We start from the raw sequence: 69,335 nt of genomic DNA on the forward strand, positions 1-69,335 counted from the left end.
TCTCGCTTAAGTGCCAATACTGCGCAGTCAGATATAGCAGCCATTGGCTAAACGTGGCTACTTAATGTAAAGGAAAATTAAAACTCTAGTTCAATTGCACTAGCCACATTTCAGGTGCTTAATAGCCACGTATGGCTAGTGGCTACCTTATTGGATAGCGCAGACATAGAACATTCTCATCATAGAAAGTTTCACTGGACACCCTTCTCTGGTCTGGAACTTTTGTTAACCCCATTTTATAAATGAAACAATTGCAGGTCAGAGAGATCATGCCCAAGGTCACACAGCTAGAACTGGGATCCAAACCAGTCCTTGGCCACTAGAGACAAACAGCAGAGTAGGTGGGTCGGCCTATCCTCAGATCCAGGGAAGCTGCCATCTTTTTTTTTTTTTTTCAGTATTTTTTATTTGGCTCCGTCGGGTCTTAGTTGTGGTGTGCAGGTTCTTTGTTGCGGCACGCGGGCTCTCTAGTTGCGGCTCTCGGGCCCTAAAGCACGCGGGCTTAGTTGCCTTGCGGCATGTGGGATCTTAATTCCCTGACCAGGGATTGAACCCGCATCCCCTGCATTGGAAGGCAGATTCTTAACCACTGGACCACCAGGGAAGTCCCAAGCTGCCATCATTTTGTTTCAGAAGACACATGCGGTGAATATATACTGGTCGCACTGTGCTTAACCACTTAAGGACTGTGTGTGTACATGTGTATCTCTGTTTATTACACACCAGAGGCAGCCCGTATTCTAGTCTGAAAACCTGCATCACAAACACTTCCTCCATCTTTATTTTTATTCACAAGGGAAGTTTTGCTCATTAGCATAATGAATGGCAGAAACGTTTTATTGGTGAAATCGGGGCTTGTTAATTAGGCTGATAAAGGTTGGAAAAATGGGCTCCCAGGGGTGGAGTTAACAGTATTCAAATATGTGGATTGGTTAAAATACCTGAGACTCCCTAGCTCCCCGATCCTGTATGAACTCGTCGGAAAAACAGAGCTAAAATCCGAAGCTGGTCCTGTGTGAACTTGGAGGATTCAGCTTGCCTGAGATACATCGTAAGGTTCATGGGCTTTAGGATAGTCAAGTTTGTTTGTTTGTTTTGGTTTTGTTTTAATGCAGCGTGAGGGCTGCAACACTATCATGGCCAGAATTCATGGAACTTACAGATGTAAATTCTCTTGTGCTAATAAATCAAGTTTAATGTCTGCAGGGCAGAATTTGATCCAAGTGCTTTTATCATGACCTGGCAACCAGATGTTGGAGGCGGGGGTCAGTCAGGTTTCCAGGAATGACTTCGTGGTACCAGGAGAACCCGAGTTGCGTCAGATATGCTCCACGTGAGAGAAACAAGGCTTACCTGGGTCTGCTGGCCTCCAAAAACTGCATGGTCTGAACCTCCACTTTACAACCTGCAGCCCCTGTGCCTGGACCTGGCCCAGGCCAGGGGGCTGCCTCCCACCAAACTATCTGTACCCCCTTCAAGTTCTATCTGCTTGGGAAGGGGCAGGGACAGAGCCCGCTCATTTTCCCCACCCCTCCCCAGACAGATAGCGAGAGAGACACACACCTTGAGAAACAGGATGGGAAACGAAGCCACATCAGCCAGGAAGATCGGTGAAAGCCTCGGTTTAATTGGAGACAAGATCGAAGGATTGAGTATCGATCAGCAGACCGACTGACTGATCATCAAAGTGGACAACACTCGAGCAGCTCAAGGGGGTCCTGACTCCTCCTCCCCCGCCCCCCGGGGTCCCTGTCCCCAGTTGCCAATCACTCCTGGCCCTGGGGCCGGGGGAGGGGCAGGCTCTTTGCAGTCCTCCCTCACCCCCTCTGATGACATGACTCGCGGTTCAACAACAGCGCTGAGTCCACACTTCCGGGGTCTATGGTACAGTTTGTATAATACAGCAGGAATGGAGACTCCCATCGGGAGACCCCCAAACCCTCCTTCCCCTGAGTCAGCGGGGGAAGGGCAAGTTTATTTTCCCTTTTTGCCTCTGTAGAATAATTTACAAACCAACCTTACAGTATGTACAAAAAAAAAGAAAGAAAGAAAGAAAGAGAAGAAAAGAAACAAAGAAAGAAGGAAAACCAAAACAAAACAAAACAAAAGGCCCACTCCGGTGGCCGGCTGGGACTGAAACTACTTTTGCTACAAAAATGAACCCTGTACAGCATCATGGGGGTGGGAGCGGGTGGTACTCCCCACAGGGAAGGACAGACAGATGGAAGGCTGGGGGGAGCTGGGGGCTACAGTACCGTGTGCTCCGAACTGGAGGGGAGAGAGATGAGAGAGAGAGGCCGGTCCTGCCCAGCTGCAGAGCCAGGCTGAGGGGCAGAGCGGAAGGGGAAGAGGGGGTCTTTCTTTCCAAACAGCCCCCCATGGCTTGGAGAAAAATGGCCTTGCATCTGTCTGTCGTATTGCTTGGGGGAAGAGCTAGGGGTAGAGGGGGAGGCTTGGCAAGGTGCGGACAAAGGAGAGATTACCTTGGTTGCCAGGGTGGGAAGGGCTGCCCAGAAAGGGGACGTGGGTGTACACCGTTATTGCTTCCTCCTAGGGCAAAGAGTCGGGGAGGGGGTGCAGGAGGATGCTGGGGAGGGGGCTGTGCCCACGATGGGGGCTCCAGGCCTGGCCCTACTCCACCCAAGGTGCAGGTGGGAGCCACTGCAACCCCCCCTCCTATGGCCGTGGGAATCATTAAGGCAGAAACAAGAGGAGAAGCAGCTGGAAGGAGGGGTGCGGCTCCAAGCCATCCCCCGCCCCCGCAAACGGAGAAAATTCAAACGGAAACGATACTGGAAGGGAAAAGGGGTGGCCGGTGGAGGGGGGGGGGTGGATCACACCCTCCTCAAACCTCAGACCCCAGGTGGGTGGTGTGAATGTCCCTCCAACATCCTACCCCTGCCTCCTAAAGTCCCCCCATCTCCCCCCTGCCTGTCCCCCAAGTCAGTATTGCCAGGTTTGTGCAAAATGAGGCTGAAGACTTCTGGGGGGGGAGGGCAGAGAGCTCATGGGGCGCCCCCTCCCCGCCCCCAGAGGCCCCGCCCAGAATGGCTATTCCTGGCTGGGTTCTAGAGACCCTCCCAAATTCAGAAGAAAAGTCTGGAGGGAGACCCTACACCAGGTGAAGAGCCCGAAGAGGCCGGAAGACTGAGCCTGTAACCTGGGGCGGGGGTGGGAGGTGGGTGGGAGGGGGAAGCGGGGGTGGGTCAGAGGAGGGGGTTGGAGCTGGCTGAGGGGAGCTGGGTACAGGAGCATCTACAGTTGCTGTGTTTCATCCTGGGCTTTTTTGGGTTTTTTTTGTTTTTTTTTTCTAAAAATGTAACAATTAAAATTCCAAAAATAAAATCCCTTCCGGGACCTCAGCCCCTTGTTCCCCAGCCCCCACCTCCAAAAAGAGGCCCCATGGGAGGGGGTGGGGGGAAAGGGGAAAAAAAGAAAAGAGAAAAAACCCCACTTTTCTGTTTTCTTTTTTCTCAGGAGGCCCAAGAGTCTTTGAGGCAGTGGAGGAGGTGGGGGGGTGATGGTGGTGGCGGGAGGCAGGGAGGCCAACGGGGTGTAGAGGCTGAGGCTCAGGTAGGGCCTCCAGCTGACCCCCACCCTCCAGGAGCTGGGAGTGTGGATGGATCCTCGCCCGATGTTCCTGTGCAGGCGCAGCACGCCCTTCTGGCAGCCTGATCCTCTTTTTGGGCCCCCACCTCGGCCGCCATGGAGGGGAGGCCCAGAAGGCCCGGGTCCTCCTCTGGAGGGGGCGGGGTCCTCAAGACAGGCAGAGGGAGGCTCTCAGGAGACAGGGCAGGGGGGCTGCTGCAGCCTACAGATGCACCTGGGGGTGTGGTTTCCTCTACCTCCACCTCCGTAGACGGGTCCTGGCCATCGACCTCCAACGGTTCCTCAGCTGGGAACACGTCCTGGGCGGTGGACAATTCCTGCACTTCATTTGCACCTGGGGCAGTGGACACCTCCTCCTCTTCTTCCTCCTCCAGCGTCAGCTCAAACTGGAACTTATCCGGTGGAGGGGGGTGGCCTGGTCCCCCGGGCTCCTCCTCGGGTGGTGGCGATGGGCTCTGCCGAATGGCGCTGTAGTACCAGTCCCGGTTGTCCTCCAAAGTGTCCAGGATCTCCTGGGCATCTGGGTGAACCAAGTCGGCCCACGTCTCCCACAGCGGGTGTACAATGTAGTCGATGAAACCCACCTGAGGGAGGGAGAAGGAAGAATAAACCAGGGATCTGCTGGTGCAGATGGCACCGCCGTGCTGCGGGATCTAATACAAAATTTTTTTAAAGTCTTTATTGACTTTGTTACAATATTGCCTCTGTTCTATGTCTTGGTTCCTTGGCCACAAGGCCTGTGGGATCCTAGCTCCCCGACCAGGGATCGAACCCACACCAACCCCCGCATTGGAAGGTGAAGACCCAACCACTGGGCCCCAAAGATCCCGCATGCTGCATGGTGTGGCAACAAATTAAAAAAAATAAAAGATGTTGATACCCTTGGACCCAGCAATCTTGCTTCTCCAGAGCCACCCTAGAAAAACTCTTGCACAAGTAAGAAAAAAAGAAAAAAAACACGTATGAGATGCAAACAAAAAGTGGAAACACCTCCATATATACATCAGTTGGGCATTAGTTTATTTTTTTTAAGTTATTATTATTTTTTTTGGCCACACCATGCGGCATGTGGGATCTTAGTTCCCTGACATTCCAGGGAGGAATGGTTGGAGCTTCAAGAGCGTCTGTGACCACAAGAGACATCTCTGAGGAGAGAAGCCCCAAGCTTCGCATGATAGAAGAGAAACACTGAAAGTTCTGGGGTGCCTGCCAACTATGTGGAGCCAGAGAGAGCCAAATTCCCTTTCTCCAGACTTTCCTTACATAAGAGAAAAAAAACAAACACACCAATAAAGCTTTATCCTGTTTGAGTCACTGTGAATTCCTAACTACTAAACACTTATATGTCCACCAACAGAGCACTCACTACACAAACCATTATCCATCTGTCTCTGTGGGAATACTATACAGTCGTGAAAAAGGATAAGCTTAATCTATGTGTAATAATGTGGACAGATCTCCAAGTCATTTTTGGAAAGAAAAGGCAAGCTGTATAAAAATAGGTATACATTGGGATTCCCTGGCGGTCCAGTGGTTAGGACTCTGCACTTTCACTGCCAAGGGCACAGGTTCAATCCCTGGTCGGGGAACTAAGATCCTGCAAGCCATGCAGTGCCGCCCCCCCGCTAAAAAAGGTATATATTGATACAGTTTATGTTTTTTAAAAAAGCTAAACCCACAAACTATTGCTATTAAGTTGCTTGTGAACATAAATACATAATAAAACAAGCAAACCTGGGTTTCATCAGGGGTTTGGGGCTATGTGCATGCCCTGGGAACATTTGGAAGTGTTTGGAGACATTTTTGGTTGTTACCGCAGGAAGGGGAGGGTGTTCCTGGCATCTAGTGGGTGGAGGCCAGGGATGCTGCTCAACACCCTACAATGCACAGGACGGTCCCACCACAAAGAATGATCCAGCGCCAAATGCCAACAGTGTTGAGGCTGCATAAACCTGGATGGGAAAAGCATACACACCGAACCGGGAAGAGGAGGTCTCACCAGGGAGGAGGCTGGAAGCAGGGAGAGCGAGAAAGTCTCATATTCACACTTCAGTGCTGTCTTTTATGAGACTGTGTTTCTGTCCCTCTCGTTAAATTAAAAAGGCACGTGATGAAGAAGAGTCATTTAACTTCACTTCAAAATCCACCAAGGGACTTCCCTGGTGGTCCAGTGGTTAAGACTCCGCATTTCCACTGCAGGGGGGCACGGGTTCAATCCCTGGTCAGGGAACTAAGATCCCGCATGCCACGTGGCGTGGCCAAACAACAACAAACAACAAACTCCACCAAAACTCAGGCACAAAATGAGTGGCCAGGTTATAGGGAAACCGAGAGGCTGAAAGGACAGGAAGTCTGTAACTAAGGGCCGGATAAGTGTTATTACTGACGTTACAGCAGTTGCTACAAATGAGTTACAACTGTCTGGGTGCAAAACTACAACTTATGAGTCCAGAGGCTCAGTTCAATTGTTTTGTGGAGGAGAAAGTGTTGCCTATTTCCCATCAGGATAGAGAAGGAAAAAACAGACAAAGACAAACTTGACACTGTGTACGGGCAGGTTAGGACCTCTTGGGCCTTTGGAGCTCCAGGCCGGTGTGGGGTGAGGAGGCCCGCCCTGCTCTCTTCCAGTGGTGCCGAGACTGTACCTGAGACTTCTCCACCGAGGCCGTGTGCTTGTCGCACATGGGGCTGATCTCCATGCCACGCTCGCGTTCACGGTCGCCCTGCTGGAAGAACTCGGCCATGATGCGGTCGGTCCACTGGCGGTACAGCTCCAGCGGCTTGGTGGGGTTGCTGAGATCTGCACAGTGCACCATGTTCCGTAGGACCTGCATGGGGTGGGGGACCTTCAGAGGCCGTGTCCCCGTCCTAGTCTGAGGCCTCAGGCTTCCTTACTTCCCCTTTGGAAGGAGAGTAGGGGAGAATGGGTAGCGGGGAGATGGAGAAAGGTAGAATAGGTGAGGGAAGAGGGTCGATGAGTGGGGGAAAGAAGGGGAGAGATGAGACGAGGTTGATGAGCAAAGGGCAGAGGGAGGGAAGGGAAAAGAGGCGGTGGGGAGACAGGGGTGTGGGGGACATGGAAACGGGTTGATGAGCAAAGGGAAGAGCGAACTGGAGGAGATGGGGGGAGATGGGATGGAGAGGTGGGAGTTGGAAAGGGTTAGATGGAATAGAGAAAAAGAGACAGGAAGATGGGCAACCAGGGAGCTGGAGCAGAGGGAGGGGCAGCAACCCAGACCTCAGGGGGGAGGGGAGGGTCCAATCTCCCTATACGGTGTGGGGAGGGGGGCACCTGGATGCGGTCGGCATAGTTATCCAGCAAGAGGACCCCTGAGCTGGTCACTTTCTTGGTCTCCACCATGGTCTTCAGGTCAGCCAGGAGGGTCATGTGCTTGGACATGTCCGTGGCCAGCACCTGTGGGCAAGAAGTTGTCACAGGGGCCATCGAAGCCTGGCTGCCCGCTGTACTGACCTGGGCAGGACCTCTGAAGTTTTCACTCCGGACAATCAGCCGCCACGACCCACTCCCAAAGGACGCCTCCCCCACTAGGGGCCTTTCTGTCCCAGACTCAGACCTGGCCCTCCCCAATGCCCCCTTGCTCCAAAGGTGACCTTTCCCGCTCTGTCCCCGCCCCTCGCCCCGCCCACCATGTCGATGACCATCTTGCGCAGGCTTTGCCGCTGGCGCTTGCTGAGGTTCTGGAAAATGTCGCAGTTGTCTTCCTGCAGCAGCTTGAAGCCCACGGCCAGGTGGTGATTCTCCAGCACCGACTCGTCATTGTACATGAGCGCCAGTTCAGAATCTGTAGCCCAGGCAGGGTCGGGCAGTCAGGGGAGGGGAGGACACACCCAGGGCGCACCCCCGCTGGGAGGGGCCCCGCAGGCCCCGCCTCTAGCCCAGCAGGCCCCGCCCCCGTGGCGGGCCACTTACTGGTGTTGATGAGGAACTGGTTGGAGACCCCAGGGTGGTCCACATCATGGATGGAAGCTGCGAAGAGGGCGGCGAGAATCTCCAGGTCCGTGAATACGGCCTGGGGGCAGAGGGAGATGGGTTTGAAAGATGGCGAGTCAGAGAGACAGGATAAGAGAGAGATGGGGAGTCAAGAAAGATGGGGAGGGCTTCCCTGGTGGCGCAGTGGTTAAGAATCCGCCTGCTAATGCAGGGGCCACGGGTTTGATCCCTGGTCCGGGAAGATCCCACATGCCACTAAGCCCTTGCGCCACAACTACTGAGCCTGCTCTCTAGAGCCCGCAAGCCACAACTACTGAAGCCCGCACACCTAGAGCCCGTGCTCCACAACAAGAGAAGCCACCGCAATGAGAAGCCTGCGCACCGCAACGAAGGGTAGCCCCCGCTCGCCGCAACTAGAGAAAGCCCGCACGCAGCAACGAAGACCCAACGCAGCCAAATATAAATAAATAAATTTATAGAAAAAAAAAGAAAGATGGGGAGTCAGGAGAGAGAGGAACGGGGTCAGAGAGAGATGGATGTCAGAGACTCAGGGTCAGAGAGATAAACAGAAGATTGGAGATGGATAGTGTGGGGGGCAGCTGGGGAGACATGGGGGCCAGGCGATGCTCACATCCAGTGCAGGTGTGGCCAGCAGCACGTGGGTGGACTGCAGCACGTCAGCCGCGTGCAGGCTGTTGTGGTAGGCCACATCGGGGTGGTAGTGGTCCTCCAGGGTCAGCATGTATGTAACCATCGTGTCCACCGGGATGCGGAACTTCTTCAGCAGGTCCCGCTCCTGAGGGCAAGAGTAGGGGGCGGTGACCCCCACACCGGCCCTCTGATCCCCGCCCCGCCCCCTCCCTTGCATCCAGCCCCACTCAGCCCGCCCTACCTGGAATATCGTGTACATGATGCAGCTGAGGGAACGGCCCCCCGCATAATCCGACACGCAAAAGATGTTCAGGCCCCACTTGTTCAGATTTTCCAATTCCTGGTGGAGATGGAGGCCAGAGGTCAGGAGCCCCCAAGGCCCAGGGCCCTCTAGACTCTTTTCTAGGAGTTCAGAACCCTGGTCTGAATAGTGGCACCATTATCGGTCACCCAGTAGGTGGCATGCTCAGCAGTATAGAATTTACTGCCCAGGTCCTACTGGGCCAGAAAATAACAAAGCAACCCCAGAGTCTACTGGGTGTGTATTATCCACCAAGCACTGCACTAAGTGCTTGATTTCACATGGCAGGTGATGGAACCAAAACTCAGAGCAGCGACGTGACTTACCCGAGACCTTGCATCTCACAAGTGGCAAAGCTAGGATGTGAACCCAGCGTGGCTGACCCCAAAGCACAGCTCAGCCTCAGTTAAACTGCTCTTGAGCGCTGAGAGGAAAGGAACATGGGCTAATTTTCCATGTCTCCCCAGAATTCAGAACAGCACCAGCACATAGTAGGTGCTCAATAAACACTGAATGACTGAATATAGCCCTGGCCAATACTGGCACGCAGAGGGTTACAATACATGTCAGCTGAGGGAGCCACTGAGCTTGCATCAAGTCCACCGTACAAATCATCGTGGGAGCCCCTTGGCTTAAGATTTCGTGGAAAAGCCAGGAGGCGAATCCAGGTCTGGTCTGTAGTGGATGCTGTTTGGGTTCTGCCCAGATTCCCTTCACTGGTCTCAATGCACCCATCACCCAGCTGCTGGGGCTGTTGCTTACAAAGACTCACAGCTGCCCCTTGTCAAAAGTCTGCTCTTCCCTCACAGGAGCTATGTGGAGGGGGTGATGCCATCCACCCTGGGGACAGCCCCCAGCCAATGACTGACACAAGGGTATAAAATGTCAGCACACTTGCCTCAAGGTGGGCTCCACTCAGTGCTGTTGTTCACATTCCAGAGCCCCCTGTGGACACCAGCTGAGACCACTCCCTCTCTCCTGAGAGTCACATAAAGCAGGTACACCCAAATCCTCATCTCAGGCTGATCCAAAGCCCAGTCCTTCTTTGGGCCCCAGGAGAACCCTGCCCCTCTCCAGCCCAGCCCCCGCCCTGAGGCCCCACCCACTTGGGCCAGGAGTTCCTCTTGATCGGTCTTCACCCCAAAGCGGGGGATGCTGGAATCGTTCAGGCTGCTGCTATGCACCAGCTTCTTCACCCCGGTGATCTGAGACATGGGTTGGAACCGTGGCCCGGGGGGCGGAGGCTGCTGGGAAGGTCTCTGCCGTGGCACTTGCTGTTTTTCTCGATCCTTCATTGCGGGTGATGGGATCTCCACTTCATTCTGCTTGTCTGCAGAAGATAGAGGAGAAGCCGGCATGAGAACCTCACAGAGGCTCCCTCATCTGGCTCTCAGACACCCCCCCCCTCCACCAACCCCTCAAGCCCTGGGAAGTCTCACTCAGGAGGGCAGACCTATTCTGGGTGTCATGCTGTTGGTTACTTATGGACTGGAAACCAGAGAGGAGGTAGGAACTCTTCTGGGAGGTGGTGGGCTGGAGTGGGGACCCTGGGGCCAGCCCGGAGCTATGGGGTAGCCCCAGTCCAATCACCAAGTTTGGCATGGGGGTGGTGTGGGAAGTCAGGAAGCAGGGTGGGGATGCTAGAGAGAGCCACCGCCTGCCTGGAATAGGCAGGGAACCTTCTCCAGCAGGCAGGGAAGACACCCCCATGGTGACCCAGAGGGCGGGTGGAGGTGGACAGCGCTGGGAGGCGGGAGGGAAGGGTGGTCTCTGGCTCCATGGACCCCCACCCCCACCCCCTGGACACCAGGCTTTCTGGGGACCAGCCCCAGAAGCCCCTTTCCTGAGCTCTTTAGGGTTTCCAGAGCCCAGCCAGGGCCACCCATTATGACCTGGGGACCTCCAGTCAATGACAGGGCCTAAGAGGGCTCATTTGCATGCCGTGCTCTTATTGGCTGGATCTCAGGCACACCACACCCCCATTGGCGGGAGTGTTTGAAACTCTGAAACCTTCTTTCCAGCTTGGTGGGGGGGTACCCTGAATTCGGGGACCTTTGGTGATAAATTCTGAGGGTGAAATCATCCTGAGTTTGTGGGGGATATCCTCAGCTAGGTCTCTTGGGTTCAGGATGAGGTTAGGATGAGTTGGAGATCCCCATGAGCTTGAGGGTTCCAATGAATTTGGGGTATTCTACTGTCTTCAGGGTTCCACTGAGTTAGGAAATTCTCCTAAGTTTGGGGAATCACAGGTTCTTAAGCGGCAGAATCCTATTAAATTTGGGTATCTAAAGTTTGGGGGGTCTACTGAATTTGGGGGGTCATACCAAGTTTGGGGATTCTACTGAATTTGGGAGACTTTTCAGCTTGGTGGAAAGGTTTAGGGGTCTTTTATGGGCTCTTAAGGGCAGGGTTTCCCTTAAGTTTGAGAACCCTACTGAGTTTGGGCATCTCTCTTGAGTTTGAGGGGTCTTCTGAATTTGGAGGGGCCGAAATCCAAGTTTGGAGATTCTAGTGAATTTTGGGAGACTTTTCAGCCTGGAGGCATTTTAAAGTTTAGGAATTCTATTTGAGTTTGGGAGTTTCTTGGGGTCTTGAGTTTAAGAGTTCCAATGGGGTTCCCCTGAGTTTGGAGGAGCTTTGCAGCTTGGAGAGATTTTTAAATGTGGGTGTTCTATAGAAGTTGGGGTCCCACTAAATTTGGGGGCATCGCGATATAGTAGCTCTTGAGCGTGGTGACTTTGACCTTTGGGGAGTTGAGTCAGGGTTCCCTGGGCAAATGTGGGCAACAGGACCCAGGGTCTGCGGTGGCCCCCTGCAGTTCAGTTATGCAATGCCTCCCCCCACACACCCACCCACACACAAGTGCCACCCTTCACTCACCTAGGAATGTGGTGGAGATGTACTCAGAGACCTGGTTTCCTGACCTGCTCATCTCTGACAGGTGTGTGAGTTCACGGTTTAGCATCCTCTTGAACTAAGGTGAAGGAGGCAAGAAGGAAGGAATGATGGGGTCATGGCATGTGTGGGTGGGGGGGGTGAGGCCAGGCCCTCTCAAGAAACTTCTGAAGAACCCTTGAGTCCCTCTCACTTCTCTGCTCAGCCAACAGAGTCCTCAGCAGGCTGCTAGAGGGGAGGGGTCAGTCCTTCCTCTCCTTCCAGCTCTGGATGGGGGTCCCCAGGCTTGGGGAGTCAGGACTCAGCATACCCCTCCCTGTCTGAGGAGGCGGGGCTCCTCTCACCATACTCCCTCCTTCTCCCCCCCAAGGAGGAGCCAGAGGGGCACCTGTGGAAGGGAGGGGCTCCTACCTAACAGGGAGCCAATGGGGTGTCAGGAGAATCCCGTCACCATGGTGATGGGAGTCTCCTTAGCAACTCCCCCTCCAACCAGCTGCTGAGCTGGGGGAAGGGGGGGCAGCCGGCGGGCCCTTTAACCCCTGCCTTCCCAGAGCTACCCCTGGCCCAGGTCTTCCCAGACAGGGACCCCACTCCCTAGGGTCCCGGCCCCCAGCCCACAGCCTGGTTTGGAAGGAGGGAATGTAGTCCTGAAGTTCTGAGTGGAGAGGTTTGACCGGGGCAGGGAGAATAGTGAGCTGAGGAAACCCTAGTTCAGTCACCCAGGGGAGGGGGTTCCCATCATAGCCCCCTCTCCCCCAACCTCAGAGTGGTGGACAGATGCACAGATGGACGGAGTATACCCAGAACCAGGCTGGTCCCCCCACAGCACTTCACACAAGCATCTGCTGTGACATTGTGCGTGAGGAGAAAGGGCATCGGCTCCCCGCCCCCAAGCTCCACCAAAGCACCCCCAAAGCAGGAGCAGACTCTGTCCAGAGAGGCAAGAGGGACATTCAGCAGGAAGGGTGAGCCCGCACGGCCCACATCAGGACGAGCGCTCCCTCCTCCCACTGCTGCCAGAGGCCTGGGCACACATAGAGAGTCACACACACACACACACACACACACGATGGACCCACAAAGTCACACAACCGCACACAGACTCCCATATTACACAATGCTACACAGCCCCAGACACACAAACCAAGGAGCATACACAATAAGGCAGTCACTGACACTCGGGGTCACATGCCCCAGAAAATCACGCCGCTCTGGGCTCATAAACATGGCCCCAAACACAACACCACAATCAGAGCCACGTGATTTCAGCCAGGGCCACCCCCTGGTCCCTGACCCAGGCAAACAAGCATATAGTCAGGCAGCCCCCCACCACTGCAGACACACACGTGTGTGCACTGGTAGTCACACCCAGAGAAAGACTCACACCCCCAGCCACCCGCCATCCACGCCCAGCCCTGGGCCACACACAGAGAGACCCAGTCACAAGGCTTCACGTCCAGGCCGCACACGTGCACAGCCGCACACACAAGCCTAGACCGGGGGCTGGAGGGTCTGAGGTGGGAGGACCAGACCCGGGGCTCCTGCCCAACCTCCACCCCGAGTTCCCCTACCTGGTCCCACCAGCCCACCAGCCATGGCTTGGAGCAGGTCTCGCAGAAGAAATCCACCAAGGGCATCTTGGAGTCTTAGCCCTGCTCAGGGCTGCCGCACACAGAGGCTGGGCTTGGGGAGTCCTGGGATTAGCAGCTACTGTGCGGGAGGGCGGGGGGGCAGGGTGCTGGGCAGGTGGGCAGTGGAAGGGGGAGCCGCGGAGGGGCCCGGGCCGGCCCAGCAGGGCTGGGGGCTCCCTTCCCCTCCGCGCTCCCGGCAGCAGACCCGGTTACATGGTCCGCCAGCCCCTGGCCCCGATGGGCACTCGCGCGGCAGCGGCTGGAGGCGGCCAGGGACCCCTGCCCATGGGGGGGTGGCAGGGTAAGGGTCCCAGAAGGAGGCTTCGGAGGCTCTGGGCTCCGTGTGTTCGCCTGTGTGTGTGCGTGTGCGCGCTCACTGCAGCACTGGCAGGCTGCACTCGATGTCAGGTGGTGCTGGAGGTGGGGGGGGCGTTAAAGGGGCATTGGAGCCCACGGGCCTCAGGCAGGACCCAGCTGGGGCTGCTGGGGAGAGGCAGGGAGGCACGCACACCCTGGAGAGGACGTGCCCCCTCCGTGGACACACCCAGAGACAGACACACACCCACATGCTCCACACACAGACACACCCACACTCAGACACACCTTCCACACCAATACAGCCAGACACCTGACACACTCATGCACTTGAATACACTCCAACACCCAAATGCTCTCCGTCCTTTGCTGACCACACACACACACACACACAGAGTCACAACTCTGTTGTTCAACACATTTATAGGTATATAGTTGACCTCACAGAAATACAAATGCCTTCAGACACACCCCTTCCAAGAACGCAGACTCACACTCAGATGTGGAGACACACACTAAGGGATAAACACCCAGATACTGGACACACTTACAGACACACTCAACACACCCACAGACACACTTGTAAACAAACACAAATACCCATGTGTCCTTAGACACATATGTGCCCTGACAAATCCATAAAGGGATACTCACACTCACAGATACACACGCACACACCCCATCGTAGAAATACACCCACAGACCTACATTCAGAGACACAGTCATATTCTCGGATGCTCAACACACCCTCAGGGACACAAGCGCCCTCAGACTCACATGTTCCCAGACAAACCTCCACCCATGGGTGTATGCACCCCACAACACAGACACCTCTACCTGCACATTCATTTCCTGATAGGCATCCTCCCACAAGGGCTGCTACCATGCTGCACAACTCCAGGAGGTGTCATTCACATTGCCTGCTTTCTGAATGGCGTCCCCTGGAGTTGTGCAGTGCACAGTCTGCACAGCTGTACATGGAAGCCTGGCACCCTCTCCCACAGCCCTGCAAGCGTGCGCACACACACACAAAGAGTTACAAACACATGGAGATATACACTCAGATTCACATCTGGGCCAACTCACACCTCTAGCCATACACACCCCTCTGCCACAGCCCCCCACACTTACAGCCCCACGTAATCAGCTGTGCACACCCATACACACTCCATAGATACACACGTGCATGCCACTCCTGCCGGATCCTATTGGAACACACCTTCCCGCGCTGCAAATGTGTAGCCAACAAATCAACAGCCACATAGACCCATAGCCACAGATAGACATTCATAAACCATACAAACATACAACCCACCCCCCAGGAGAGATGGTCACCTACGGACACACACACACACACACAAACACGCACACACATACACCCCAGGGCCCCCCAGCCCTGGGAGAAGTCAGCATCTATAGGCGCTACAAAGTCCGCCCAGGGATTGACCCCACCCCATAGGCTCTAGCCACAGGCTGACCCCGCCCACCAGCCACGCCCCACAGTTAACCCCACCCCAGCAGTCGGCCCCACCCCACAGGCCTTGCCCACCTTGTGGGATGCCATCTCGCTGACAGAGCGGTAGGTCTGCATGGTCTCCAGCTGCTCCAGACACCAGTCGAGCTCCTCCAGCGTCTCCCGGGCCAACTGCTGACACGTCTCTTCTGGAGAAGGGGCGGCCAGGGCAGTGACTGAGAGGGTCCACATGCAGACCCCCAGAGGTGATGGGGGCCCACCAGGTGAGGAAGGTGCAGGGAGAGGGGGATGAGACAGTCTCCACGGGTGAGGGACCCCCCACTGGGGCAGCAAGAGGGGTCTTTCCCATCCCCCGGTGCTTAGTTACCTGATAGCGTGGCCTTGCAGACGGGGGTTGGGCCACCCAGCGGGGACCGCCTGCAAAGAAATGGGGCTCCAACAACAGCCTGGTCCTCCCCCATCTCTGCTTCCCCCTGTCCATGAAGAGTGCTGATTTTCCTTTTTCTGAGCCCTCTCTGTGTCCCAGGCATGCTGCCATGTACTCTGCCCGCAGCCTCTCACAGAGCCCCACAGGAACCCATTTTACAGATGAGGAAACTGACGCTCCAGGAGGTGAACTGACTTCCTCAAGACTACACGGCTGGTAGGGTCAGGTCCTGTGTCTCCAAAGTCCCTGCTTCCCTGACCATCCCTCCCCCCAGCTCCTTGAACATGAGGATGGCTCTGTCCCCCACTCCCAGAGGGACCAGCAGCTCTCAGCCACACCTCTGCCCCCAAATAATAACAACTACTTCTATTTAGTGAGCACTTACTATGTGCTGGGCAATATTCAAGCACTTTCTATATATCACCTTCTGAACTCCTCATAGCAGCTCTCTAATGGAGACACTATGAAATTCCCATATTATGGAGGGGAAACAGAGGCACCAGAGGATGCTATTTGCCCAGCAAGTTGGCATCAGGGCTAGGAGTGGCCCAGAGGCTGGGGTGGCTGGCCACCTAAGAACTCTGTCCAGACCCCTCCGTCTTTATTTATAAAAGTTTCTGCGTCTTAGGCATTCAAATCACAATGATTTACTGGCTCAGAGGGAGCTGTCACTTGAACAGAGGCTCAGAGAGGTCAAGTGCCTGCCTGAGGTCACACAGCAGCACGGGGAGTTGAACCCAGGTGTGCTGAGCCTCATGATCATGGGGCATTGGGGCCCAGCCTCCACTTACTTGTTGCTGGGAATGGGCACATTGGTCAGGAGGGAGAAGTTGCTGCGAACGCTCCGGAGACTGGCCAGCACCTGAGTTGGGGAGCCACAGTGAGGAAAGTGGTCCACCCAGAGGGGCAGCGGGGGCTGGGCCCCTGTCCCCAAGTGTGGTGTAAGGTTAGAGCCCCTCCCTCCTTAGGGGAGGGGTCTTACCTGGGCGAACGGTGTCACGATGAGGTCCTCTGCATGCCTACAAGGACAGGGGCAGGTCAGGGGTCCTCACAGTGGGACCCCCAAGGGCCCGGGGTGGAGAGGGGCTGGGATGCAGGGAAGCAAGTCTCTGGGGGGGGGGTCACTCTGGGGGGGGGCTGGGCCCAGGGAGGCTGGTGGGCAGGAAGGGGGCTCTGTGGGTTGGTGGGGGGAGGACACTTACACCTCACAAGGGTGGCCATGCTGCGGGGGGCCGGGCAGGGAGAAGGGCTCAGGGGTGTGGGTGGGGCGGGGGGGCGGTGGGCGCAGAGACAAAAGGAGGGCGATGAACACACCGTAGGGGCTGGGCTTGGGGAGACCAGCGGCGGGGAGGGGGCGGAGGGCCGGAAGGAGCCGCGGGGAGGTGAGATGGATGCCTCGATGGGTAGGGGCAGGGCTGGAGGACTGGGTGAGAGGGAAGGGGGCTGAAGAGATCAGGAGTGTGCACACCTCCACAGGTGGTCATGATAAGGGGGGCTGGCTTTGGGAAGCCCGGAGTGCGGGAGGAAGAGGGGGTCAGCCAAGGTGGACACACCGGAAGCAAGTGGTGGCCAGGAGGGGCTGGCTCCCTTCTTGCTGGAGAGACGGGATGAGGTGGGCCAGGTCCCCAAAAACCAAGGGGTAGGAGTGGGCTTGGGCAGGTTGGGTAGGCGGGTACTATATGGACTTGAGTCTAGGCTGGGCCTGAGGGAGGGGTTCACCGTGGCTGGGCAGGGGGCAGAGATAGGGTGGGCGCTCATACACCACTGGGTGGACATGCTACAGAGGGACTGAGCCCTCGACAGGGGATAAGGGTGCTGTTTACTTTTCACTAGGGAGGACGGGTGTGCAGGTGGACGGGGACTTGGGCAGTGTCCCCCTCCTTGCTGGGAAGGGCAGCTTGTGCTGGGGCCAGGCCTGGAAGAGGTGGCGGGTAGGGATCGGGGGTGCTCACGCCTCGCTGGTGACCGACGAGTTCCGGGACATGGTCTTGGGTGACATGTCATAGTCGCTGTCTGAGCGGTAAAGAAAGGATTCTCGGCGCTGGCTGGTGGCCGCCCCAGCGTGTAGCACGAGTCCCGGGCTCGCCTGCGAGTCCAGGGGGCTGCGGCCTGGCGATGGCGTCGGCCCATTCTCCGCCTCCAAGCTGCAAGGGGCAGGCAGGAAGAGGAGTCAGGGGGGCTGAGATGGCATTGGGGGGGTGGGTCAAGAGGAATAAGGGGACCAAGGAAATTCCTGGCAGAGAGACAGGTACCCCAAAAGAGATGGGAGACAGGAAATGACAGAGATCAGTGACTGAGCGCCTTTGTGGGCCAGGTCCTGTTGCAGGAGCTGGAGACACAGCAGGGACCAAGACAGACCATGATCTGCCCTCACAGAGATGACACGGGGAGGGCTAGACTATCAAAAGGTTAACCTAGCAGCAACACACACCCCCAAAAGTCGTGGGGTCTTCCTTGGCTCTGTTTTTTCCTTTGCACCTCAAATCAACCAAATTTGTTCAGAATCTGTCCGCTTTGCACCCCCTTCCTCCGCCAGCCCCACCTTATCACTTGCCTGGACCAGTACATTTGCCTCTGCCCTGGTCCCCAGCTCCTGTCTTTGCCCCTCAGTCTGCTCTCCTACAGCAGCCAGAGGGAGGCTGTGAACACCTGCGTCAGGTCACATCGCTCCCCTTCTCAGAACCTTCTATGGCTCCCAGCTCACTCAAAGCAAAAGCCAAAGTCCTCGCTGTGCCCACAGACCCTGCCCCACGACCTCCCAGTCTACCCCTCACGTACTCTGCTCCAGCCATGATGGCCGTCTTACTGTTCCTTAACATTCCAGATACATTCCTGCCTCAGGGCCTTTGAACATCCCTTTGCCCAGATCTCCATTGGCGCCTCCTTCACTTCCTTCAGGCTCCTTCTCAAATGTTGCCTCCTCAGGAAGGCCTCTCCTGACCAACCCATCTAAAATGTCAACTCCTGCCCTTATATTTCACATTTCCCTTCCTTAAAATAAATACTACTTACCTGACACATTCTATATTTTACTCTTCACTGTTTGCCTTCCCTTCTAGAACTAAGCTCTGCAGGGCAAGGACTTTTGTCTGCTTTGTTCACTACTGTATACTTTAGGCCAAGAACATGGCCTGACATGCAGTGGATGGCCAAGAGATGTCAATCGCATGAATCAATGTACGAGTGAATGAATGAATATATGGACTGCCATGCAGAGAATTAAAATGAGGTGGGTAGGGCTTCCCTGGTGGCGCAGTGGTTGAGAGTCCGCCTGCCGATGCAGGGGACACGGGTTCGCGCCCCGGTCCGGGAGGATCCCACATGCCGCAGAGCGGCTGGGCCCGTGAGCCATGGCCGCTGAGCCTGCGCGTCCGGAGCCTGTGCTCCACAGCGGGAGAGGCCACAGCAGTGAGAGGCCCGTGTACCGCAGAAAAAAGAAAAATGAGGTGGGTGACTGGAGAGGTGATTTTAGCTGATATGGTTGAGACGGGCCTCTCTGAGGAAGTGATATCTGCAGGATATCTTTCAGGAGTAGGTCCTGAAAGATGAGAAGGTGTAGGCCACAGGTCAGGAGGTAGGAGAAAGTACTCCAGGGTGAGGAAACAGCAAGTGCAAACGCCCGCTGGCAGGATTTGGTTTTTGTTGGAGGACCAGCAAGGAAACTGGTGTGGCTTGAGCAGAAATACAGACAGATGACAGAGACAGGACACAGCCTGGTGGCACTGGCAAGACAGACCCTCAGGATGAGTCAGGGAAAAGCTGGCTGTGCCACTTCCCGGCTGTGAAAGATGGAATTTCAGTTTCCTCATCTACAAAATTGGGACAACCACCATCTGCCTCAGGCCATCCAGGTGACCAGTGTCAACACAGGCAAAACGCTCAGAATGGTGCCTAACAAAGAGCTCAGAAAACACTGGCAACTATAAGTCTATCAGCCTCATATATGCCACCTGGGGAGTGAACTCAGCAAGGCAATCAGTATGAAGATTTGAGGATGAGAGTGGGGAGCTGTGTGCCTGTGACATGCTGTGTGACTTCAAGAAGGTCACTGCCTCCTCTGGTCTGTTACTCTTCAAGTCAGGGGGTTAGTAGACTGGTCAGCCGACTTCAGGCAATGCTTTGGTGGGTACAAGGGGGTAGGGGGAAGAAATAGAACCCTCCCTCCCTTTCTGGTCCTACTACTGAATGTCAGCCTAAGATTTTATTTGAATGTTCCCTCTGCCAAGAAATAAATCTGAAATCTCCTAGGCCAGGACAGTGATATCAATTTCCATATATTGGGCCTTTCTTCCGGGCCAGTCCTGGGGTGAGGGAATGGGGAAGGACTTCATTGCCTCCATTTTACAGATGAAGAAACTAAGGTTCAGAGAGGAGAATGATTGGCTCTGCGTCACACAGCAAGGTCATGGTGGGGTCAGAATTCAAACCAAAGTCTTGTGATTCCTCAGACCAAAATGTTAACTGCTGCCCTCTGCCGACTTGACCCCCATCAGAGCACATTCCTCCACTTAGAGCAAATGTTTCCAGGGGTCAGGTGGCCAACATAAAAAGCAGAGTGGAGCTGGGGACCCTGACCAACCAGATGTTCCAATTTTAGTAAAGAAACCAGAAATTTTAAATAGTCAAAAATTCCAACTTCTTTTAAAAACAAACTTCAAAAAACGTTTTAAAAACACTGAAAACTGCTCTGCAAAAGACACTGTCAAGAGAATAAAAAGACAAGCTATAGACTGGGAGAAAATATCCGACAAAGGACTTGTGGCCAGCGTACATGATGAACTCTGAAAACTCAATAATAAGAAGACAAATAACTCAGTGAAAAAATGAGCAAAAGCATGGTCAGTTCACCAAAGAAGATATACAGATGGCAAATCAGCACAGGAAACATCATTCCTCCTTAGGGAAATGCAAATTAAAACCATGGACTATCACTTCACACCTGCTAGGATGCTAAACAAATGAAAACTGACAACGATATCAAGTGATGATAAGGATTCAGAGCAACTGGAACTCCCATTCATTGCTGATGGGAATGCAAAGTGGTACAGCCACTCTGGAAGACACTTGGTCAGTTTCTTATGAAATTAAACACACGCTTATTGTACAAGCCAACGAATCCACTCCTATATATTTACCCAAGAGAAATAAAAACATACTTCTACTCAAAAACCTGCTGACTGACGTTTAGAGCAGTTCTGTTCATAGTCACCAAAAACTAGAAACAACCAAATCAAGTGTGCGTCAACTGGTGGATGGATAAACTGTAGCAGAGCCATGCCATGGAATACTATTCAGCAATTTCAGAAACACAAACATGAACTACAGATCTTCCTTGACTTATGACAGGGTTATGTCCTGATAAACCCACCATAAATTGAAAATATCGATAGCTGAAAATGCATTTAATACACCTAAACTACCTACATCACAGTGTAGCCTAGCCTACCTGAAACGTGCTCAGAGCACTTACATGAGCCTACGGTTGGGCAAAATAATCTAACACAAAGCATATTTTATAATAAAGTGCCGAATATCTCATGTAATTTATGGAGTACTGTACTGAAACTGAAAAACAGAGCGGTTGTATGGGTCTAGAATGGTTGTAAGTGTATCAATTGTTTACCCTCGTGATCGCGTGGCTGGCTGGGAGCTGCGGCTTGCTGCCGCTGCCCAGGATCACAAGAGAGAATCAGACCACATGTTACTAACCCAGGAAAATATCAAAATTTGAGGTACGGTTTCTACTGAATGCGTATTGCTTTCACATCATTATGAAGTTGAGAAATCATAAGTCGAACTGTCATAAGTCGGGGATCATAAGTACTGTGAAAGAATAAATATATATATTTGGCCTCAGCCTTGGTTTCCTGGTACACAGTTCCTAAAACCCTGGAAATCTCCACAGTAATAGGTATCTTTTTGTATGCTAACGAGATGACGGACTGCTAGGGACTCCTGGACAGCCTCTGGATGGGGGCTGGTTGCCAGGAGAGCCAACCATGTGATTAGAGAGGCTGGACCAGTTCAGGGACCAGGACTGGAGGTTGAGTTAATCACCAGTGGAATGGCCAATGGTTTAGTCAATCGTGGCTACATAATGAAGCCACCATCAAAATCCCTAAATGACACGGTTTGGAGAGCTGCTGGGTTGCTGAACATATCAAGGTGCTGGGAAGGTGGCACACCCGGGGAAGCTCCAAGTCCCTCCCCCAATTCCTCTTTCTATGTATCACTTCCATCTGGCTGTTCCTGAGTTGTATCTTTTAAAATAAACCAGGAGGGGCTTCCCTGGTGGCGCGGTGGTTGAGAGTCCGCCTGCCGATGCAGGGGACACAGGTTCGTGCCCCAGTCCAGGAAGATCCCACATGTTGCGGAGCGGCTGGGCCCGTGAGCTATGGCCGCTGAGCCTGTGCATCCGGAGCCTGTGCTCCGCAACGGGAGAGGCCACAACAGTGAGAGGCCCGCGTGCCACAAAAAAATAAATAAAATAAAATAAACCAGGAGAGGAATACAAAAAATAAATTTTTAAAAATTAAAAAAACCCAAAAACCCCCCAGCAATCTAGTAAGTAAACTGGTTTCCTGAGTTCTGTGAACCGTTCTAGCAAATTATTGAACCAGAGGAGGGGGCTGTAGGTACCTCTGATTTATAGCTGGTCGCCCAAAAGCACAGGTGACAACCTGGATTTGAGACTGACATCTGAAGTGGGGGAGGTCTTGTGGGACTGAGCCCTTAACCTGTGGGATCTGCACGAACTCCAGTTAGTGTCAGAATTGAATTAAACTGTAGTTCACCCAGTTAATGTCCATAGAGTATTGGAGAATGGGTTGGTGTGGGGAAAAAACCAAACACATTTTGTGTCAGAAGTTTTCTGCGAAAGTAGAAAGAAACAGTTTCCTTTTTAACTACTCAAACACAAAATAACTTGGATGACTCTCAAATGAATTTTGCTAAGAGAAAGAAGCCAGTGGTGGGGATTACATGTGTCAAAACTCATACAACTGGGGCTTCCCTGGTGGCGCAGTGGTTGAGAGTCCGCCCGCCGAAGCAGGGGACACGGGTTCGTGCCCCGGTCCGGGAAGATACCACATGCCGCAGAGCGGCTGGGCCCGTGAGCCATGGCTGTTGAGCCTGCGCGTCTGGAGCCTGTGCTCCGCAACGGGAGAGGCCACAACAGTGAGAGGCCCACATACCACACACACACACAAAAAAACCTCATACAACTAATAAATGAATTTAGCCAAGTTGCAGGATATAAAATCAACACACAAAAGTCAGTTGCTTTTCTATGCCCTTAACAATGAACAAACTAAAAAGGATATTATGAAAACAATTCCACTTACCATAGCATCAGAATGATTAAGATACTTAGGAATAAACTTAACCAAGGAGGCAAAACCTCTGTATACTGAAAACTACAAAATGTTGCTGAAAGAAATTAAAAACACAAATAAATGGAAAGACATACCATATTCATGGACTGGAAGACTTAATAATGTCAAGATGTCCATACTACCCAAAGCAATCTACAGATTCAATGCCATCCCTATCAAAATTGCAACAATGTTCAGGACTTCCCGGGTGATGCAGTGGTTAAGAATCCATCTGCCAATGCAGGGGACACAGGTTCGATCTCTGGTCTGGGAAGATCCCACATGCCGCAGAGCAGCTAAGGCCATGCGCCACAACTACTGAGCCTGAGCGCCACAACTATTGAAACCCATGCACCTAGAGCCCGTGCTCCACAACAAGAAGCCACCGCAATAAGAAGCCTGCACACCACAATGAAGAGTAGCCCCAACTCGCTGCAACTAAAGAAAGCCCGCGGGCAGCAACGAAGTCCCAATGCAGCCAATAAATAAATAAATAAATGAAAAAAAAATTTAAAAATCCCAACAATGTTCTTTGTAGAAAAAAAAAACCCATCCTAGCATTCATATGGAATCTCAAGGAAACTGAAGAGCCAAAACAACCTTGGAAAAGAAGAACAAAGTTGGGGGACTCACACTTCCTGATTTCAAAACTTATTACAAAGCACAGTAATCAAAACAGTGTGGTACTGTATAAGACAGATGTATAGACCAATGGAATAGAATAGAAAGCCCAGAAATAAACCCTCACATACATGTGGTCAAATCATTTTCAACAAGGGAGACAAGACCATTCAATGGAGAAAGGACAGTCTTTTTAACAAATGGTGCTGGGAAAACTGGTTATCCTCTTACAAAAGAATGAAGTTGGAACCTTACCTTACTCCACATACAAAAATTAACCCCAACTAGATCAAAGACCTAAACATGAGGGCTAAAACTATAAAACTCTTAGAAGCTTCATGACATTGGATTTGGCAGTGATTTCTTGGATATGACATCAAAAGTACAGGCAACAGAAGAATAAATTGGAGTTCATCAAAGTTAAAAGCCTTTGTGCATCAAAAGACACTACTCAGGGGCTTCCCTAGTGGTGCAGTGGTTAAGAATCCGCCTGCCAATAGAGGGAACACGGGTTCGAGCCCTGGTCCGGGAAGATCCCACATGCCTTGGAGCAACTAAGCCCGTGTGCCACAACTACTGAGCCCGCGTGCCACAACTACTGAAGCCCGCACACCTAGAGCCTGAGCTCCGCAACAAGAGAAGCCACCGCAATGAGAAGCCCTTGCGCCGCAACGAAGAGTAGCCCCTGCTCACCGCAACTAGAGAAAGCTGGCGCACAGCAATGAAGACCCAACGCAGCCAAAAAACAAAAAAAAAAAGAAAGAATAAATAAAAATAAATTAAAAAAAAGAAAAAGACAGTATTCAGGGAGTGAAAAGGTAATCCACAGAATGGGAGAACATTTCTTTTTTTTTGCGGTATGCGGGCCTCTCACTGTTGTGGCCTCTCCCACCGCGGAGCACAGGCTCCGGACGCGCAGGCTCAGCGGCCATGGCTCACGGGCCCAGCCGCTCCACGGCATGTGGTCTCTTCCCGGACTGGGGCACGAACCCGTGTCCCCTGCATCGGCAGGCGGACTCTCAACCACTGCGCCACCAGGGAAGCCCCAGGAGAACATTTTTTTAAATAGTTTTTTTTGTTTGTTTGTTTGCTTGTTTTTGCCCGCACCACGGGGCATGCAGGATCTTAGTTCCCCGACCAGGGATTGAACCTGCGCACCCTGCAGTGGAAGCGTGGAGTCTTAACCACTGGACCACGAGGGAAGTCCCGGGAGAACGTTTTTGCAAATCTCATATTTGACAAGGGATTAATGTTCTAGACTATATAAAGAACTCCTAAAACTCAACAACAACAACAACAACAAAACAAACAACCCAATTAAAAAGTGGGAGGGAATTCCCTGGTGGTCCAGTGGTTAGAACTCCGTGCTCTCACTGCTGAGGGCCTGGGTTTGATCCCTCGTTGCGGAACTAAGATCCCACAAGCCACGTGCGTGGCAAAAAAAAAAAAAAAAAAAAAAGAGTGGGAAAAGCACTTAAATAAACATTTCTTCACAGAAGATATACAGATGGACAATAAACATGAGAAGATGCTCAACACCACTGGTCATTAGGGAAATGCAAATCAAAACCCCAATGAGAGGGACTTCCCTGATGGCGCAGTGGTTAAGAATCCGCCTGCCAGTGCAGGGGACACGGGTTTGATCCCTGGTCCGGGAAGATCCCACATGCCACGGAGCAACTAAGCCCGTGTGCCACAACTACTGAGCCTGCGCTCTAGAGCCCGCGAGCCACAACTAGTGAGCCCGCATGCCATAACTACTGAAGCCTACGCACCTAGAACCCATGCTGCACACTAAGAGAAGCCACCACAATGAGAAGCCCACGCACTGCAATGAAGAGTAGCCCCCGATCACCACAACTAGAGAAAGCCCGCGTGCAGCAACGACGACCCAACGCAGCCAAATATAAATAAACTTATATAAAAAGAAATCCCGGGGCTTCCCTCGTGGCGCAGTGATTGAGAGTCTGCCTGCCGATGCAGGGGACACGGGTTCGTGCCCCGGTCCGGGAAGATCCCACATGCCGCGGAGCGGCTGGGCCCGTGAGCCATGGCCGCTGAGCCTGCGCGTCCGGAGCCTGTGCTCCGCAACGGGAGAGGCCACAACAGTGAGAGGCCTGCGTACCGCAGAAGGAAAAAAAAAAAAAAAAAGAAATCCCAATGAGATACCACTGCATACCCATCAGGATAGCTATTATTAAAAAAAAAAAAAAAAAAAAAAAAGGAAAATAACAAGTGTTGGGGAGCACGTGGAGGAATCAGAATACTTGTGCGCTGCTGGTGGGAATACAAAATGGTGAAGCCAGTGCGGAAAAGAGTTTGGCAGCTCCTCAAAAACTTAAGTACAGAATTACCACGTGATCCAGCAAAGCTAACTCCTCAGTATGTACACCCCAAGGAACTGAATGGCAGGACTCCAACAGATACCTGTACACCAATGTTCCTAGCGGCATTATTTACAACAGCCAAAAGGTAGAAACAACTCAAATGCCCATTAATGGGTGAATAAAGAAAATGTGGTATATATATACAATAAAATATTACTCAGCCTTAAAAAGAAAGGAAATTCTGCATGTTTCAACATGAATGAACCTTGAAAACATTACGCTAAATGAAATACGCCAGACACAAAAGGACAAATATTGTACAATTCCACTTACATGAGGTCCCTAGAGGAGTCAAATTCATAGAAACAGAAAGTAGAATGGTGGGTGCCAGGGGCTGAGGGAGTGGGAATGGGGAGTTAGTGTTTAATGGGGACAGAGTTTCAGCTTAGGAAGATGAAAAAATCCTGGAAATGGATGGTGGTGATGGTTGCAGAACAATGTGGTTGTACTTAATGACTGAATTGTACACTCAAGTTAAAATGGTAAATTTTATTATGCATATTTTACACAATTTAAAAGAAACCCTTATGCAATATATACTAAAAAGGCTGAATTTTGGGAATTCCCTGGCAGTCCAGTGGTTAGGACTCTGTGCTTACACTGCCAGGGCCCTGGTTTGATCCCTGGTCGCAGAACTAAGATCCCACAAGCTGCAGCACAGCCAAAAACAAGGTGAATTTTACTTTATGTTAATTTTTTAAAGTAAATTTTAAAAAAACACAAAACACTCAGGGACTTCCCTGGTGGCGCAGTGGTTAAGAATCCGCCTGCCAATGCAGGGAACACGGGTTCGAGCCCTGGTCCGCGAAGATACCACATGCCATGGAGCAACTAAGCCCGTGCGCCACAACTACTGAGCCTGCGCGCCTAGAGCTTGTGCTCCATAACAAGAGAAGCCACCACAGTGAGAAGCCCCTGCACTGCAACGAAGAGTAGCCCCCGCTCGCCGCAACTAGAGAGAAAGCCCGCACGCAGCAACGAGGACCAAATGCAGCCAAAAAAAAAAACCACGCTCAGGAATGAAAATACTCTTAGATCATGAGCTTGGGCCTTTGATGATAATGCCCATTTATTAAGCACCTGCTGTGTACTGGGTGCCAGGTTAGATCCTTTAAGCTTATAGTAATAATAATAAGATATTTATTCAGTATCTGTTGTGTGCCTAGCACCATCAAAGTGCTTTGTACACGTGAACCCAATGAGGTCTCCCACTAACTCTGTGAGTTGGGTTCTGTTAACGTCCTGGGTCAACGAGGAGGCGGAGGTGCAGAGAAGCAGCGAGGGCTTGGTGGCTTTGCTGCCTGCGAACCATGTCCTGTCTCCCAAGGCCCAGCCTGGGCGTTTTGGCTCTGCTGAGTGCCCCTGTGGAGGGGAGAGGAACATAGTTCCATACTGAGGACCTCAACCCCGCCCCAGGAACTGAAGCCACAGTTCGTTGGGGGAAGGTGAGACCCAAGTCCAGAGGGCGCCCGACTAGCCTTGCGGGCAGATCCTGCAGCCCCAGGGGACTCAGCTCACGTAAGCAGGAGCCCAGAGGCCGGGATGGGAAGAGGAGGCTCCCTGGGGCCCTGCTGTTTGTGCTTCCAGGAGCAAATGTCCCCTGGGCTGTGGAAGGGCAGAGGAGAATCGGGCCTGTTGAACTGCAGCCTGAGTGTGTGTCTTTGTTTGTGTGTGTGTGTGTGTCTGTGTGTGTATGGGGGTGGGGTCTCAGCTACCCCTCAGAACCAAACCCCAGAGCTGTGGGAACTCACCCCTCCCTGACATGCCACTGCTCAGCGTGGCCAAAGTCAGGCTGGAGGCTGTTCCAGCAATGTCCCAATGGGACCTGAAGCCACAAATCAGAGTCAAGGGCAGCCGACAGGCCCTGACATCACAGCCACACACCCAGACACTTCATCACAAAGGAAACGACTTGCCCAAGGCTCCCCTTTGGACAGGCTGACCACTTGATGGCATTCTCAGTTGAAGCTGCTACCTGCCTCCACCCCTCTGGGGCCCCGAGGCCTGCCCACCTGGGCTCCCAGAGCATCAGATTGGGCCTCTGCAGGGCTGTGCAGCCTAGGGGCAGATCCAGGCTTCAGAGAGTTCTGGGAAAGAAACAAGCAGGGGAGTGGGGGTGGCCAGGAAAGGGGACACATCCCAGTTGGTAAAGATCGTAACAATGAGAGTAGCCAGCTGCTACTGACGGTCACATGCTAGGCACTCTGCTATCCCTGGGTGTGTACTGATGCCCCATTTTCCAGAGAAGGAAACTGAGGCACAAACGGGATGAGTAACTTGGCTAGTGGTAAAGCCAGGATTTGAACCAGGGCAGCCGGGCTACAAGGCTGCCCAGGAAATCACTGGGTGTCCGTCTCCCCCAGGCAGGCCTGGCATCTCCCTGGGCTCCCTGCCCCACTCCACCTGACTGCCTTGTAGGAGGTGCCAAGCAGGCTTCATGGAAAGGCCTGGCATTTGCTTTGTGAAGGTCACACGGAGGTTGGGGGCGGGCGCTGGTGTGTGTCTGCCAGGAGGGTGCAGGGTGCCAGGTGACACGGCAGTTTGTGGGGCTGGGGGTGCAAGGGGGGTCTGTGTGTGTGTGAGTCGGGGTGTGTGTGCACACTCAGGAGCCCCTGTGTGCATATAGTGTGGATTTGTATGTGTGTGTGTGTGAGCGGGGTCTGGGTGTTGGTGGTGCCTGTGTGTATCTGTGTATCTATGTCTGTGTCTGTATGACCTTGGGAGAGGGTACCTGTGTGCTGCACATGGGCCCTGACTCCTCAGTGGGTATGAGGTTGAAAGCTGTGTGTGGCCATGTGCAGGTGGGAATCGGGCCTGGGTGTGTGTTGCAGTGACAGTGTGCACCTGGGGTCAGCGCAGTGTACGCGAGGCTGTGTGAGACCAGGGTTTCTGCGGTGTTTGTCACCATGGCCATGGGTCACCTGTGGGGTTCTCTTTTTGGCCCCGTCAGCCAGAAGACCCATGCCTAGCACAGTACACACCAGGTGATCTCGATTACCCTGTGTGTGGGTGTGTCTGTGTTTGTGTCCTGTGTAGCTGCATATGTGGAGTGCGTGTATCCACGTGGGAGAGCATGTGCATGTCTGGGTGTCTGAAGGGGTTGGTGCAGGGGAGCAGGTACAAGGCTGGAGCACCCTGAGAATTCTGAGAACCTAAAGACCACTTCTCTGCCTCAGCGCTGTCCAGCTGATTCTAAATACCCCCCAGGAGTTCCAGCAGGAACCTCCTCCCCACCCCCACCCCAGCTTGGTTTTCATCCTGGCAGCCCCAGCAAGGAAGAAGGGAGGGTAAGGCTGGAGGCACTGAGCAGAGCAGGGCCGGAGGGACGTGGCTTGAGGCCAGTAGCCCGGGAGTGGAGCCTGGGTGATGCAGGACACCCATATTTGCTGCTACGGTGAATGCCAGAAGCCCAGATTTGAGGCACAAAGAGGGTTAAGGGATCCCATCTTGGGTAAGCAGGAAGGGGGCAGGACCCAGCACCCATTCTGGGGGGCACCACCTGCAGGAAGCCCTCAGCAGCATCCAGACAGTTTAGGGCCAGGGAAGGGGGTGAGGCTCCAGACCAGACAGACCCTGTAAACCACTTTGGGGACTCCCCGCAAGGCAGAATGCTCCCCCACCCTACACACACACACACACACACACACACACACAGAGCAGCCAGAGCCCTCCGGTGGCAAAGGAAGGGACTGGCCGGGGGCCACCCACCTGACAAATCTGCCTGGAGGGTACCAACAGGTGTCCTCGTCGCTGAAGGAGAAGTGGACCAGGGACTCAGGGCCCGCGGGGGGCAGTGCCAGGGCAGGGGGCCGGGGTCGGGCCCGGCGTGCTGCACTGGAGCGCATGAGTGCCAAGCACCGTCGGGGCGCGCATGGGGACGGCTGCACGGTGGTGTGGCGCGCACTGCTCTCCAGGCCCTAGGTGTCTGCAGCCGTCGCCGGCGCCGCCTCCACACCCGCCCTCCCGGTGACCCTCCGCCCCCAGGGACGGCCCCGGGCGTTCGGGCACCACCCCCCCCACCCCCGTCCGCAGCGCCTGGGCGGGCTCCGCGCCTGCCTCCTCCTGCGGGGGCCCTGCGGAACTCTGCACATACTTCCCGCCTGCCTCCCTTCCCCCGGGCCTCGGAGGGTGCCCCGGGCTCCGGTTTCCCGGGTTCCGAGCCCTCCCCTGGCCCCGCCTTTTCCACCCCTTCCCTGACGTCGAGCTGGGCCCCCTGGAGGTCTCCGAACGCCGTGCGTCCTGCGTGGGGGAACGACTTGCCAGCGGGCGCAGTGCGGGGTCCGGTGACAAAAACCCGGGGGAGGGATGATGGATGCGGGGGAGGTGGAGTTGGGGGCGTGGGGGCGGCGTAACAGAGACAGCAGAGGCAGAGGTGAAGACAGCGACACCGAGAGAAACCGGAGACAGGCACTGATTTCCCCACACACACACTCTTCCCGACCCCACGCGGGCCTCCCAGGGGCCTCGACCCCTCCTCCTTATCTCTTCCCGCCCCGATCTCGTCCCCAAATCCGGACGCGGGCCCGCGTACTGTCCCTGCAGTGCCCTCTCTCAGCCTGTGTCTCCGGACTCAGGTTCTAAACAAGTGCACGCGGAGAGTATCGAGGAGAAGGGCAACCAGAGGACCTCTCCGGGCTCCGGAGAAGCCCCCGAAGCCAGCCCGTGCCTACCTCCGGGCCGCCAACCTCCGTTTCCAAGATAAACGGACACTGGAAAGCCAGACCGGATGTGGCCTCCACGCTCCTCACCCCCAAGCTGCCCGCCCCCGCGGCCCACCCCGGGTCTGGCCAGGAAGGGAACTTCCATTTGCCCTCCTTGCTCGGTGCACGCGGTAATATTCCAGTGCCTCCTGGCAAGGCAACCCCCAGAGGGCAGCGCTGGCCCCATTTCACAGGCCTGTGGACTAAGGATAACACAACTGAACACACGTCCCCACATCACCCTGGATGGCAGGTTGGCTTCACTCCCCCAAAGCCTGACCGCAGCTTCAGGTCTGCACAGGAAGTGGGAGGAACATAGCGTTTATTGAGCGCCTACTGCATGCCTTATCAGATGTCTCCACAGCAACCCTGGCGAGCAGACTTGATTTTTATCGCTGCCCTGTGACGGAAGAAAAAAAGTGAGGCTGACAGAGCCAGCTATGAACCCCAGACCCTGGCGCGCGCCTGATGGCCAGGGGGTACTCGAACCCACAGCCACCAGCGCGCACTTACCCGGCCCACGCCAGGCGACCGAAATCCTGAAAGCCACGCAGAAGCCGAAGGCGCCTGCGGAAAGTTGGGGACGGGCTGGCAAAGAAGACAGGCGAGGAAGGTGGCGAACGCGGGCGGCGGGGCGCGCGCGGGGCCGGGGGCTCGCGCAGGAACGCCTCGTCCTCGGTGGCCGCCGCTGCCGCCGCCGGGAAGGCCTCCAGCTGCAGTTCGGGTATGCGGCCCAGGCCGCGCGGCCGCGCCATGACTTCGGCGCAAGGCGCGGGTGGGGGGGCCGCAGGGCGGCCCAGCCTCGGCGGGCGCTGGGGAACAGCGCCGCCCGCCCCGCGCGGCCCACACAGGCCGGCCGCCCTACCCGCGGGCCCACGGGCCCCTCCCCTCCCGGCCGCCTCGGCCCTTCCGGCTACGCGCTGGGGCCGCCCCTGGGGCGGGGCGGGCCGGGGCCCCCACGCGCCGCGGTGAGGACACCCCACAGACGCCAGGGGCCCCCAGCAGTCCCTCTGCCGTCCTCACAATCGCCGGAAGCATCTCTACAAACACCTGGAATGCCCCCAGATCTCTGGGGTGCTCTCACACACACAGCCTCCACGATGTTGAGAGGTACTACAGACCTCAGGGTCATCCCCAGAGTCCCTCAGACTTAGATCTCCACAACCCTAAGGAGTGCCCCTACTACCCCTGAGCTGTCCTCACACAACCCAGAGGTACCCCCCAAATCCATGGGTTCCCCCACAAAACCCAAAGGTGCTCTGAGAGGCTCCCATAGACACCGGACACTCTCACAGCTCCCCAGATGTCCCCTCATTGTTACTGAAACATGCCCACAGACTCCAGGGGCACCCCAACAATCCCAGGATGCACCCACAAATGCCAGAGGTGCTCTGAGAGTCCACGAGAAACCCCTTCAGATCCCAGGACCACCACTATGTTTCCTCAGATGTCCGCCAAATCCCCTGGGGCAGTCCCACCATCTCTGAGTCATGCGGAGACCCTCCAAACACCCCAAGAATCCCCCACAGCCACAGAGCATTCCCACAGATCTCCGTGAGGGCCCCCCCAAATCCTAGGGTCCCTTAGAGGCCTCAGGAAGTCTTCCACAATCCCTCAGATCCCCTCCCCTAGTAGTTCCACAGCATTCCTGAGATGCCCCCAGAAGTGCAGAGAACCCAACATTACCTCAGGGGTGCCTTAGGACTCAGGGGACATTCCCATAACCATGGGGATGCCACCAAAATCCTGGGGTGCCCCCCCATAGATCCCAGGGGCACAACTAGATTCCTCCACAGGAGGAGGCTACCCCCAGAATCCAAGATGTACTCACAATCCTTGGGGCACCCCCAGAATGCCCCCCACAGGCTCTGAGACATGCCTTATAAGTCTTAGACACCCCTAGAAGCCTGGAGTGTGCTCACAGCCCCCTAGGCACTCCTAAGAATCCCCCAGTCCTCCCGCTACTTAGCATCTCTGAGGCACCTCTTAGAATTGGGGGCCCCACAGCTCATGAGGTGGCTCCAAGAACCCAACCTCCCCTCAGCACTGACTTCTGTGGGGTCCAGTGGTGGTGACTCTGCATGCCCAGCCACTGTGACTTTGTGGGGGGCATATTATCCCCTCTCACAGATGGGGAAACTGAGACTCAGAGAGATGAAGATCCTTGAATAAAGTCAGCTAGCTAGTTATAATTCCAGAGCCTATCCCTCCTGTCTACAGCTCTCTGGGGTTAGGGAAGGGGGAGAAACTTGTTTAAAATAAGAAAATGGGGCAAATCTCTACTTTAAATCTAAATTGCCTCTGTGAATATCTTTCCCTCTCTACCTGTTGGCTCCCATGTCAAGGGGCCCAAAGTTGGATGACCTAGGCTTGAGTCCGGCCTCCGGCGCTTCTTATTCATTTGACCTTGACCCAGTCACTTCATTTCACTGAGCCTCAGTTTCCCTACCTGTAAAATGGGTAAAATAACACTACAGACCTCATGGATGGACACATAAAAGGCTCAGAAAAGTGTCTGTACACTTTTCACTGAATGTTAGGACTAATTCTCAGGACAAGTGGTCCTAGCAGCTGCTAGGGCCTTACCTGAAAATTCCCCAACCACAGCAGCAAGGCTCCTGGCTGGCTGCACCAAAATTTGTTACCAAGTCCAAGCTTGTACTGCTTGCCGCACGACAGGCCAATAAATTGAGTGCTAAGTTATTGGGGCAAGGAATAGTGACTTTATTCGGAAAGCCAGCAGACCGAGAAGATGGTGGACTCATGGCCCAAAGAACTATCTAGTTACGATTATTATTATTGGACAAAACATTTATGGAGAGCTTATAATGTGCAAGCCATGCACTAGACAGAGGATACAGATGATGGTTGATGATGATAAAGATGACATAGCAGCTAACCTTCAGAATGCTTCCTGTGCATTTACCGCCTCTAGCTATGATCTCATTTAATTCTCACAAAATGCCCATCAAGTGACATTATTGTCCCATTTTACAGATGGGTAAAACTGAGTCTTGGAGAGAAACAATCTGCTCAAGGTCACAGAGCCAATGAGTGGCTGAGCCAGGCTCCAGACCAGTGGTTGTCTCCTTTTATTTCATGATAATCCCCCCGAGTGCCTTTTTAGATGCTCCCTTCCCCACCCACCCCCAAGTTGCCTCCTTCATGAAATGTTAATGCCACAGATATGCTGTATATCCATTTATGTACTGGGTGTTTATCTGGGCTTTATACATAAAAGTAAGCTTTTTTTCACACCTCCATCCCAAGAACCAAATTTCACCCCATTGGAGGTGATGTCGCCTTGTTGGGAATGCAGGGCTTCCCAACCTTGGCACCATTGACATTTAGCACCAGATGATCCTTTGTTCTGGGGGGCAGTCCTGTGAGATAGTAGCAGTGGCAGAATCCCTGGCTCCTCCCCACTAGATGCCAGTAGCACCCCCTCAGTCACGATGACTAAAATGTCTCCAGCCATTGCCACATGTTCCCTGGGGGGCAGAATTGCCCCTGGTTGAGAACTGTTGCTCTAAACCCACTAAGACCCATGCCCTGGCCACCGGTACCCCTCAGTCTAGGTACAAACAGAAAGGAAGGGCATTTGTATTTACCTGCCCTCAGGGTTCCCTGCATTGTTTTGCTGATTCCTCACATCAGACTTTGGGAATAGGGTTCATACTAGACCCATTTCAGAGATGGGGATGCTGAGGCCCAGAGAGGGAAGTGACTTGGTCAGGGTCACTCAGCCTGGAAGGAGCACAGCTCGATTATGAGTTGATTATTATTATTTTTTTCCGTGACACGTGGCCTGCAGGATCTTAATTCCTCAACCAGGGATTGAATCCCGGCAGTGAGAGCGCCGAGTCCTAACCACTGGACCACCAGGGAATTCTCTCGATTACGAGTTGAGTTGTCTGACTTCCGAGACTGGAATTCTGGCCCAAAGGGCCTTCACGGTTCAGTTTCCTTCCGGCCCCCTGAAGTCAGATATAAACTGAGGTCTAAAGCCAGCCCTGACCATGATCTACAAGGCCCTACATGAGCTGCCCCATCACCTCCATGCCCCATTTCCTTCCAGCACCCCTTGCTCACTCTGTCCCAGTCACACTTGCCTCCCTGCTTTTCCTCCAACATATGAGACAGGCTCCCACCTCAGAACCTCTGCACCTGCTATTCCCTCTGCTTGTCAACCTCATCCTTCAGACACCCACATAGCATCTTCTCTCACTTCATTTAGGTCTCTCCTCAAATGTCACCTCCTCAGAGAGGCATTCCCTGACCTCAAGGTCCCTCTTTTCTTCACATCCCATGCGTCACCATCTAAAATTATTGAATGCCTTTCCTTATTTCTTCCTCACTCACTAGTCTGAGAACTCCAGGATGGCGGGAACTGGGTCCATTTCAGTCTTCACCACAGCTCGAAGATGTTCAATCAATGTTTTTTGTTTTGTTTTTTATTTCTGGATTTTTTTGGCCGCGATGTAGGGCATGCAGGATCTTAGTTCCCCAACCAGGGATCGAACCCACGCCCCCTGCAGTGGAAACGCCGGGTCTTAACCACTGTCTTAACCACTGGACTGCCAGGGAAGTCCCACTCAATCAATGTTTTTGGAATGAATGGCTCTGTTGCAGATGAGAAACTGAGGCTCAGACAGGTGAATTCCTTTCCCAAGGTCACACAGCAAGTCAAGGGCAAAGGCTGGATTTGGGCTCTTACTCAGGAGTGAAAACAGTGGGCTCAGATGCCCCCCAAAACTCTGCCCTCACCCTGCCGATCTGCAGTTCTCCCAGGCCCAAAGCCCTAGTTTCCTGCAACTCAGAGGAGCTTGCAGTCCATCTGTTACTGCTGAAAGACGGGGCACCCTGGCAGCCAGAACCCGGGTTTGTGGTTTGGGGGACGCCCCCTTTCGCTCTGCTGAGGAAGTGCATTTTGAGGAAGTGCAGTTCTCAAAACAACAGCTTCTCGCTGCCCAGCCCCAATGTCGGCTATCTCAGCCTTACCGCAGCCCGGGGGGTGGGCAGATCTTATTCAGCCCGGCTTTACTGATCAGGAAACTGAGGCCCAGAGAGGCATGATGCTGGCCCCAGGTCACACAGCGACTCAGCGGACAGGGCTACAATCTGAATCTCACCCACTGGTCTGGAGTCGAGGAGACCTGGTTTTTAACTACAATTCTGCCCTTCCTTCCTCGCTGTGTGCCCTTAGGCAAATCACTTGTGTCTCGGTTTCCTCGGCAGGAATGGAAAGCCAAAGATGCCGGGAGTTAAAACGCAGGTTGGTGTTGGGAGGCCCTGGCCATGGGCATTGGCTTGGGCAAGTGCGCGCGGAGGCGAGACGGGAACTCCGCGTCCTCAACTTTTCCGCCAAGTTCCTCTCCATCCGCCAGGCGGCCGTCTCCACCACGCTCGGCTGAAGGTGGAGGATGGAGGTAGCGGCCTGGTACCAACCCCGGGTGGGCGAAGACCTCACCCGCAGCCTGCGGTCGGCCGGCCTGGCGCCCGATGTCCGGAACGCTCAATAAACATGAAGTAATAATACGGGGCGCCGCGGCAGTGACGGCGGCGGCGACTTTGCTTGGGGACGAGAGTTCCGGAGGCAGGTCCGGACTCCGAGCGCACACTCAGCCTGTGCCTTTCTTGTCACCCAGCAGAGGGCGTGCGGAGGGAGGGGCGCGAGGAGAGACCTACTCCCGATACACACGCAGGGATGTGGGAGCGCCAGGGACTGGGGGAGGCGAAGACCCCAGTGGAGACCACGGGTCAGAGAGAGACCCCAGTCCGGCTGTATCCACGTCCTCCTGGGCCCAGGCAGAGCCTCCCTCGGTGGGGAGTGTCTGGGGGTTCAAAAGGGGTCGGTACGTTGGCCTCGCCCCCCAGTTCAGGCAAGTCTCCCCACCTCACCACCAGAGTCCTTCTCTTCCTCCATCTCCATCTGCCTTTTGACAGATCGTGGCGGTGCCGTGACTCAGCCCCACAGGGAGCCGGGAGCGCACGCTCTTACATCCCCAGGTCTGGAGGGGGGTTCAGATGCCGTCTCAGACGTGGCGGGGGGGCAGTGCCCTCTCTTTGGAGGTTCCTGTGATTCAAGTCTGGAGGGCTCTCTGGATCCCCTTTCTGGTGGCTGCATGAACTCTAACGTGGATAGCACTGGAACCCCCTGTGTGTGCGCCCTTTCTGGAGAACTGGGCTGGCAGAATGCTCATTCCTAAGGAGTGAGTTCCCATGACAGGCCTTTCAGTTTCTCCTTCCTCCTTCTGCCTGGGGGTGGGGGGAGGATGCTGGTACCAGTGCCCTCCCTCCGGCCACAGCCACTGGAGGCTATGCAGGCCCACAGTGAAACAGAAACCTGAGCCCCTGCGGGGATGTGGTTGAGGTTCCTGTTTTTCCTTCCCACCCTACAGGAGCAGGGTCTACGGAGGGCCCACCTCCTCTCCCAAATTCGGGTCCCTGAGTGACTACCAAGCACTCGCTGTGTGAAGTCCTTTACACACATCCCCAATCTCACAGAACTCTCGAAATGACCCCCACAGGGCAGTGACAACAACAGCCTCACGTTACCGATGGGAAAACTGGGGCTCAGAGAGGGCAAGACACTTGTGCCAGGACACACAGGCATCAGATGGGACCTATGTTGGAATCTCAGCTCTGCCATTTCCTGGTTGTGTGAACTTGGGTAAGAAGGAGAAGGCGGGACTTCACTGGCAGTCCAGTGGTTAAAGATGTGTGGAAAAGTCCCCGGCATGGAGCCCAAGAGTGAGCCATTATGAGATGGATCTCACGAAGATAATGATTGTCACTCAGCTACTGTCCCCAGAGAGTCAGCACCACAGAGACCAGGGTAGGGGGAGTCCCTGGGGCCTAAAAAGGGACTAATGTCCAGTTCCTATTGGACCCCGCCCCCCCTTGGGTCTCTCAGGACAGTGACCTGTGCCAGTTTGGTGCGCTGCCCCTGGTCTTGGCATTTCCTGTTGATTCTAGCTTTGTTTTCCTTCAGCCTCTCTCCAGCTCCCTGTGGGAAACAGCAGGCTGTGAGTGCTGGATCCATGACATTTGCTTCCTGGGGGTGGGCAGGGGTGCTGGAGTGCCCCAAATGGAGGTGGGTGGGTGACCTGGAGGCTGTGGTGCCTGCTGGAGGTCCCCAGAGAGAGCTAAAATAGGAGGGTCCCAGCCTAGAAGGGCCTCCCTCAGGAACTCCAGGGGAGGCCTGAATCTGACTGTCCCAGGGGTGTTCCAAGTAGAGGGGCACCCATGGGAGCCAGGCGAAGCACTCAGTCAAAGCCATCAGTCACACATGTCACCAGGACACAAAGTCAGACCCCATCGGAACACTAGGTGGTTAGAGGACAGCGTGTCAGGGAGTTGGGTGCACGCCTCGAAAGTGAGAGCACCGGCTCTCAGACACGGGGCACACGAGCAGCAGAGAGCATTTCACAGTGTCTCGATCACAGTGTCCCCAGGAATATAACACCACAGTGCCACCATCACTGCATCCCAGAAACACACGCTGTCACAATCACTGTCCTAGGAGCACACACAGTCACTCTGTGACAGTCACCACATCCTACAGTCAGGGACACAATCACAATGTCCTGGGAGCACATACAGCCACGCTGTCACAATCATAGTATTCCAGTAGCACACACAGTCATCCCATCACAGTCACAGCACCCCGGGGGCACACTCAGTCACCCAGCAAAATCACTGTGTCCCAGGACCACTCGGTGTCACTGTCACAATCTCTGTCCCAGAAGCACACAGTCGCTTAGTCACAGTCCTGGGAGCACAGTCGTTCAGTCACAATCACCATGTCCCTGAAGCACACAAGTCACACTGGCACAATCACTGTCCTGGGAGCACACAGTCAACATGTCACTAACTATACTCTCCTGGACACACACACAGTTATGCTTTCACAATCATAGGACCCCAGAACCCCAGACAGAGCATGCAGCCAAGGCAGCCACAGCTGGCCATCCCCAACAGCTGGAGCAAACTCAGGTCAATGAGAGGGTACCCAACTCACACTTCATCATTAACACTGTTACCTAGGGAGCCAGGGTCTCCCTCACCCTGTGGTGGGACTGTGCACCCCCTGAACACTGTTCTCTCCCTCTGGGCAGCTACTGAACCCTAACACTCCTGCCCTGAGCGGGGGCTCTGACATAGCACACAGGCCCCCAACACAGGGCTCCCCCAAGAGGCCCTCTTTAGATTACTGACCCCAGCTGCAGGGCAAGTCCATGAATCCCGCTCCCAATACAGTCCTCCCCACTCTAGAAGGACCCTGGGAGCACCCCAGCCTGCAGGAAGCATTGTGCTTCTAGCAGGCACCCCCTACAGACTGACCCCTAGGCCATCCCCAAACACAGGGAATCTAGCCCCGTCAAGTGGCACCCAGCCTAGTCACTGTCCTGCACTGTCACCGACGAAGGCTACAGACCCCTAAAGCTGCAACCCTCAACCAAGACCCCGTTAATAGCACACGCAGCATGGCGCCCCCATAAATCGATCTCAGGATCATCTTCCATCTTCAGTAGGAAGTCTCGGGTACAGTGCACCACCGGGGGTCAGGTCCCAGACGCCCCCGCAGTAGAACTCCTCCCCCCAGCCCCGTCAGTCACACTGATCCCACCCGCATCACAGCGCCCCCCCGCGGTCAGCGGGGCGAGTTGCGTCCTCTCTGCGCGCCTATCCGCTCCGCGCGCGTCCGCCGCGGAGTCTTACCGCCTGCAACTGCCTCCGCCCGCGCTGCCGCTGCCGGTGCCGGTGCCGTGAAAGGACGAGGGCCAGGACATGCGGGACGTGCGCAAGCCGGGCCGGTCGCCGGTGTCCACGGCGTCGGCGCGCTCTATGGGCCGGTGTGGCGGCCGCTCGGGCTCGGCGCGCTCAGCGCTATCCGAGTAGCCGCGCTGCTGGATACGGATGGGGGTCCGCGGCTGCCGCCACAGGTGCTGGGGGGGCGGCTTCAGGGTGGCCTGGCCATCCCGGGGCCCTGGCAGAGACAGAGATAGGCTCCTCTCTGAGGGGACGGCCGGGGGCTCCATGGCCCCGGCCCCCACCTGCACACCAGGGGGCCCCGGCCTCTCCAAGCTGCACCCCGTTCAGCTGCGCGCGAGCTGACGCGCCCGGGGCCCCGCAAGTGCTCCTGGCCTCGGTGGGGCCATGGCGCCCCGGGGAGAGACCCGGGGGCGCTACGGGCCGATCGCCCCCGGGCCGGGCGCGGAGGCTTCCTGTCAGCGCCTGGCGCTCTGCTTGATGCGGGGCAGCGCTCTCCGCGCTCGGCGTCCCGCTCTGAGGCAGCCCCGGCTCCCCCGCCCCGTCCCGCCTCTCCCCGCCCCACGCCCGCCGCGGCTGTCAGCGCCGCCCCCCTCCTCCTCCGTCCGGGCCAGTGGGGGGCAGCCACCCGAGGAGGGGGGCCCTTCCCGCCCACGCAGAGCCCCGCTCCCGGCGGGGAGGGGGCGCCGGAACTCAGCTCTCTCCAGAGCGCCCTGCCTTAGCCGCGGCGCACACGGCCACGAAGGAGTTAAACGGTTAATCCGCTCGTGAAGGAGACACCCGACTGGTTGCCGGTGTGTCAGTCAGTCCGTCCATCATGGTGGGGGCGGAGCCCAGTGCTGGCTTGTCCTCTTCGCTACCCCTGGCCAGGGGGAGCTTGTGGGAAGTGGTCCCGGTAACACGGATGCGGTCCCTGCAGCGGGCGGCGACGGTGTTCGGGGAATCTCCTGTTGGTGGGTCGGAGGACGGTGATGGTGTGTGTCCGGGGCGGGATGTGCGCGCACGTGGCCTCTTCCGAGGGATGTGTGTTTTCGGTGTCTGCTAGAAGTGTGTGTGCGCACGTGGTTGGCTGCTGCGGTCTGCCTGTTTACCTGGATTTCGCTGTGCGTGTATCTGCGTGTCTGAGGCTGAAGGAAGTGTGTGCACGTGTGCTGCCTGTTTGGAGGGTGTGTGCCTCTTACACGGTCTGTTCTGGTGGCCTGGGGTCTGTGCTTGTGTTCCCCCGCGATTGGGTGTGTACTGTGGTGGGTCCGCGGAGCTGTGCACTCGATTCAGCCTCTGTTGTTTGTGGTGTCTGAGGGAGTCCATGTGTGTTGGTGTGTGTGTGTGGCCGGCCTGGGGCCACTCTGAGGTGTTACTGGGGTGTGTCCCTTCTGTGTGGCTCCAGGAGGACACCCTGGCTCTGATACCCCGACTGCCCGCCCACCGCTCTGTGTATCGCTGCTCCTTCTAAAGCGCTTCTGCAGCAGGTAAACTGAGGCAGGTCCCGGGCAGCCGCGGGACGCATCCCCGTGCCCTTTTCAGGCGAGTAAACAGCCGCGCCTCCTCCCCGCTGCCCCCGCCGGCAGAGCCCCCCTTCCGGCACCTAAATCGGGAGTCGCCGTGACTCACGCTCCCGCCTCCCCCAGCGCCGCGCTGAGCGCGAGCGAGCAGAGAGCTAGCGGAATCCGAGCGCCCTCCCTTTCCCCCGCCCCGACCCAGGCCGAGCACTGGTGTCGGTGGCTGCCGGGCGGGGGGCAGAGCACACACACCAGTGGCCCGCCCCCGGCCGTTGCGCGCTCGGATTAACCAGCTTGGGTGCAAGTACGCGCAACCAGGCCCCGCCCCCGCGCGCCCCCCTCAAGGGCTCCCCCCGGGCAAGCCTTGCCGTCTGCCACCGCCCTCCCTCCGCACTGTTCTTATTGGAAAAAAAAAAAACAACAAAGCCCGTCTCCAACCCTCACAGCCTCTTTTCTCCCCGCCAGAGGGGGCTCCAGGCGTGGGCGAACGCAGAGCCAGAAACGCCCTCCCATTAGCAGCGGCTGGATGTCCCAGAGGCCAGAACTGTCCCCCAACTTCTCTCAGGGACCCTCCCCACAGGTGCATACTCAAAAAGGCTTCTAGGGGATCGGTAAGGGCTGGAAGTCCTCCCCAGATCACTTGAGGGTCTTGGGCTGGACCAAATTCTTGGCGGGGGGCGGGGGGTTGCTGTAGTCTTGTCAAAGCTCTTGGTGGGGGTAACACAGGGTGGGGTTGAGGGTGGGGTCAGGTCACAAATGGGGCTGCACAAAAAGGAAAGCCCAAGGCAGTGGGCCAGAGCTTGTAGTTGGATCTGTGGCCTGAACTAGGTAGAGGCTAGAGGAATTTTCTTTTTTTTGGGGGGGGGGTACATTAGACCACTGGAGAGGGGAATGACAGTCACTTCCTCCCCCATTTGGAGTTGAACCATTGTACCATGACCCAAGCAGAGACCCTGGAGCCCTCCAACTGAGTAGACAAAGGGGTGGGTGGGGAGATTGAGGCTGCAGGGAACAGTGGCAGCTGTCTGGCTTTCAAATTCATCCTTGGGCCAAGATGGGGGTTGAAGTGCCCTCCGAGGGCCCCAGATGAGAAAGATCAAAGGAAGTGCAGTGTGAAGCTGAGCTCAGGAGAAAGAAAGATGCCAGTCCAGATCTCCTCCAGGGTCCCACCATCTCCTTTTAAGGCCTTGAAGAAACTGCATCCTCTCAGAAAGGGAAATAGAGGTGCACAGCGGATTGGTGGGAGGCTCACTCCCTAGCCTGTCCCAGCTCTCTGGTTATGGGAGCATCGTTGGGGACTGGAGGGTTGAAACCCTTTTCGAAATCCTGCCCCTTGCTGACTCAGGCAGCTGCAAAATGGAAGAAGGGGTTCCTACAGGCTGCAAGAGGTGCCTCTTGCGGGGGCGGGGTTATGTCACAACCTGACCCACCAGGCTCCAGGAGAAGTTTCAGCTGCTTTTGCAAAACACAGGGAGCCAGGAGCCTAGAGCATGGGACAGGGTTGGTGGCTGGACTTAGCCCAGGTGGCCCTGTTCCTCCACCCCACCTCCCAGCCTGGTCCACCTCCTGCCTACCTGTCAGCTTTGGTGATGGAAATCCGCGGGGGGATCAGCAGTGGCAGCGTGGTGGGCCGTGGTGGCAGAGGGACCCCAGTGTCCAAGGGCTCAGGCTCAGCCCAGCCCAGGCCTGGGCCCATGGAGAGGCGTCGGCGAGGGCGTCGGAGGGCAGCCCCGAGCATGTTGGCTCGGCCGGGCTCGGGGGTATCTCGCGGCCTCTGAGGTGTGACAAGGGCAGGGTAGGGGTGCAGCCTGGTCAGGCAGCTCTGAGTCCCTCCCTGCAGTAACGTCCCTCCCTAACCATCTGAGATAGTGGCCGATGGGGATATAGGCTCCTGTGCCCCTCTCACGTCTTAGCCACTCACTAATCCCTCCCACAGAGGGTCCCTTCTCAGCTCTTACATCTGAAGGGTGCCCATTCTCAGCCATAATTTTTGTGGGACTCCCTTTTTTCCTCTCTCTTTTTTTTTTTTTTTTTTTTGTGTGTGTGTGTGTGGGCGCACCACGCGGCATGCCGGATCTTAGTTCCCTGACCAGGGATCGAACCCGTGCCCCCTGCAGTGGAAACATGGATTCTTAACCACTGGATGGCCAGGGCTCTGGGCCCTCATGCCTGTACTCTGCCCTTCACTGTGAAACCCCTCTAACACATCACCACCCTCCACGTCCAGGAAGCCCCCTCTTGGCCTAAACGTCTGTGGCCCCCTCTCCTCATATCTGAGACCCTCAAGGCCTCACCCCCAGCACCCTCCCCTCCACCCTACAATCCTCTCCCTATTTGGAAAGCCCCTTGGAAGACCCTGCCTTCTATCCCTGGGCTGAGAGCCCTTAATTTGGGCAGCAGGAGAATATTGAAGTCAAGGAAGTAAACTGAGGCACAAGGGGACAAGACTCCTTGCTGCCTGGGGGGAAGTGAAGCCAGGCTTAGTGAGCAGTCAGTCTTGGTCTCTAGAGGGCTCCCTACCTCCCGTCGCAGCCCAAGCCCCGCCCCCAGCCCTGGCCCCGCACCTCGCACCTCGTCACCGGTCCGGGCCACCGACAGGACACTGCGACTCCTCTTCATCCCGCCAGACTAGCGCGCCTTGGGGGCTTCAGGGGCCATGTCGGCCCCGGCCAGCGCCTCCTGCAGGACCAGGCCGAAGGCATCCGCCATTAGCTCCCGGGGGCTCCCCCTGCCGGCTGCGCATGGAAACCGCCCCCGCCCCTCGCCAACTGCCTCTCCTGGGGCGTGACGTCAGCAGGTGGCTGATGCACTGCCTGTCGGTGACGTCGCCCGTCTGTTGCCAGAGCGACAGCTGATGCTCGACTGGGCTCTGAGCAGCGTCAATGCCTGAACTGGCCACTGGGGGGCCGAGAGCCTCCGGCCCGGGTCGCCCCAGCCCCCACCTGTCCTCTTGCGGGGGCTTCTCCAGCCTGGGGATCCCTCAGAGAAGACAGGGAGCTCCCAGAGCCGGCCGCGTGTGGCGCGTGGTCCGAGTCGGGGGCAGGAGGAAGCGTCTTCTCCGAGCTGTTGGGCTTTTATGCCTAAACCCGAAATAGCTCCGATGTGCGGGGGCCGGGCGCAGCGAGACGGCGGCTTGGGCACAGATGGGGGACGCGCAGGCAGAGGCGCGCAGAGACAGACAGGGACGCGTGGAAATAGAAACAGACAGGGACACAGACGCAACTCCCGATTATGAGTGCGCTCTGCTGCCGGCAATCCCTATCTAAAAGCTTGCGGGAGGGGAAGGCTGGCTCGCTCGCTGCACCGTCAACCCAGGCGCTGCAAATTATTGCTGTGTGGCCCGTAGGTCAGTGACTTAAACTGTCTAAGCCTCAGTTTCACCTCTCTGAAATGGAATGATAATCCTTGCAGCGTCTATACGAGAATGAAATGAGATCAGACCATATTGAATTCTCAAAGAACAGCGTCTGGCACGCAGTAAGTGCTTAATAAAAGCTATTACCATCTGAGCCTGTGGGAGCCTGTTAGAACCCAAGTCAGATCATGTCCCTCTTCTGCTCAGAGCCCTCCATGGCTTTCACCTCCCTCAGAGGAGACGTCAAAGTCCTCAACAAGAGGCTCACACAGTCCTGCTGTCCTCATCTCCTCCCACCCTCCCCCAGGCTCACTCTGCTCCATCTACACTGGCCTCTTGGCTGTTTCTGGACACACTAGGCAAACTCTAGCCTCAGGGCTTTTGCACTTTCTGTTCCCCCTGCCTGGAACTTTTCCCCCTTAAACATCAGCAGTTCCCTTACATCCTTCAGGTCTTTAATCACATCTCACCTTTTCAGCATTTCTCCTGGTGTTTCTCTCCACCCCAACCCTGTTTAAAGTTGCTATCCCCTCAGGATTCTTAAACTCCCTTATCCTGCTCTATTTTTTCACAGCATTTATCACCTCATAACATATTATGTAATTTACTTATTACCTGTATTGTCTGTCTTGTCCCATACTAGAATATCAGCTGCAGGAGAACAAAAATATTTTATCTATTTTATTAATATATCCTCAGTGCCTAGAACTGAATCTGGAACATCGTAGGCTCTTAATAATTATTTGTTAAATATCTAGTTATTGTTTTGAGGACTCAAGAGCATATTAATAATGTTCCTAGGTCTCCTATGGACTAGCTCTTATTTCTTTTTCTTGTCGTATAGCTCTAACTAGCACTTCAGTTCAATAAGAACTAGTAGAAGTGAATGTAAATGTCATCTCACCCACGTAGTGCTTAGCACCAGGCAAGTCTATGACAGACAATTGTTGAACAAATGGATGAATGTGTAAAGATAGCTTAAAGGTCACCTCCACTTCTCAGCCAGACAGAGCCAGTCCATGTTCTGGGCTCCCACTGCTGTTTGTTCTGCCCCTATTAAAGCACTCATCATCTGGGGTTTTAATTATTTGTATTCCCCACTAGAGCTCTGTGGGGGGCAAGAAATGGTACCCATTCATCATGGTCCCCCACACATAGTCTCAGGGAATGCTGAGTGAATAAATGAAGGAATGAGTTAGACATACAGAGAAAGAGGCACCCTCTCCTCTGTACGCAGACAGACACATATGCTCAGACAGGCAGAGAAAGGGCCATGTAGTAAGGACCATGCTTAGGCTCCAGTATTACATTGACAGACATGCATTCAAATCCTAACTGTGCCACTTATTAGCTGTATATTTGGGGGCAAGTTGCCCAGCCTCTTTGAGCTTCAGTTTCCTGTAAAATGGGGATAATATTCATACCTATCTGAGGAGGTTGTTGTGAGGATGAAATGAAATAATGCCTGTAAGGTTCTGAGCACAGTGCCTGGTTCATAGTAGGTGCTCGTGAAACAGTAGCCACTATCTTAATAATACTAACAATTATCACTGTTGTTGACTCAGTGGCGCTATGGACATACATGGGAGACAGCTACACATTCACAGAGACCCCAATTCCTCCCGTCCTCCCCGCTCATCCCGCTGGCCTCCTCGCTGTTCCTCAAACACTTCAAGCATATTTAGACCTCAGGGACTTTGCACTTGCTTTTCCCTCCCCTGGAAAACCAGCCTCAGATATCCTGCGCTCCTCCCACCCCCGATCTCCCTGGCTCTGCTTTCATTTTGTTTGTTTTAGACTTACAACATTCTAACAAGATATATAATTTACCTATTTTATTATTGCCTGTCCTTTGATTAGGACATGAGGTCAGGATGTTGGTCTGTTTTGTCCCCTGCTGGATCTCCAGGACCTAGGACAACACTGGTATACAGTAGGTGCTCAACAAATGTCTCTTGAGTGAATGAATAAATCCACTTGACTCCTTCACCTCCTTCACCTCTCTGCTCAAAGTCACCTCCTTTTAGAGGCCTTCCCTGGCATGGATGCCTCCCCCAACCCCATCACCCTCTGTTTCTCACTCATCTTTACTTCTGTCCTCAGCACTTACCACCCCTGAGGTATCATGTTTATGTTTCTGCTTGCCCCCACCCCTTAGTTCCATGAGGGCAGGGGATTTTCTGTCTCGGTCTAGGGCCAACTTCATGTACACGTGACCTAAGCAGTCCCACTGGGCCCCATGCTTAGAAGGTTTAATGCACTGCTGTCGTGGTCTTGAAATTCTTAATAATTTTAAACAGGGGCCTCGCATTTTCATCTGGTCCTGGGCTCTGCAGAATTCTTTAGCTGGTCCTGGCTGTATCCTCAGCGCCCATAACAACTCATTGTAGGTGCTCAAGGATTTGTGGAAGGAAGGAAGGAGGCCAGGGGAGAGAGGAAGAGACACACATGCCACCACTGTCTGGACACCTGTGCACATTTGCAGAAATCATCTCTCGCAGAAACCTGGGCATGGGACACGAGGCCTCAGAAACTGGCCTGAGTGCCCAGGTGGACAGGAGCCGCTAAGCCTGCCTTCCCCTCCCCTGCGCAGCAGCCGGCTGGCGAGGGGTTCCAGATGGCAGAGCAGGCACCAGGCTCAGGCTGAGAAGAGGCCTCTTCCCTCATCCAGCTTGTCAGCGTCCCTGGCCTGGCCTGACAGAGGAGCACTGGCTTCACCCAACCTCCACTGCCTTCAGAAGGACAGGGTGATGGGCAGCCAAAGAGGCATGGAAATGAGGATGAATACCCTTGTCCACAGCTTGCCCCAGATCATTCAGGCCTGAGGAGGTACAATGACTACCCAAGCTCCATGACCTGGAGCTGGGAAGGACTCTCAGCCCCTGTCCCCACGGGGCGTGTGTGTGTGTGTGTGTGTGTGTGTGCGTGCGCGCGCGCGTGCACCTGTGTGAAAGTGAGACTTTGTACACAGCTGTCCACGTGCAACTGGACAGGTAGAACTCTCTGGGAGTCTGAGTGTTGTGTAGTTGAGACTAGACCATACCTACAGGAGTGTGTGTATGTGACAAAGTGACACCATATCAGTCTATGTGGGCATGAGGCTGGCTGTGTCTCTGTGTGACTCTGAGTATGTGTGTGTGTGGAGGCGGGGAGGGTACATGCATGTGGGTGCAGCGGGAAGTACACTGGTTAGAAATGTGGATTCTGTGTTCAAATCTCTGCATGGCCACCCAGTAGCTATGGGGCCTCAGGCATACTATTAAGGTTCTCAGGCTCCAGCCTGTATGTGGTGTTTGTGTGATTACGTTTGTCTGGATCAAAGTCTGTGTGTGTGTGTGTGTGTGTGTGTGTGTGTGTGTGTGTGTTTGAAGAGTAATGCAACTCCTCTGGGAGGTCTTCCTGGATACCCAACCCAAAGTAGACCCCTCTATTTTTCTCTCTTGTCACAAGCTATTTCTATCACCGTCCTAATCACAGTTTGTTGTTATATATTTATTCGTTAGTTTATGTTGTTTCTTCTCTGTTTTCTCTACTTAATGTCAGCTCCATGGGCGTAGGGGGTTTTCTTCTGTTTGCTGTTGTGTCCTGAGCACCTGGCACATAGTAGGCATTGAGTAAATACTTGTTGAATGGATGAATGCAGGGCTGTGTCTGTGTGGTATGGGGAGAGAGATGGGCACTGGCTGGGTGTCATGGGTTCCTGGAGGGACCTGTGCTCAAGTCTGGTCTCTACTCTCTTCCATGCCCTGCTGTTCAAAACCATTCCTTCAGCCACCCTCACCTGTGTGGGAATGATGACACCCCGTCAACTCCCTTATTGCCTTTGACGACATCTTTCCCTTTTCTGGGCCTTAGAGACTCACTCGCTTCATCCGTAAAATAGGAGAGAGGATGGATTGGTTCGTGATAAGCCTCCTACCTGATCTAGAGTGCTATGAAAATAGTCTTAATCTAATCCCCTCTTTAACTCATTCAACATTCATTGAGCACCTGTTGTGTACCAGCCACTCTTCTAGACCTGGCCCTCCCCTCATGGAGCTGAAAGTGAACCAGGAAGGCAGATACAAACCGTAAATCTCATTTAATCTTGAACATCCTTCCCTGCAGTCACTCTCTATGCCTCATGAAATTTTAGTCTTCACAGTCTGAAATCACCGTGGATATTTCTCTGTTTACACACTGATCTTGCTCCCTCACCAGTGTCCAGGGTCAGCAGAGCAGGGACCCAGCTGGTCTTGTTGGTTGCTGTAGCCTGACAGCCTGGTCACAGTGTCCTGCACACAGTAGGCTCTTGGGAAATATGTGTGAAATGAGCTGTAAAATAAATGATGGCGTAATGGCACACTCGCATGCATGACCTCCCCGAATCCTGGGTGTGTCATTACCCACTTTGCAGATGAGGAAATTGAGGCTCAGGAAGGCAAAGCCGTTTGCCCAGTCCCACAGCCGCAGCTAAGCAGTGTGTGGCTGTGGGATGCAGCAGAGGAAGCTTGGGAGCCTAGAGGAGCATTCCCAGTCCCCCACCCCCACCCCACAGGTACAAGACGCCCAGCAGGGGGTGCGCTGATGGGGGGGAGGGCGGTTGGGAGTCCGAGGGGCAGTGCAAAGCAACTCAGGGGTCTCTGTCTCAGTCCCCCAGGCTGGAGATGCTGTGTTGTCAGGAGATTAGTAAATGCTTGGCGCTGATCGGGGAGCTTCCGGCGCCCTGTCCCCAATTCTGGGAGCTGGGGCTCCTGGGACCCTGTTTCCCTGGGGCCAGGCAGCTCCGGTCTCCGAAGCCAGGTAGAGACCCCCGCGCCTACCCGGGAATCCGGCATCCGGGGTCCTCCCTACATACCCTCAGCCTGGCGGCCGGCCTGAAGCCCTCAAAGTGCGTACAGGGGCCCCCTGACTTTCTTGGGGGGCGAGGGAAGCCCCCCCGTCCAGACCCCCTCCCTCCCGGCGCCTGGTCCCCTCCCCACCGCAGCTTGTGGTCCAAAGCTTACCTTGCAGGGGGGCTGGGCAGGGGATGCCCCGCCCTCTCCGGCCTGAGGGGCGGTAGGGGACGGGGGTGTCCAGACCCTTTGTTGCTGGGGTGTGTGTGTGTGTGTGTGTGTGTGTGTGCGCGCGAGAGAGGAGAGAGAGAGAGAGATTGTGAGACCCGCCGAGGTGTGGGTCCTTGCGCGCGCGTGCCCGGGACTTGACTGCCGCTGTGATGCTGGACTGCCGGGGCTGGAGGGGGAGGAGGAGGAGAGGGGGACTCCCCCGCCCCCGCCCGCCTACTCGCGGGTTTGAATGGAGCGCGAGGGGGAGGGGCGGCAGCAGGCGGGCGCTTTTGTCCTGATGGCCCCTCCCCTTCCGTGGGCAGGGGAATCCCCCACACCCGCACCCTTTTAGAGACCTTTACTCCAGTCGCTCCAACCCCTCCCTCCAACGCCCGCTCTGGGGGAGTCTGGAAGAGGCTCCCTTCACCAGGAGCCTCCCGGTTGAAGCTCCTCCCGTTCACCCTGTCCCCCCAGCGCCCTTTAATCTGAGATAATCCTTGCCCTAGGCTGCAACGAAGCCTTTTATCCCGGTGTCACAGCGTGGATAGGGATGTATGAAAATGTGTGGCTACGGTCGCCCAACCAGTGTAATGGAGTCCTTAGCGCCCGGAACGAGGAAGGGGGCAGGCGCTGCGAGCAGTCCTAGAGTACATCAACGGGTCAAGACCCCCCGCCGTGCTCACTGCCAAGATCCACCCCCACCCCCACCCCCACCCGGCGCGAGGCCAAGAGCACGGGCCGCTAGTTAGACACTAGCGACACCCAGCGGCTGCACGGGGGGACGCAGTGGACAGGCTCCCGAGGCCCGTTAGTGTGGTCCGGGTGATTCCAGAGGGGGGCGTGTATGCGCGAATCCCCGCTAGAAGCAGAAGATACGGACGCGAGGGGTAGGCTGTGGTCCGAGCCGGGGAAACACCAGCCATTAAGGCAGGGCTACATCGCGCCCACCTCCGACTCCTCAAGGGCAGGGCCATATCCTTCCTTTACTTAGACCCTCCCAGGGCAGGGCCCTGTACCCCTCGGACTGGGAATGTCCGTTCCTATCAGGCACAAAGTTAAGTTCCTCTTCACAAGGGGCGGGAGCGAGGTCTTCTCGCCGAGGCCCGGCCCCAGCAGTGGGATCGGGCTGACGTCACTGCGGTGTGGCTAAGGGGACAATCCTCTCCCTCAGTCTCGCCAACTGCCCCCCTCACGGCCGCCGTAAACGCCCACCGTGGGGCACCGGGAGAGAAGGGGAGCTCAAAGATGGAGAATCCACCCGTATACCCGTAGGAGGTGCCTAGCGGAGGCCCCAAGCCCGATGGGGTGAGGTCTCGGCGAAGACTTCGGGGAGCCGGAACACCTGCGCAGGGGTCTTTAAGACCTCGGTCGCCAGTGCCGCTGCCGCGGTTACTAGGGATGTGACGTCACGCGCGGGCGGGGGCGCCCGCGTCCGGGCGGAAACGGAAGGGGCGGGGCTCTGCGGGCAGAGTCTGTGTGGTGCTGCCGCCGCTGCTGCTGCTGCCAGAGCCGGAGCGGGCTGGGCCGCGGAGGCAAGATGGTGGACTACAGCGTGTGGGACCACATCGAGGTGTCTGACGATGAAGACGAGACGCACCCCAACATCGACACAGCCAGCCTCTTCCGCTGGCGGCACCAGGTAGAGCGCGCGCGCCCAGCGCCTTCCCCCACTCTCGGGACTCCGCTTCAGAGTTCTGACTCCTGATACTGCTGGGGGCCCAGCCATTGACACCTGGGTTTCCCACCCTACAGTCTGGACTTTCAGGATCGCCCGGGGTTCCTTGATTCAACTCCGGGGCAACAGAATTGCCGAGACCCTTGAGTTCCTTGCCCGCGATCCCGGGCCCTCCCCCCTCCCCCCTCCCCCCTCCCCTTCCAATTTCTTCTTGGAACTCCCAGTTGACCCCTAGGGCACCTTCTTCACAGTTTAGACTACCAAGACAAGCTTTGGACGTGCCCCCCCCAATCCATTTGGGACCTTCCACTTACACCCAGAATTCTACCTCAGAATCTGCACCCTGAACCTTTCGGGTACCCACTTATGATCTTGGATGTCCCATTGGCCCCTCCCAACCCTCAGAGTTCCCAATACTTTAAGTCTAGTCTGTGACCTGCCTTTTGGAATCTTGACGGTGATTCCCATTTAGATCTAGAGGTTCTGCTCCTCTCAATAGAGCAAGGAGTTCTGTCCTCCCCCGAGATTTCTGTTCCTGGCCTGGGACTCCAACCCACACCCAGGACCCCTTCCCTAGAACGTAGACCGGTGCCCCACCAGGACCCTCAGTCCCATCTAGGACTGGAATTTTGAAACCTGGTTCCCCTTCAGACTGAACCACCAGCTCCGCCCTGATGGAGCCTCCAATTCCGGCTGCTCTCCTTCAGCCTCATGCACTGTAGACCCAATTTCCCATTGCATCAGGAAACCCTACCCACGTGGCGTCCTGCCCAGCCAGAGCCCCTGCCCCTACTTGGTATTTCAGGCCCAGTCACGGCCCACCCCCGAGACAGGCTTCCTGTAGGAACCTCCGCCAGCATTGGAATGCCTCATTCAAACCCAAGTCCAGGACCTAAACCCACCCCAGCTTCCTTCTGACCCCAGTTTGGTCTGCTGTTCTCAGACACCCACACTGACCCTGCTTTTACCAGGAACCCTCCCAGTCTGATTCCAAATTCCCTGCCCCTTCTTTTATTTATTTTCCCCCAAATCCAGACCCCAGAATCCCAAGTCTGTGTGTTCTCTCACCCCTCTCCCTGACCAGCAGCGCTCTCAGGCCAACAGAATGGCTCTCATGAGACATAATGTTCTAATCTGCTCCACCAAATCAGAGCTCCTGCACCCACATTCCTATGCTTGTTATACTCTCAGACTGAGGGCATATATCTCTCAGAATCTTCCAGTTAGGAATTCCTCACCCCACCTTCCCATATATCAGCTCCCAGTCGTTTATCTAGAAGCTTCTAGAAGGGCCCTTCCCCATCCTGCCAAGGCCCAGCATTAGTCCCTACATCTGGTTCCCAGTCCCAGTTCCAACCCATTCCTTAAAGCAGCAGCCTCCTGGGTAGTGTCTGCCTGGTGGGCCCCTGGAGTGTAAGGAGAAAGTTCTAGCACTTCTCTTTCTTGCCATGTGTAGCATTTTATTATGAACTATTGAAGATCTCTGCAAGCTCTCAAGGCGATTCTTGGGAACACTTATTTCTGTCACATAGTTAGTCTGTATTGCCGTGGGGAGGACGGTTTGGTCCTGCTGAGTTGGAAGGCTGATGTCCCCTCTCCTGCAGCATCCTCCTCCCACCACACCCTTCTCCCTCTTGGCACAAAACTTTTTCCTGGCCTGCCGCTGGGAGCCCCAGGGCTGGAGTGGAGGCAGGGAGCCTGGTGTCTCCAGCACCCGGTTCAGCGGCCACCAAGCCTGGGTTCTCATCCCAGCCCTGCCACAGGGCCATTGCTGCTTTAGGGGGAGCGAAACCCCGCCTCCATGAGACCGTGGTAAGGACGACGTGAAATGAGATCTGAAAAGAACTTGGCTCAGGGCCTGGGAAGGAGTAAGCAGGACCAGAGGGGAAAGGGGGATTAGAGAAAAGGTAGCCTGGTGTGCTTCTGAGTTCAGATGCTGGCTTCTGCTGAATCACTGACCTGCTGCATTGCCCCCAGTGAGTTTTGATCTCTCTGTGCCTCAATTTCTCCAGCTGGGGATCTTATTAGTATCTACCTCATAGGGTTGTTGTGAGGGTTGCCTTATGTATTTAATGTGTGTAATGCTCTCAGGACAGCACCTGGCATGTAATAAACTGTAGAAACTTTAGCCACTATCATTATTATTACTCATGTAATTCACGCTCATGGTAAAAAAATAATCCAAAGGTTCCAGAAGGGGACCAGCGAGTCTTCCCGGCTCCAGCTCCAGCTCCCTGGCTCCCTTGCCCAGAAACAGCCACCAGTACTAGTTTCTTGTGGCTCCTCCCAGTGAGCTGTGTGGTATCCAGGTTCTGTGAGCCTTGGGTCCCCTGTCTGTAAGGAGGGCAGTGATACCTGTGGCCCCTTCTCGCTGCCAAGGCTTCTGCCCTGCCCAGCCTGCTACAGCCCCTCCTGGAGGCGTAAAGCTCAGGCCGGGCAGGCTGCCACCCCCAGCAGCTCCAGGAGGCCTTTATTTAGCTTTGGCCTCCCTGGCGGCTGCTCAGAGGATGCCGGGAAGATTTTGATGGCCGTCCAGCAGAAACCAGCAGTGTGGTAGATTCCTGCTGCCACCCAAGGCCAGCTATAATGCCAACCGTAACCCTCATAAGGCAGCAGGAAGGCTCCAGGTGACACAGTCCCATCATGGAAAAAGAGAGGTGGCAGAGGCCACAATGTGTCCTCCGCAAGGCGAGGGCCTCATCCAAGTGGGAAAAGTGAGGCTCAGGGTTGGCCATGTCGGTCCTATGGGGCGTTAGAGAAGGATTCAGGTCTCCCGATTCTCACCCACCGTCTTCCTGGCCCTGTGCTAGAATCTGGAGATACGGCCTCTAGTAAAGCACAGAAGCAAGTTAGCAGACCATTCTGGTGGCCATGGCCGTGGCCGTGGCCATGACGGCGGTGATGACGGTTGAGGACATGTATACTGAATGCTGTGTTGCAGGCAGTTTCCTGGGAGTAACTCATTTAGTCCTCAAAACAACCCTGTAAGACCCCATTTCATAGAGGGGGACACCAAGGCAGGGAGAGGTATGAGACTTGGCCAAGGTCACATCACCAATAAGTGGTGGAGCTGGGCTGCTCTGATGATACAGTAACAACTGCTCCCAGTTACCAGTTATAAGCATTTACTGGATATCGAGCTAAGCACTTGAAGTACATTTTCTTGTTTGAGCCCCAGTACAGTCCCCAGAGAGAGACAGATTTTCCCCTGGGACAGACAGTAATGACAGTAGCCAACGTGGGAATGGTGCTGACTGAGCACCCAGCACGGCTCTGGACTGTCTACTTTTATAACCTTTTTTGCTTTTCCCAGTGCAACCTTGGCACTGTTGTCTGCATCTGACAGATGAGGAAACTGAAGTTAGGGGATTGGCCCAGGGACACCCAGCCATTACATGGTGGCTGTGAGATATGACCCCAGGTCTGGTGCCCCAGGGCCTTCCACTAGCATCTCATCATGTCATCTGATGATCACAGAGGGGCCTTTGGGGCTCAGTGACTCTGGGGGTCAGGCACTTGGGGAAGGCTTTGTCGAAGCTGAGACTTGGGGACAAAGCAGATGGAGTAAGGGGAAGAGAGTGCCAGGTGGGAGGAACAGCATGTGCAGAGGCTAAGAGTCAGGAGAGAGCTGGTCCATTCAGGGCTAGCATCAACCACAGGGGCCGGCATCGGCCTGGGACCCAGCCCCCCAAGGAGCCTTGGCCATCTGGTCAGCGTGGGGCAGGGGTCTGGGGTCCCCTCTGAACCCAGACACTCCAGTCTGAGGTAGCAGGGAGGGCTGTGGTCAGACAGGTACATTTCAAAGACTCCTATGGCAGCTTCCGAGCCTGGATTGGGGCGACAGCGATGGAAGATGGTGGCACCTCTCAGGGTTCAGTCATTGGTCTGGGTTGAGCAGGCACTGCTGGGAGCCAAGCAGGGTTGGAGTGTGACAGGGCCCAGTGATCTGATAGGAGTCGGGATGGGGGACTGAGGAGATGGGGTGCAGTGGAAGAGGAGGTCTGAGGAGTGGCGTCTACGGTAGAGGGGGACAGGAGGCTGGTGGGCACTAGGCTGGGCTCAGGAGGGCATGCTGGCCTGGAGACAGAGCTGAGCGGGCCTCTGCAGATCCAGGTGCAGCACTCGGGGTGGAGCAAATTGGAGAAACAACTGGAAATGAGAAGTGTCAGGGGAGTTTCCTGGTAGCGTAGTGGTTAGGGTTCTAGGCTTTCATTGCCGTGCCCCAGGTTCAATCCCTGGTTGGGGAACTGTGATCCCACAAGCCACGCAGCATGGCCAAAAAAAAAAAAAAAATAGTGTCAGGATTTGGTGGCAGCGAGGGAGGGACAGGGCTCACAACAGGCCTCAGCTTGGGACAGGAGGCAGGGTCAGGCTCTTTGCTGAGGGAGGACACAGCAGAAAAACAGGTCTGGGGGGCTCCGGTGGGGAGTTCAGTTTGGGGCACAGAATTGGAGGCGCCTGTGGGACACCCAAGCAGCGGTGGCTTGAGGGGCGTGGTGGGCACAGGAGGGTGCCCGAGTGTTCCTGAGGGTGGCTCCAGGGAGGAGGGGGAACCTGAGACCCTGGGGAGGGGTGAGGCCTCTATCCAGCATCTTATTACTTTATTACATCCAACAAGGCTTTCCTGAGTCCGTACTGTGTGTCAGGCCCAGTTCCTGGCTCTGGGGGCACAACACCTTCGTGGAGCCAGTATCCTTGGAGGAGGACAGTGCCCGAAACATGATAAATAATTGTCACAGGCTGTTGTCGGGTGACAAGTGCTGAGGAGGAAGATCAAGCAGAGCAGAGTAGGGGGAGGTTGAGACCTTCAGCCAGGTGGTCAAGGAAGGCCTCATCTGTAAGGGACTTTTTTTTTTTTTTTTTGCCTCACTGCGCAGCTTGTGGGATCTTAGTTCCCCAACCAGGGATTGAACCCGGGCCCTCGGCAGTGAAAGCGCGAAGTCTTAACCACTGGACCACCAGGGAATTCCCTGTAAGGGACATTTGAAGATGATAAGGGGGACTTCCCTGGTGGCCCAGTGGTTAAGACTCTACACTCCCAATGCAGCGGGCACAGGTTCAACCCCTGATCAGGGAACTGCAATCTCGCATGCTGCAGGGCGCGGCCAATGAATAAATAAATAATATATATTTTTAAAAAAGAAGATGTTAAGGATGCCAGGGTGGGGGGTATCTGGGGAGAGAACATTCCAGGCCAAGGGAACAGCCAGTGCAAAGGCCCTGAGGTTTGAAGTGGGTTCGAGAAAAGGTGAGGCAGCCAGTGTGGCTTGAGGGAGGGGGTGAGCAGGAAGAGGTGAGGCCATGGAGGGCACGGGACAGATTGCGCATGGCCCTGTGGGTCACAGGGAGGACTTAGGTTTTTGCTCCAAGTGAGGTGGCAGCCGTAGAGGGTTCTGAGCAGAAGAGGGACCCGCCCTGGCTCAGGTGCACCTGTAGGGGCGAGAGCGGGAGCTGGGAGTCCGGCACACGGAGGTTGGTGCTGACATTCTCCGGGGTCATCCCAGGTGCAGCTGTTGGGGTCCTGGGGCTGGGGCTGGGGTCAAGGGACAAGCCGTTCCGCAGAGTGATGGGCCGTGCCTGTCCCACAGGCCCGGGTGGAGCGCATGGAGCAGTTCCAGAAAGAAAAGGAGGAGCTGGACAGGGGCTGTCGCGAGTGCAAGCGCAAGGTGGCCGAGTGCCAGCGGAAGCTGAAGGATCTGGAGGTGGCCGAGGGCGAGGGCAGCAGGGCCGAGCTGGAGCGGCTGCAGGCCGAGGCACAGCAGCTGCGCAAGGAGGAGCGGAGCTGGGAGCAGAAGCTGGAGGAGATGCGCAAGAAGGAGAAGAGCATGCCCTGGAACGTGGACACGCTCAGCAAGGACGGCTTCAGCAAGGTGTGCGAGGGCCGGGCGCGCTCGGCAGACGGTGGCAGGTGTGGCCGAGGGGACTGCTCAGGTCCAGGGACGGGTGGATGGAGGTGGCGGGTGAGGGGATCATGTGTGGGGGCCCAGGCAGGTGCGGCACCCCACCGGTACCCCCCTCTGATCTGCCCGAAGGCCCTAGTCCGAGGCCACACCTGCCACGCCCACGCTCCCGCCACGCTGATGTTCATGGCGCTGTCACCACCTCCACCCTGGATGGGATGGGCGCTGCGGCCGCGGCCCACCTGGCCACGCTTGAGGCGCCGCACAGCCTCGCCCCAGCCCACTCCCCTTCTCACCCCACCACAGAGCATGGTCAATACCAAGCCTGAGCGGGCGGAGGAGGAGTCGGAGGAGGTGAGGGAACAGAAACACAAAACCTTCGTGGAGAAGTATGAGAAACAGATCAAGCACTTCGGTAAGTTGGGCCCAGGTGGGGGCCCGGTGGGCGGTGCACGTGACAAGGGGCTGGCCTCCGCCTCCAGGGCCCTTCCAACACCTTGCCAACACCTTCCCGCAGGCATGCTCCGCCGCTGGGATGACAGCCAGAAGTACCTGTCGGACAACGTCCACCTGGTGTGCGAGGAGACCGCCAACTACCTGGTCATCTGGTGCATTGACCTAGAGGTGGAGGAGGTACGTGGAGCCCGCCCCCGGGGCTGGGGAAAGGCTCTGCCCTGGGTCTGCCACTTGGTGACGCCGTGCTTGTTTTCCCTTGGCAGAAATGTGCGCTGATGGAGCAGGTGGCCCACCAGACCATCGTCATGCAGTTCATCCTGGAGCTGGCCAAGAGCCTGAAGGTGGACCCCCGTGCCTGCTTCCGGCAGTTCTTCACCAAGATCAAGGTAGGGAGGGGCCGGAGTGGCCAGGGCAGAGTGGAGGGTGGTCCGCCTCAGGGAACCAGCCTGCGGTCCACTGGGGGAGACAGACATGGGTTTACTTGGACTCAAGCCCCTGTGATCAGTCCTCTCCTCAGTCAGGAGAGGGCTGGGCCACAGAGGAGCTGACGAGTGGTCGGCTCCTGGGCAGATTTGGAAAGCCGAGCTGGCACGATGTGCTGAAAGTCCTAAGCTGGGGTGAGGGCCAGAGTCAAGGATGCCTGTGTGTTTCTTACCTGAGCACCTGAAGAGCAAAGCTATCCCTGCTGAGCTGGGGGAGCTGCAGGACAGACTAAGGGGTGTGACCGGGAGCTCCGGGGTGGCTGTGTTGCATTTGAGATGCCCGCTAAACTCCACAGGAGGACCCGGAGGAGGTGGGTGTCACGAGTCTGAGGTTCAGGGGCTTGTGCGGGCAGGGGGTCGTGAGCACAGAGGTGTAAAGTCGAGCTCAAAGGAGGCAGAGGAGAGCCCTGAGGCCCAGGGTGCCCGTCTGTCAGTTCAGGAGCAGCTGCGGGGAGCCCTGGGGCGTCTCTGAGGACCTGCAGTGGGGCGGTCTTGGCTCCCCCAGTTCAGTCCTGTGCACGCCCCTGCCCCCCGCAGACTGCTGACCGTCAGTACATGGAGGGCTTCAACGACGAGCTGGAGGCCTTCAGAGACCGCGTGCGGGGCCGGGCCAAGCTGCGCATCGAGAAGGCCATGAAGGAGTACGAGGAGGAGGAGCGCAGGAAGCGGCTTGGCCCCGGCGGCCTGGACCCCGTCGAGGTCTACGAGTCCCTCCCTGAGGTGTGGCTCCCTGGGCCCTGGTGGGCAGCAGGCAGGCAGCCAGTGGGGTCCCCAGGCTCCTTGGGACCCAGGCCCTGACCCCACCCCTCTGCACCCACAGGAACTCCAGAAATGCTTTGACGTGAAGGATGTGCAGATGCTCCAAGATGCCATCAGCAAGATGGACCCCACCGTGAGTAACTGCGCCCAAGCCCACCTGGGCCAGCGATGTGTCTCCCCCTGCCCCCTCCAGCTCTGCTGCCCACATCACTGGTAGAAGCGTCCCTCCTGGGCTTCTCAAAGGAACAAGGGACGTTTTGTCACTGGCCAGCACACGAGGCAGCCAGGCTTTGTGCCACCTGCCCCCTTACATTTATTGAGCACCTCCTGTGTGCCCGGCGTCCAGATTGAGTGTCCCTGTCCCTGTGGGCTGTTGGTGAGCACACCAGCTGACCCCACCTTTGCCAGCAGCTCAGAGTGGCCCAAGGAGGGGGTCCCTTTCCAGCCTCAGTTACCTCATCAAACCACTTTCTCTCGATATTAACTCACGAAATCCATGGGGAGGGCTGAGCACGTACTTGGTGCTGGTAAAAACAGCAGCTGTTTGGAGCAGTCACCGCGCTGGTAGATAAATACTTTGAGTCTTGATAGACCTCGGTTTGACCCCATTCCTGCTGCCTGTCTCACCGGTTGGCCACACTGCTTTCCTCATCTGTAAAAAGTCTAGTCGCAAGACCTGGCCCAGGGTTTCTAGATGCTTCTGTGGGAATGAACATCTAGACCAAGGGTCTTTGCCTATGGCTTGCAGGCTCATTGCCTGTCTCTACATAAAACTTGATTGGAATGTGGCAGCCGGGCTGGTTTATTTTCATCTTGTCTGTGGCTGGTTTTGTGCTACAACCATAAAGTTGAGGCATGATGGGTTGAGAGGTTTTGACAGAGACCCTAGGGCCCGCAAGCCAACGATATTTACTGTCTGGCCCTTTACAAAAAAGTTTGCTCACCCTTGTTCTAGACTACACTGTTTAAACTTGAATTAAAGTTAAGTGAGATTTAAAGTTCCCCTGCACCAGCCACATTTGAAGTACTCAGTAGCCACACGTGGTGGTGGCTACCGTATTGTACGGCACAGATTACAGACCATTTCCATCATTGCGGGCAGTTCTTTTGTAAAGCTGTAATCTAGAAAGAGCAGGAAGCAGGCTCGAGGATGTGCAGGGCACAGGCGGGCCACCAGAAGGTGGCAGCCCAGCCTCACCAACCCACCCTTCTCGCTGCAGGACGCGAAGTACCACATGCAGCGCTGCATTGACTCCGGCCTCTGGGTCCCCAACTCCAAGTCCAGTGAGGCCAAAGAAGAGGAGGAGGCGGGTCCCGGGGACCCCTTGCTGGAAGCCTCCAGTCGGGGCAACGAGAAAGACGTCAGTGCATGACCCACCTCAGCTGCTGCCCGACTGCCTGCAGGCCCCTGTGCGCCCCTTTTCAGAAAACAAAAATAGACACCATCTCCCCAGCTCCTGGCTTCCTCCACTTTGGCTGCTCCCACACCTAGCCCGGAGTGGCCTGCCCACCCCCCTCCACTGACCCCACTCCCCGAGCGCTCATCCAAGTCTGCTTTGAGTCAAGGGGCTTCACTGCCTGCAGCTCCCCCACTTCAGCATTATGCCAAAGGCTCGGGGGTCCAGGGAGGGGTAGAGGTTGCCAGGCTGGTCCACAGGGTATGGGTGGGGTCCCCAGCTGAGGGCCCTGCCCCAGTCACTGTGGGCTCCGTTTTCACTGTTCGTCTGCTGTTGAGTCTCCTACATAGTAAACAGCAATTATCTTCCAATAAAGGATTTCAGATGCTCCGCGAGACCTCAGGAGGGCTGGCACAGCTCTTCTCTTGCGGGGTGGGAGGGAACCCTGGTCAGTGTTGGTGGCTGGGCTTGTGATGCCCCCAGCTTTGCCCTGCAGCAAATGGGCAATGTCCTCTGTCCTCACTCCAGGCTCTCCAGGAAAGTATCGTTCCACCGCCTGGAACACTTCCTCAGGACACCTTTGTGTCAAGGGTTCTCACTCCCCCCCCCGCCCCCCGTAAGTCTTGGGATTATCTCATCCCTCTGAGCCACTCCCCACCGTCCGTTCAGGAGCATCAACTTGCACCGTGTCTCACCTTCCACGTGGCCAGCTTTGCCTCCAAAACAAATCTTGAGTCTGTCCACTGCCCTTAGTCCTCCACCCTGGTTCAGGTCCCTGTCACCCCTGGCCTGCATGGCCACTCCAGCCTCTTCCCTGTCTTCCTTGCCCTCACTGGACCCCAGCAGGCAGCCGCCAGTGGGCACCTGTGAACACCTGAGTCAGGGCACATCCCTCAGAGCAGAAGCCTAAGACCTCGCTGCAGTTCACCAGGCCCTACACCATCTGCCTGGTCACCTCCCTGCCCTCGTGTCATGTCCTCCCCTTCTCAACTCCCTCCTTGCTGATCCTTAAGCACTCTCAAGTTTTTCTATCAGTGTGACCTTGGGCACTTTCCTCAGCCTCAGTGTCCCCCTCTGTACAATGAGAGTAACGTTCATGCTTTCCTCCCAGGGTTGCGATGAGGTGTAGGTGAGATAACGTACAGGCAAGCGTGGCGCCTGGTACCCAGGTGCTCAAAATCTGGGCCTCGGCACATGCCCGTCCCTCTGCTTGAACACCCTTCCCTTGAAAAAGTAATCTTTTGAAAGCAGTCTTCCTTTAAAAGGTAATGGAATATTCGGGCCACAGGAAAGGCTTAAAGAATACTATAATAAACAAGGACACATCAGCTTTTAAGACGTGAAATACCAAGGGTCCAGTGAAGCCCACTGCCCACCTCTTCTGGGGGACACCACCCCCTGGCAGCTGCTTCTCACTCCAATCAGAGCTCTGCCACCTCCTCCCAGAGGTCCTCCTTGACCCGCCTTTTGAGTCACCCATCACGTCTGGCCACGCAGCTTCTTCACCTGCCTGGTTTTGCTGATGTGTGTATTGCTGTCTCCTTTTTGCTGTGAGCACCACCACGGCACAAACTGAGTCTTTCTTGGTCCTAAAATATTCCCAGCGCCCCGAAGGGGTCCTGGCCCTCAGTAAATGCCTTTGTGTCCAAGCTGATCACCACCAGGGGTCAACAGTGAGCTGCAAACCTGAGTGGCATTGCCTAATGCTTTTCATATAGATGAGAATGGCTGGTGGGGGGGGGTATGGGGGGCCCTCCTAAGGCCCTGGATAAACCCCACCCATCCAGGATCCACTCAGGATCGTCAAGTTGTTAATTCTTTACTGCAAAAACTTTCAAAGATAGAATCCATATTCCTGATATTTCGTTTGACCTCAGGCTTCAGTAGAATTCAGCGCTGTTACTGATTTTTTTAAAAAAGTTATTTATTTTTGGCTGCTTTGGGTCTTCGTTGCTGTGCCCGGGCTTTCTCTAGTTGCAGCGAGCGGGGGCTACTCTTCGTTGCGGTGCGTGGGCTTCTCATTGCGTTGGCTTTTCTTGTGGAGCACGGGCTCTAGGTGCATGGACTTCTGTAGTTGTGGCGTGCAGGCTTAGTAGTTGTGGCGCACGGGCTTAGTTGTTCCGCGGCATGTGGGATCTTCCCGGACGAGGGCTCGAACCCGTGTTCTCTGCATTGGGAGGCGGATTCTTAACCACTGAGCCACCAGGGAAGCCCTGTTACTGATTTTTGACTTAAAATTTTAATGTTTTGTTCATGTTTTTTTTTCACATTAATGGTGTTTTTGGAAAATATTACATTAAAATATTTATCTCGATTACTGAGTTGGCGCCCTTTTTGCTTTCATGCCTCGCCTGCCTCACCCTAGCACGGGCTAGGATTTAAAACACCAGCTATTAAGAGAGACACATAGAGTAGGTTCTCTCTCTACTCACCCGCCACCCACCCTGTTCCCTGCCCCCAGCCATGGGAGCCCACTCTCTACGGTGTCTCGTGACTCCTTCCAGGGTTTCTTTTTGTAAGTTCAAATGTAATCTTACCCCTTCCGTTCCTTTTTCACACAGAGCTAACACACTGCAGTCAGCGGCGCGCGTCTTTGCTGTTTTTCACTGAACCTTGTGGCCCTGCAGATTTTTCCTTATCAGTTCATCAGCACTTCCTCATTCTTTCTACTCTGGTAGAAAGCTCCAGTATGTGCACATCTCAGCATTTATTTCACCAGCGTTTTTAACACTTGCAAGTTTTTCCATCTCTAATTTTACAAGCAATGCAGCGAAACATACCTTTGCGCACCATTTTCCACGAAGACAGGCATCCCACCTATAGAGTAAGCTCCCAGAAGCATGATTGGCTGGGTCTTAGCGGCAAACAGAATTCCACTCAAAAGGGTTTCACTGAACAAAATGTAATGATATGAGTGGGACAGGAGAACCAACAGATGTGTGCTGAGTGGATTCATTTTCTGTGGCTGCTGTAACAAATCACCACAAACTTAGTGGCTTCAACACAAATGCATTACCTCACACTTCCGCAGGTCAGAAGTCTAACATGGGTCTCGCTGTGCTAAAATCAAGGCATTGGCAGGGCTGTGATCCTTTTGGAGGCTCTGGGTAAGATCCATTTCCTTGCTGTTTCCAGCTTCTAGGGGCTGCCTGTGTTCCTTGGCGCATGGCCCCCTTCCTCCATCTTCAAAGATGGCAAAGATGAATCAAGTTCTGTCACATCATTCTGACCTCTTTTTCTGCCTCCCCATTCCACTTAAAAAAAAATTATTTTTATTTATTTATTTATTTATTTTTGGCTGCACGCGGGCTTTCTCTAGTTGCGGCGAGCGGGGGCTACTCTTTGTTACAGTGCGCGGGCCTCTCATTGCGGTGGCTTCTCTTGTTGCGGAGCACGGGGTCTAGGTGCGCGGGCTTCAGTAGTTGTGGCTCGCAGGCTCTAGAGCACAGGCTCAGTAGTTGTGGCGCACGGGCTTAGTTGCTCCGTGGCATGTGGGATCTTCCTGGACCAGGGCTCGAACCTGTGTCCCCTACATTCTTAACCACTGCGCCACAAGGGAAGTCCCCTCCCCGTTCCACTTTTAAGGACCTTTGTGGATACACTGAGTCCACCAAGATAATCTCCCTATCATTTTCTTTTTAATATGGAATGATTCACATATTTGCGCGTCATCCTTGTGCAGGGGACATGCTAATCTCTGTATCCTTCCAATTTTAGTATACGTGCCGCTGAAGCAAGTGCTAATCTCCCTACCTTAAAGTCAGCTGAGTAGCATTCTTAATTCCTGATTCTCACTGGCGATTAGGGCATGGACATCTTTGGGGCGTTGTAATTCCATAAGGCACCCGGAACTAGCAACAGTGGGAAGATTTTGACAGGACTAAAGAGGATGGGAAGGGAGCAGAACTTGCTGACATCTGGAGCCGTGAAGAAGTGGCTCCTTGTAGGTTATGTGGCCACAGAGAAACCACCACTGCCCAACTGTGGTTGGGCAGGGAGGGAATAGGGACCTTCGTCTGTCTCCCACCTCTGATCTCCTGCCAGCCTTCCCCATCGGCAGAACCCACCAGAAGCCAAGGACATGGAAGCTGAGTGAAGCAATGTGCTCTTTATTTGTGGCTATAGGAGGAAGCCCTGAATACACAGCTGCTCATAGGCAACACATATCCTGCCGGGGGCCTGGAATTACACTGGGTGCTGAGGACAGAGCCTAAAACAAGTTACTCCTGCACCCTATACCCTTTATCTGCTCCACTCTTCTCTGCCCACCACTTCCACCTTCCAACAAAACCCACAAGTGGGCTTATTAGTATTTATCTGGTTTATGTAAGCTTCCTGAAGGCAGGGATTCCTGTGTTTTGTTCATGGCTAAATCCCCACGGCTGAGAACACAGCACAGAATAAGCATTCTGTAAGTGCGTGCACGCGTGTGTGTGTGTGTGTGTGTGTTTAATTGTGGTAAAATGTACATAACAAAACTGATCACTTAACCATTTTGGGTTGTTTTGTTTTGTTTTTTGCCACGCCACGTGGTATGCAGGATCTTAGTTCCCTGACGAGGGATCAAACCCACGGCCCCTGCAGTGGGATCGGGAAGTCACAACCACTGGACCGCCAGGAAAGTCCCCATTTTAACAATTTTGAGGGGTACGATTCAGTGGTATTAAGTACAAGACTTTATTTTTTTTAATTGAATTGTATACTTTATTTTTTAAATTAATTTATTTTAAATTTTATTTTAGCGGGGGCTACTCTTTGATGCGGTGCATGGGCTTCTCATTGTGGTGGCTTCTCTTGCTGCGGAGCATGGGCTCTAGGCGCTCAGACTTCAGTAGTTGTGGCATGTGGGCTCAGTATTTGTAGCTGTGGCGCACGGGCTTAGTTGCTCCGTGGCATGTGGGATCTTCCTGGACCAGGGCTCAAACCTGTGTCCCCTGCATTGGTAGGCGGCTTCTTAACCACTACACTACCAGGGAAGTCCAAGTATGAGAATTTCTGTATGCATTAAACACTTAAGTCCCCACTCATAAAATATCTGTAATTTTGTTCCTGGCTTATTTCACTTAATATAGTGTTTTCAAGTTTCCTCCATGGTGTAGCATGTGCCAGAATTTCCTTCTTTTTTTTTTTCTTTATGGCTGAATAATATTCCATTGTAGAATACACCACATTTTGTTTACCCACTCATCCATCGTTGGATACCTGGGTTGCTTCCCACCTCTTGGCTATTGTGAATAATGATGCTATGAACACAGACGTACAAATATCTCTCTGAGTCTGTGCTTTCTTTGTGTATACACTCAGAAACGCAATTGCTGGATCGTATGGTAGTTCTTTTTTTTGGTGGTATGTGGGCCTCTCACTGTTGTGGCCTCTCCCGTTGCGGAGCACAGGCTCCGGACGCGCAGGCTCAGTGGCCACGGCTCACTGGGCCCAGCCGCTCCGCGGCATGTGGGATCTTCCCGGACCGGGGCACGAACCCGCATCCCCTGCATCGGCAGGTGGACTCTCAACCACTGCGCCACCAGGGAAGCCCCTGGTAATTCTTTTTGAGGAACCATTAAACCATAGCATGTTTTGAAATCAGTAATGAGATGGGTGTCAGGGGGCTGGAAGCAGAGTGGGGACTTGTCCTCAAAACCATTTTGTGCCTTTTCGATTTGGAACTATGTGAATGAATTACTTATTTTTTAAAAAAATCCAAAAAACAATTAAAAAGAAAAAAAAGGGTGGGAAAATTTTGTTTCCTGGAGACATTGAGACCACAAAATTGGATTTCACATAACTGTCCATTCACGGGGGAAGGGACAAATAAATTATAGCCTATTAATGTGTACGGTGCTGCATGACAGAGCAGTGAAACCAGGGAGAGTAACTCACATCAATATGGATGAAATTCATGAACAAAAATGCGGTGAACAACAAGAGAAGCCACTGCAATGAGAAGCCCATGCACTGCAATGAAGACTAGCCCCCTGCTTGCCGCAACTAGAGAAAGCCCACGTGCAGCAACAGACACAACGCAGCCAAAAATAAATAAATAAATAAATAAATTTTTAAAAATTAATTAATTGTTAAAAGAAATAATGAGAGACTTCCCTGGTGGCACAGTGGTTAAGAGTCCACCTGCCAATGCAGGGAACATGGGTTCAATCCCTGGTTGGGGAAGATCCCACATGCCACGGTGCAACTAAGCCCATGCTCCACAACTACAGAGCCTGTGCTCTAGAGCCCGTGAGCCACAACTACTGAGCCCACGTGCTGCAACTACCGAAGCCCGCACGCCTAGAGCCCATGCTCTGCAACAAGAGGAGCCACCGCAATGAGAAGCCTGCGCGCTGCAGCAAAGAGTAGCCCCTGCTCCCCACAACTAGAGAAAAGCCCGTGCACAGCAACGAAGACACAACACAGCCAAGAATAAATAAATAAATTAATTAATTAATTAAAAAAATAAAATTAAAAAGAAATAATGAAATGAGAAGAAGAAAAAAGAAATGCGGTGAAGCAAGTTACGGGCCCAGCAGATAGATAGGAATTACATCAAGTTCAAGGACAGCCTTCTCCTCCAGACCTTTGCCTCAGCTGTTCGCCCTGCCTGGTACACCCTGCCCCTGACATCCTTGTGTCTCCACCTCAGCTCCTGCAGATCAAAAAGATGGTCCCAGGCCACCCGATCTCCAGTGACGTCATCTCCCTGCTTTGCTTTTTCTATATCGTGTCGCTATCTGTCACACTATATATTTTTACTTGTTTATCCTTGTTCTTGGCTGTTGTCCCATCTAGAATGTCACGCCACAAGTGCAGGGAATTTTATCTGTTCTCTTCCCTGCTGTGTTGCCAGGACCTAGAACAAGGCCGAGCGTAAAGTAGGTGCTCGAGAGATATGTATTGACTAAATGAAAAGTGGCCCTTACTCATTGCTTAGGGGGTGGAAGGGACAGCAACTACTTCCCTCCAGGGATGAAAGTGGAGAGTGGAACTCTGAGATCCTCCACGGTATTTATGCTGGTTTTGTTTTGTTTTGTTTTTTACCTCAGTGGAGGGCACACAGACAATTTTTTTAGATTTTTAGAAAATTGAGAGGGAATTCCCTGACAGTCCAGTGGTTAGGACTCTGTGCTTTCACTGACGAGGGCGCAGGTTCAATTCCTGGTCAGGGAAGATCCCGCAAGCCCTGCAGCGCAGCCCCCCCCCCCAAAAAAAGAATTGAGGTATAATTGACATATAATATTATGTTAGTTTCAGGAACAACATAATGATTTGATGTTTGTATACACTGTGAAATGATCACCACTATAAGTCCAATTCACATCCATCACCATACATAGTTACAAAAACTTTTTTCTTGTGATGAGAACTTTTAAGATCTACCATCTTAGCAGCTTTCAGTTATACAATACTGTATTATTAGTCACCATGCTGTACGTTACGTCCCCAGGGCTTATTTATTTTATAACTGGAAATTTGTACGTTTTGACCACCTTTGTCCATTTCACTAACCTCACTTCCCCCTGATTTTTTAAACATTGTGGTTAAAATACACATAACATAAAATTTCATGTTTAAATCATTTTTAAGTTTCTAGTTCAGGGGCATTAAGTACATTCACATTGTCGCGCAACCCTCACCACCGTCCATCTCCAGAACTTTCTCATCTCCCCAGACTGAAACTCTGTTCCCGTTAAACACTGACTCCCCATCCCCCTCCCGAAGCCCCTGGCCCCCACCATTCTACTTTCTGTCTCCTCTAGGGACCGCCTATAAAGTGGAAACATACAATATTTGTCTTCTTGTATCTGGCTTCTTGAACTTAATATGTTTTCTTTTTTTTAAATATTTATTTATTTATTTGGCTGCGCCAGGTCTTAGCTGCGGCCCACAGGATCTTCATTAGAGGCATGTGGGATCTTCAGTTGCGCATGCGGGATCTAGTTCCCTGACCAGGGATCGAACTCGGGCCCTGGGCACTGGGAGTGCAGAGTCTTTTTTTGGCGGTACGCGGGCCTCTCACTGTTGTGGCCTCTTCCGTTGCGGAGCACAGGCTCCGGACGCGCAGGCTTAGCGGCCATGGCTCACGGGCCCAGCTGCTCCGCGGCATGTGGGATCTTCCCGGACCAGGGCACGAACCCGTGTCCCCTGCATCGGCAGGCGGACTCTCAACCACTGCACCACCAGGTAAGCCCGAGACAGAGTCTTAACCACTGAACCACCAGGGAAGTCCCAGCACTTGACAGGTTTTCAAGTTTCATGCCCACTGTAGCATGTGTCAGAACTTCATTCCAGGACCCCCCATGGATACCGAACTCAGCAGATGCTCAAGTCCCTTATATAAAATGGCATAGTATTTGCATATAACCTATGCACATCCTCCTGTACACTTTAAATCATCTCTAGATTACTTACAACACCTAATACAATGTAAATGCTATGTAAATAATTGTCAGTGTATGGCAAATTCAAGTCTTTGCTTTTTTGTGGAATTTCCTTTTCTTTTGATTATTCTCCATCCATGGTTGGTTAAATCCGGGATTCAGAACCCGTGGATACAAAGGATCAAATGTATTCCATTGTACGGCTATATTACATTTTGTTTGTTCATTCCTCTGTTGATGGACACTGGGTTTGTTTCCGTCTGGTGCCTAGGTGATGTTTTTATTTATCTCGACACCTTTTTGGATGCCTGAAATATTTCATATTAAAACAATTCCGGGACAATATTGTAAAGCAACCATACTCCAATAAAAATTAATTAAAAACAAAACACAACAGTTCTGGGGAATTCCCTGGCGGTCCAGTGGTTAGGACTCCAAGCTTTCACTGCCGAAGGAAAGGTTCGATCCTTGGTCAGGGAACTAAGATCCCACAAGCCGCGAGGCACAGCAAAAAAAAAAAAAAAAATCCACCAAATAGATCTATACACAGTGGAAAAGAAAGATATCTAAGAAATATTGTGAAATAAAAAAGATAATACCAGTTGCTCTGCGCCTGGCTCTTTATGTATATTAATTCATTTGATGATCCTGACACACACCTCTGAGTTTGGGACTCCAATTAGCCCCATTTTGTAGAAGAAGAAACTGAGGTATGGTGAGGTTGAGGGATGGCTTGGGATCACACTGGCCTTCTGGCTCCAGCCTTCATGTGTGTAACTCCTGTTTCCTCTGGAGTTCAGCACAGAATGTGCTTGTCTGTGGCTACTTATGAGAATGTTCTAGAGGCCATGTGTTCACACACATACAAGGGAAAGGATTCCCAACCGACCTCATAGCTGTTTTGGGGAGGGGGCTGACGGTTTCCTGAACCCTCCCATTCAAAAGGACACAAAGAGATTTTTGTTTTAATTTAGCAGCCCCTGACTTTTCCCTGGTTTGGCGGGAGCTCTAGGGAGGCCCCAGCAGGCCTCTTGGAGTCTGGGGAATTCCCCAATTCTAACTTCCTCCTAAAAAAACCACTGGAGCAGGGTGACCAGTAGTCTCAGTGTGCCCAGGACTGTCCCAATTTTAACCTGGAAAGTCCCTTGCCTGGGAACCCCCCTCGGTCCTAGGCAAACCCCCATGGTTGGTGGGGTAACCCGGAGCCTTCCTGCTGGGGCTGGACCCCAGCTGAGATGTAGGAGTTCAGGAAAGAGGACTCAGGCCTGGGGGGCAGCACATGAGCCTTCCAAGTGGCCTCCATGT

At 54.5% G+C, this 69,335-nt stretch overlaps 2 protein-coding genes and 1 pseudogene across 5 annotated transcripts; 1 reads left to right on the forward strand and 2 right to left on the reverse strand.

The window, feature by feature from the left end:
* Positions 1–461: 461 nt before the first annotated feature.
* On the reverse strand, positions 462–39,479 carry PDE4A (phosphodiesterase 4A). 3 transcript variants are annotated; one of them, XM_022557201.3, is made up of 15 exons: positions 39,061–39,479; positions 17,208–17,399; positions 16,238–16,274; positions 16,047–16,117; positions 15,196–15,245; positions 14,904–15,016; positions 11,394–11,487; positions 9,620–9,843; positions 8,454–8,552; positions 8,193–8,357; positions 7,541–7,640; positions 7,258–7,412; positions 6,902–7,024; positions 6,255–6,437; positions 462–4,193 (listed from the first exon to the last, which is right to left on the reverse strand). In XM_022557201.3, the coding sequence occupies exons 1-15, from the start codon at positions 39,378–39,380 to the stop codon at positions 3,570–3,572; spliced, it is 2,550 nt and encodes an 849-aa protein (XP_022412909.1). In that variant the 5' UTR covers positions 39,381–39,479; the 3' UTR covers positions 462–3,569. The 3 variants fall into 3 exon arrangements, with proteins under 3 accessions (XP_022412909.1, XP_022412911.1, XP_022412910.1); XM_022557203.3 differs by lacking the exon at positions 39,061–39,479 and adding an exon at positions 29,345–29,520 and having other exon boundaries at positions 463–4,193; XM_022557202.3 differs by lacking the exon at positions 39,061–39,479 and adding an exon at positions 30,850–31,195 and having other exon boundaries at positions 464–4,193.
* Positions 39,480–50,445: 10,966 nt separating this feature from the next.
* Positions 50,446–61,972, forward strand: CDC37 (cell division cycle 37, HSP90 cochaperone). 2 transcript variants are annotated; one of them, XM_089905483.1, is made up of 8 exons: positions 50,446–50,628; positions 56,253–56,534; positions 56,697–56,979; positions 57,082–57,197; positions 57,284–57,406; positions 58,040–58,222; positions 58,323–58,394; positions 59,482–61,972. In XM_089905483.1, exons 1-8 carry the CDS (start codon positions 50,527–50,529, stop codon positions 59,632–59,634), a joined length of 1,314 nt encoding a protein of 437 aa, XP_089761609.1. In that variant the 5' UTR covers positions 50,446–50,526; the 3' UTR covers positions 59,635–61,972. The 2 variants fall into 2 exon arrangements, with proteins under 2 accessions (XP_089761609.1, XP_022413076.1); XM_022557368.3 differs by having other exon boundaries at positions 50,449–50,628; positions 56,871–56,979.
* A 1,323-nt stretch (positions 61,973–63,295) lies between these two features.
* Positions 63,296–63,395, reverse strand: LOC115804201 (U6 spliceosomal RNA; annotated as a pseudogene).
* Positions 63,396–69,335: the final 5,940 nt, after the last annotated feature.

The sequence above is a fragment of the Delphinapterus leucas genome, unplaced genomic scaffold (genome assembly GCF_059928025.1).
Source record: "Delphinapterus leucas isolate spDelLeu-1000000601 "Yukka" unplaced genomic scaffold, BTC_Dleu_Yukka2 spDelLeu_asBTCV2_sq25, whole genome shotgun sequence".
Classification (NCBI taxonomy): Eukaryota; Metazoa; Chordata; class Mammalia; order Artiodactyla; family Monodontidae; genus Delphinapterus; species Delphinapterus leucas.

Excerpts from the sequence above, each read along its gene's own strand:
- CDC37 (XM_089905483.1), top strand. The coding sequence starts at position 50,527 with ATGGTGGACTACAGCGTGTGGGACCACATCGAGGTGTCTGACGATGAA. Across the intron at positions 56,980-57,081 it reads GAAACAGATCAAGCACTTCG|GCATGCTCCGCCGCTGGGAT; the intron begins GTAAGTTGGGCC and ends ACCTTCCCGCAG. Across the intron at positions 57,407-58,039 it reads AGTTCTTCACCAAGATCAAG|ACTGCTGACCGTCAGTACAT; the intron begins GTAGGGAGGGGC and ends TGCCCCCCGCAG.
- PDE4A (XM_022557201.3), bottom strand. The coding sequence starts at position 39,380 with ATGGAGCCCCCGGCCGTCCCCTCAGAGAGGAGCCTATCTCTGTCTCTG. Across the intron at positions 9,844-11,393 it reads CATCTCCACCACATTCCTAG|ACAAGCAGAATGAAGTGGAG; the intron begins GTGAGTGAAGGG and ends TATCTTCTGCAG. Across the intron at positions 4,194-6,254 it reads CCTCGGTGGAGAAGTCTCAG|GTGGGTTTCATCGACTACAT; the intron begins GTACAGTCTCGG and ends TCCCTCCCTCAG.